The sequence below is a fragment of the Eulemur rufifrons genome, chromosome 7, assembly GCF_041146395.1.
Source record: "Eulemur rufifrons isolate Redbay chromosome 7, OSU_ERuf_1, whole genome shotgun sequence".
NCBI classification, from domain to species: domain Eukaryota; kingdom Metazoa; phylum Chordata; class Mammalia; order Primates; family Lemuridae; genus Eulemur; species Eulemur rufifrons.
The window spans coordinates 139987213-140059301 of NC_090989.1; the positions used below are offsets into that span (position 1 = coordinate 139987213).

Below are 72089 nucleotides of genomic sequence, written 5' to 3' on the forward strand. Positions count from 1 at the left end.
CTAAATCCTCCTACATGTTTTAAACAGCTGTTAGAATATGATCACATGGTTGCATTTCAGATCTATAAATTCTGAGATTTTCAAAATCCAAAATTATTCCCTTAGGCCAAATGGCAATGCAAAATTGTCAATGCAATCCTGCATAATGTAGAATAATTTTTCTTCTGTATAGCTCCTTTTATAAAAATGGGCAACCATACACACACACAAAAGACATAAATTTAGTCCATCTGAAAAAGCACTCCAGCTCCCTAATTCCACTTTTGAAGGAAAAGGCAGAGGCAAATTTACATCATCCCAGAAAACTGAATAAATGGCTTTATTTGGTATCTTCAGGAAGCTTCCCCTTCCGTAGGAGATGTAGGTGTTGTAGGAGAGACTGTAACTGGTTTTCGTGTAATTCTGTCTAGTTCTGCATGAACATCTAGGACAGGCTTCTGACCTACATTGAAGGAAAGAAAAGAAACAAGATTTAGATATAAGTCAAAGTACGCTTTTCACTAACGTCTCTTCATTTAAAAATTGTTAATGTGCCAGGTGTGGGGGCACATTCCTGTAGTCCCAGCTACTCAGGTGGCTAAAGTGGGAAGATCACTTGGAGCTCAAGACCACCTGGGCAACATAGCAAAAGTCCATCTCTAAATTAATTAATTAATTTTTAAAAAAGCTGCAAGGAAAGACACCAAAATAGGAAGAGTGGACAGGGCATGGTGGCTAGCACTTGTAATTCAAGCTACTTGGGAGGCTGAGATAGGAGGATTGCTTGAGGCCAGAAGTTCAAGACCAGCCCAAGCAACATAGTGAGATCTCGTTTCCAAAAAAAAAAAAAAAAAAAGTGGTTACACACTTGTAGTCCCAGCTACTCAGGAAGCTAAGGTAGGAAGATTGCTTGAGCCAAGGGGTTTTTAAGGTTTCAGTGAGCTATCATCCCACCACTGCATTCCAGCCTGAGAGACAGAGCAAGACCCCATCTCTTTAAAAAAAAAAAAAAAAAAGGAACAGCAGTGGTGGTTGCTTTTGGGGAAAAAAAATGCTAACATTTTCACCAACTTTAGCATATTATGTTACATAAACACCCTTAATTTAAAAATAAATTCCCTCATTTTAAATTGTGGGATTAGTTACCAAATGGAGGTAAAACTGGCACCTATCATTTAATGCCATAAGGGCATTTTTAAGAAAAGATATAGGACAAGAATGGTAAAATAGAAAATACCAACAAAATTTCAGAATCTGGAAAGAAAATGAATGGTAACAATAGATGGACAATAACAAATGTAGTGAGGATATAGATAAACTGGAACCCTCATAACCTGCTGAGGGAAATGTAAAATGGTACAGCATTTTGGAAAATATTTTGGCAGTTTTTCAAAAACTTAAGTTACCACGTGACCCAGTAACTGCACTCTTAGGTATTTGCCTAGGAGAATTAAAAACCTGTGTCCAGGCCGGGCGCGGTGGCTCACGCCTGTAATCCTAGCACTCTGGGAGGCCGAGGTGGGCGGATCGTTTGAGCTCAGGAGTTCGAGACCAGCCTGAGCAAGAGCGAGACCCCACCTCTACTAAAAATAGAAAGAAATTATATGGACAGCTAAAAATATATATAGAAAAAATTAGCCGGGCATGGTGGCGCATGCCTGTAGTCCCAGCTACTCGGGAGGCTGAGACAGGAGGATCTCTTGAGCTCAGGAGTTTGAGGTTGCTGTGAGCTAGGCTGACGCCACGGCACTCACTCTAGCCTGGGCAACAGAGTGAGACTCTGTATCAAAAAAAAAAAAAAAAAAAAAAACCTGTGTCCACACAAAAATGATTTTGACAGCAACATTATTCATGATAGTCAAAAAGTGGTAACAACTCAAATGTCCACTAACCAATGAATGGATAAACAATATGTGGCATATCTATACAACAAAATATTATTCAGCAATAAAAAGAAATGAAATATTGATACATCCTACAACATGGATGAACCTCAAAAACATTTTGTTAAAGACATACATTGTATGATTCTATTTATACAAAATGTCCAGAAAGGCAAATCCATAAAGACAGAAAGTAGATTAATCGTTGCCTAAACTGTAGGGGAATAGAAAGGAAAAGGGTTCAAGGTTTCCTTTTGGGGAGATATAAATGTTCTAAAATTAGATTATAGTGATGGTCTGTATAACTCCATAAAGATATTAAAACCACTGACTTAAACACTTTAAATGGTATGTAAATTATATCTCAAAGCTGTTTTTTAAGAAAAGTAACTTGCTCCAGGTAATTGTACCTGACTTTTTGGCAGACGGTGGTAAACCACTGCTTCCACCTCCAGCCCCGCCTCCAGGGCTACCACCACCAACACCAGGGCCTCCTGGAGAGCCAGTCTTTTTACTCAACAAGCTGTTGAAGAAATTTGCCAGGACGCCTTCACTTGTAGCTCCAGCTATAAAAAAAAAAACAAAAAAACTTTTACTCAAAACATTAGGTTTTTCCATAAATTATTATATTAATCACATATAGAAAACAAATAAAATTTAAGAGCTATAAATTTCAAATTTAAGTCGTTTGATCTTTTGAGGCTAACTGTTCTTTTCATATATAAAACAAAACGAGTAAACTTTAAAAGTATAAGATTTATCTAAAAATTAGAATGTTATTTTTAAAAGGCCAAAAGCATTTTAAACAAAAAGATGTTAGATGCTAATGTATCTCTCCCCTCTGAAAGGGGTTCTTCAAAAATAGAACTGTTGATATAGCAACAAGCTGAATGGGAAAAAAAAAATAATAAAAAATTTAAAAAAAATAGAACTGTTGAGAAATACTTGCCTGAAGCATTACAGTAAGTTACCTAATCCTACATGAAAACCAGTAAAAGTTCTGAGAGACAAATGGGCAAAGGATAGCAATAAACAATTCACAAAAGCGGAAAATAGAAGAGAAATATTATGGGAAAAGTCCTTCTTAGTATTTAAAGAATGCTAATTAGGTTGTGGTAAAATTTCAGCACACAATGTGGATAACATGTAAAGTTGAACAATTTATTTGAAAAAGCATTATTAAAAGCCATAAAAATATACAAACTCTTTGACCCACTAATCCCACCATGGCAATTATTCCTGCAGAAATAACTATTACGCATACAGTTTTGTCATGTTAATTGCAAGTTACCTATTACAGTATAAATATGAATTTCTTCAATGATCTACCATAGGACAATGATTAAATATAACAAAACTTTCATCATGGAAATGATACATTAAGCATACATTGTAACATGGTTTACAATATGATCAACTATGAGATTATGTCTCTAGAGACAAAGCTTAGAAGGTATTATACAAAAATGAAAATAGTAATGGTAAAAGGTAGAATTCTAGGTAGATTTCTCTCCATTGTAAAACAAATGTACTGTGCTGTTTTCTTGGGGTGGGCAGAATGAGAAGGAGAGGGAGGGAGGTACCTTTCATGTTTGGATCAATTTTTTTTGACCCAGCAGGAATAGGTGAAACACTAGCAACATTGGATGACACAGATCTGTTTGGTGTTCGAGGGGAGCCTCCTGGGACTCTTGGTGAGGCATCCTATGTAAAAATCGAAAAACCACAATTATAAAAACACTAAACTTTTACCATCACAAAAGTTATTGTTATGAAAAAAAATTACTTTACAATTATCCCCCATCTAATTTTACTGGTACTTTTACACTGCAAGCCACTGACAAAATTGTTAGTAATCCTGTCTTCATTATTAGAAAAAATCAGAAGCCCAGCCCATCATATTTTTTTTTTTCTTTTTTTTTTTTTTGAGACAGGGTCTCACTTCCTCGCTGGGGCTAGAGTGCAGTGGCATCATCAAAGCACACTGCAACCTCAAACTTCTGGGTTCAAGGGCTCACGTGATCCTCCTGCCACAGCCTCCCAAGTAGCTGGGACTACAGGCTGCACACCACCATGCCCAGCTAATTTTTCTGTATTTTGTACAGATGAGGTTAGGCTCTTGTTCAGGCTGGTCTCGAACTCCTGACCTCAAGCAATTCCCCTGCCTCAGCTTCTCAAAGTGCTAGGATCACAGGCACAAGCCACTGTGCCTGGCCCCCATCATACTTTAGAATACTAATTTTTCTTTTTGTTTCCAACTCCAACTATAAGAATATTAATTTTTCTTTCAATAGCTGGGTACAGTGGCATGCACCTATAGTCCCAGGTACTCGGGAAGCTGAGGTGCAATGATCACTTGAGTCTAGGAGTTTGAGGAAGCAATGCACTATGAAATGTGAACAGTCACGGCACTCTCACTGGGCAACATAGTGAGAACTCATCTCTTAAAAACATACAAATAAATTTTTAAAAAATGAATACTAATTTTTCCTTTAATGGAAAAGGAAGAACTTATTGAATAATGAGGTATAGTTATGAGTATAAGCTTGGGAGTCAGATTTGGGTTCCAATCTGGATGTGTGTCCTACTAGCTGTATAACCTCAGGCAAGCCACAACATCCTCGCTAAAGCCTTCATTTCTCCCCATCTGCAAAATGGGGCTAAGAAGAGTACCTGTCTCATACTGTTATTGTGAGGCTATGTAAAATGACACACATAAATGACTCAGTACAGTCACCAATACACAAAAAACACTGCAAAACAGATCTTTATATGATATAAATATTCTAAAAGAAAGTGAAGCTTCTTTTAAAATCGCACAAATTCCAGAAGCATTCTGAATTCAAGTTTATATCAAAGCACACCCATATGAGAGATATATATGATTTTTTAAAAAGAACAGTATATACTGCATTTTAATAATTTTATCAAAATCTGTAATACTGACCACAGGCCTTCCAGCTGCAGTTGGTGGTTGCTTTGCTAAAAGGGACTGAGAAGAAACAAAAGAATCCCAGTTTAGACATTCGCAGCATGTATTATTGTATTTTTAAAGAAAATATATACAAGAACAGGTTACCCATTAACCATACTAAATCTGTTTCTGATGTAATTTCATACCTGAAGCTTCATAAGAAACACTTGGTCATCTTCTGCCATAATTTCCTTCTCATGCACAAACTGAAATGAGCAATATGTAAGTGAGCAAGTTTAATATATTACGCCAATACTCTTGATAACTTACTCTCTAGGTTAGACTAATTAAAAAACAATTCATGAATATAAACATTACCTATATTTATATTTACATGAGTGAACTGCCCTACCCAAGCCCTATAGCAGAGCTGTCCATTACTACCTACAATGATGTAATTGTTCTGTATCTGTACTGTTAAATATGGTAGCCACTAGCCACCAGTGGCTATTGAAATGTGGCTACTGTGACAGAGCAACTGATATTTAAATTTATTTTAATTTACTTTACATTTAAAAGCTGCAGGTGGCCAGTGGCTACTCTATTGAACATCCCAACTCTAGAGCCATGGGCATATTAATCATGTTAACAAAATTTGCTCAACAACAGGCTGGTGTTTTAAAAGGGCCAGTAATATCTCAGTTGAGTGAAATGAAACTTGTTCCTGGTTTCCCTGAAATAAGAATATAATGGCTCTTCTATCACCTGAATAATTAGGAAAAGGAATTGCAAGTTTCCTGCTTCTACTCTTGCTATACCACACACACTGAGTCTATGTTCTTCCCAGGAGCCAGAGTGATCCGTCAGATTACATCATTCCTCTGCTCAAACTCTCCAATTACCTTCCATCTAACTCAGAATGAAATCCAAAGTTCTTACGGCAGCCTTAACGGTCCCACAATAATTGAACTCTGCCTCTCATCTCCTACCACTCTGGCCCTCTGCACAGCTCTTTCCAGCCTCTCTGCCTTCTTCACATGTTCCTGTCTCAGGGTGTGTGCACTTTCAGTTCCCTGGTCTTCAACATTCTCCCCTCTTATCAGAGACCTTCCCTCCACCTAAAACAGAATTCCTCCAGGCTCAGTCCTCTCACTCACTCTCTCCACATCCTGCTTTACTTCCACAGCACTTATCACCACTTGGCAGATGGTCTCTGTATTGCTTTATCATTTACATCACCCTCTTTCCTATTTAGCACCTAGCACCTAAACAGTGCTTGATAAATATTTATGGAATGAATAAAAGAAAAAGAAAACCTAAAGAAAGCATTTTGTTGGTAAAAAGAATGGGAAACATTTTTGCTGTTTTGTTTTTGTATGTGTAGTTCCTTTAACAGACAACCCAACCAAATACCACATCAATTGATTTTTCATTTGATCTTATTACTACTACTGTCCCACAAACAGAAGATGAATGCTTTATATTGTGAATGTTTGCATTCTTAAGACTCAATATATGTTAAATCAAAATTATTTTTTCCTGAAATACATGACCAAACTAAAAGCAAGCCAGTGAGAAGTATTACAGGTTGAGTGTCCCTTATCTGAAATGCTTGGGACCAGAAGTATTTTGGATTTCAGAATATTTGCATTATCCTTACCAGTTCAGCATTCCTAATCTGAATATCCAAAATCCAAAATGCTCCAATAAGCATCTCCTTTGAGCTCCGTGTCAAAAAGTTTCCGACTCTGGAGCATTTCAGATTTCAGATCAGGAATACTCAATCTGTATATGGAAATGTTCATTTTTATAGAACTTTTCAGAAACATCTATATATCTAACATAGAACATCATACACTGCTTAATACAAGTTAATAGTTATAGAATGACATGTTACAATCCAGACCAAAATTGACTATAGAAAACTGGAAGCTCTTGGATAGCTGTGTACTAAAGTGGATAACTAATATCTGTAGAGAAGAGCCAAGATCTGTCTCAATAGGTACAACTAAGAAAATTATTCCAGCAATGTTTTTGTGGCTTTTGGCCAAGATCTAGGTTAGCAATTTCACAGCTTCTACCCATTCAAACTGTTCAAGATCAACATACACACTCATGCCAATCCATGATTTCCAAAGCAGTAAATCAGAATATGGATTCTGTGCTAATACTTGCTAATACAGATATGCCAAAGGCTAAGATTCAGTAACTAAATAGTTGATTTATATTTTGCTAAAACAAATAATTATGTGAATTGTACATTAGAAAAAGCCAAATTACACTTAGAAACCACCTCTCCCCATAGAAAAGAGTATCCTTGCCTTTCTACCTACAATCTTAAAGTTGTGGAATTACCCTTCAGTTTAAAAGCCTACATACTGAAACTACTTAAAACTGTTACCTTTCGGACAGGAGGTTTAGTTATGATGTCTTCAAAATTATCTTCTGCTTTTAATGTTTGAAAATTTTCATGTAATATTCCTATTTTCTTATCATTATCCCACCCTGCTGGACTGGAAAAAAATGCACATGATGAATTCTGAAGCATTTATATAGCTATTTTTCATTTACCACATAATCATGTAAAAGGAACATTTTTATGACGTCAATTTGACCAATTAAGGAAAACTAATTAGCTTATTATAATGTGCAAGTTATGTTTTAGTAATTTCTACTTAAAATGATTATGAACATTCCTGATCTTAAAAAATGTCCATTACATTTTTTTCTTGGTGTGGGAAGTAATTATTACCTCCTAATTTTATTCAGGGAACTTTTCAAAAGCATGTCTAGATTACACATTGAGTCATTTATGTATCAAAATCAATTAAAGGCCGGGCGAGGTGGCTCACGCCTGTAATCCTAGCACTCTGGGAGGCCGAGGTGGGCGGATCGTTTGAGCTCAGGAGTTCGAGACCAGCCTGAGCAAGAGCGAGACCCCATCTCTACTAAAAATAGAAAGAAATTATATAGACAGCTAAACATATATAGAAAAAATTAGCCGGGCATGGTGGCGCATGCCTGTAGTCCCAGCTACTCGGGAGGCTGAGGCAGTAGGATCGCTTGAGCCCAGGAGTTTGAGGTTGCTGTGAGCTAGGCTGACGCCACGGCACTCACTCTAGCCTGGGCAACAGAGTGAGACTCTGTCTCAAAAAAAAAAAAAAAAAAAAAAATCAATTAAAGAATAAGTAGATACAATACACTAATATATGCACCCATTAGACAGTTTAGCTATAATGGCAAAGGCCTTTCAAAAAAGGGCTCAGGCCAGCAGTAAATCTCATAGGCAATGATAAATAGATCAAGGTGGGTAATAAATACAACAGTCTAGGAACAGATTCTCATCTGTTTATCATGGAAAGGTTTACTGGTCCCATCTCAAAACTGAAAATGATGATTAATCAAACAGCAACAATACATAACAAAATAATATATTTAAGAGTATACTTACATAAATACTGCATCCTTTTCCACAACAACAGCAGGAATCTTATAGGGAAATCCATATAGTTTCTGAACAATGTATTTATATACTAAGTCTATATTTTTGTTTTCTTTTACTGAAGTGTAAATAAGTGCTGCACCATCTGAATAATATCATTAAAGAAAATTTTGGGCAAATTCCATGAACAGGTACCATAAAATTCTGTGTTCTCAGTTTATCATTTACATCTATATATATATGTTTCAAAAATAACTTCCAAAGGTGTATTATACAGTAAATAAGAATTTCTAAAGTATATTCATGGGCTAAAGTATAAATAAAAAAATCTCTGCATAATCAGTTGAATTTAGGAGGGTAGAGGTCTCCTTAACCAAGAGTAAATTTAGTAATACTAACACCACTACTACCTCTATATTTCAAGCACATGAAAAGACAATTTTTTTGTTTTTGTTTTTAACCTTCCTGAACTTCATGAAGGTGGAAATTTTATCAACAACTGCTTTGTTTGTACCTTTTCAACAAAAATAATTTGCACTACTTTCTCTTGTTGTTTTTACTAATCTCAGGAATTTTTTTTTACCAATCCTAGGAATTAAGACTTCATAGACAAAGCTTAGGAGACTTACTGAAGAGGGCACAAAAGACCCATTATTGAGAGGTGAGCCAGATAGTATCATCAGGAGGCTTTCAGGCATGACTCAAGGCAAAAGTAGATTTCATTACCAAAACTTGAAATAACACAAGAGGATGTATTAACTGAAGCAGTTTCTAACTTTCACCTTTTATCCAAAAGACATGGTGGATCAAAAGAGCAAGAGGCCTGTAGAAGGGGCAATGTGACTACTGACAGATGATGTGTTCAGAGTGTCCATTAGAAATTCTATGATCACCCCTTAGGACTGTGCTCTAGCACTGACCATTGTGTCCCCAAGAGAGATGGTGACTTAGGCTAAGAAGAAATGCTGGGAGAATGTCTAACTGCTTGACTGGAATACTCATATTTTCTAGGCCATGGCCCGAGGCTTATAAATCTAAAAGTAATATTGCTAAATATAACTTAATTTGGTATGAAACTTTACTTGGTAGAAACAATCTTAAATGTTTAATTGTGTGAACTTTGCATTAATGATCTTCTCCACAATAAGAATCAATTTATGATCACTTAGAAGATTTCTATAACTAAAAGATTTGCATTGCAATTAAATATATATATATTTTTTGGTAGAAATGGGATCTTGCTGTCACCCAGGCTGGACTGCAATGTCATGGTCACAGCTCACTGCAGCCTTCAATTCCTGGGCTCAAGCGATCCTCCCACGTAGCTGGCTATAGGTGCACACCACCATACCTACCTAATCTTTTTTATTTTTTGTAGAGACAGGGTCTCACTATGGTGCCTAAGATGGTCTCGAACTCCTGGGCTCAAGCTACCCTCTTGCTTCAGCCTCCCAAAGTGCTGGGATTAGGCATGAGCCACCATGCCCGGCCTTAACAACTTTTACATAAAGATGATTTTAAACTGTCACCTCACTCATGGATAAACACATACCTCATCTTCAAATAACAGCTCACATTTTGTATGCTTTTAAAATAAACTGGCTATAAAGGTCTCTATTTTAGTGGACAGCTTCCTTCCTGATTACATCTCTATATTTACATTTAAGAACAGCATTAAATAAATGTTTAAAGAAACTGTTCTTAAATTTTCTAATCTTCAAAGATAACAAAAAAAGGGCTATAGACAACTACTTCAATTGAAAACAAACACTTTTTGTTTTCTTTTTCTTTTTAGGGGGCGGTTTTCCAGTTTCTGGAAAACTTGCTAGACAAATGCTAAAAGAGATGTAACACTTTTGTTTTCTTTTTAAAGACACTATGTAGACAAGTGCCCTTTAAGCCAACCCTTAACTTAGGTGACATGAGGAGAGAAAGGCCCACAAAAAGGAGAAAGAACTGAAGGAAAAGAGGGAAAGGGAAATTAGCAATAACCTTATTCAGCTAGGGTTCCTGTAAGTGGGTTTTTAAATTAAATGACCACTAGTGAGAATAATTTGTAAATTGCAGACACTAAAAACATGTGTGTGTTACTTACTACTATCTACTCCTAATATCATTTCATTACCTTTCAGACTCAAAAAACTTTGTATGGAGAATGTAATTGCAAAGTATTTGATCCAAGAGGGCAGGTGTACTTAAAGTGTAAGTTTTCAACTGTAAATTCTTTTAAAAGCATTCACTTACAATCTTCATTTTCTCTCTCTTTTAGTTGTACATATTGTTCACTGTCTCACCTAATCCTTACAATCTAGATTAGACAAGAAGGTTTTCCAACCCTGTGATCATCAAAATAACCCATGTAAGCTTTTGTTTTTTAACTCTTTTTTTTCCCCCCCCCTAAATGTCAGAGTTCTCGGTCGGACTTGAAAACACTTTTAAATAAGTCCTTGGCAACCACCAAATTATTCTTGGTGATCTTGATATCCTGCTGGTGTAAGCTTTTTTTTTTTTTGACAGAGTCTCGCTCTGTTGCCCAGGCTAGAGTGAGTGCCATGGCGTCAGCCTAGCTCACAGCAACCTCAAACTCCTGGGCTTAAGCGATCCCACTGCCTCAGCCTCCCGAGTAGCTGGGACTACAGGCATGCGCCACCATGCCCGGCTAATTTTTTCTATATATATTTTTAGTTGGCCTAGTGTAAGCTTTTTAAAGTACAGATTTTACAGCCTCGCCTTGGAATGTTCCAATCCAATAGATATTAGATAGGCACAGCCAGATTCTGAAACCACCATGTTAGTCTATACACAGAGAAGACGATAACATACTAAAAAAATTAAAAACAAAAATACACAAGACTAAAGATTTATCTTTACCTATAACTTACCACCAATATATGAATACAGTTTATTAATCAGATATGTTCAAGTCAACCCATTAGAATTATCCACGTACAATCAATAATTATTTTTCTTAAGCCTAGTACTTAAACACCGAAAATCAATGTTACGTATTTCAATGCTTGTTTTAATCTCAAAATATCCAGATACAAATGATTTGGGTATTAAAATGGAATTTCCAAATAGAGGCAGAAGGAAAAATGTTTACAGAATAAGCCCATCAGTTTAATTCTTTTACTTTAAAAAAACAAATAAAAACAGGTAAGGCACATTGCATCAATAAATATGTTAAAAGGATACACTGTAAACAAAACTTCCGGATATGTGACTGAATAAAATCAAAATGTTCATCCCTGTAGTCATGTTCTTTCTCCAAAACACTAATGGCATCACACTGTTGAATTAAAATAATACAACATTAACTTTAAAAAATCAGAACTAAATATAATAATTCAAACTTCAATTTTAGATGGAAGAACATCACAAAACCACCACCCTGATATAGTGAGTAAGCAATAGGACTCAGAATATCAACTACTCTAGAGACTTTTAAAGTAATGAATAATTTTAATTTCTTTAGAAAAAGTATTGACTTCTACATTATATTTAATCTGGCCAGAACACCACAGAGAAAGTTTTAGTACAGAAAGGAATAAGGAATAACAAGCCAAGCTTATCCTCAAGTGGTCATACTTGCTCATACAACTTCTTATATTCTAGGAAAAAGATCTAAAATATTCTAGGCTGGGCGCGGTGGCTCATGCCTGTAATCCTAGCACTCTGGGAGGCCAAGGCGGGCAGATCCTTTGAGCTCAGGAATTCGAGACCAGCCTGAGCAAGAGCGAGACCCCGTCTCTACTAAAATAGAAAGAAATTATCTGGCCAGCTAAAAATATATATAGAAAAAATTAGCCGGGCATGGTGGCGCATGCCTGTAGTCCCGGCTACTCGGGAGGCTGAGGCAGGAGGACTGCTTGAGCCCAGGAGTTTGAGGTTGCTGTGAGCTAGGCTGACGCCACAGCACTCTAGCCCAGGCAACAGAGTGAGGCTCTGTCTCAAAAATAAATAAATAAATAAATAAATAAATAAAATAAAATGTATTCTAGTTCTATAAAACACTTCTGTATATGCAAGGAGTCTCTACTTATTCCAATTGATCTTCATTTCTTCTCTGGTGCTTTTATTCACTCCTACTACAACCTCACCAATCACAAAATAAGGGAATCACAGGTGATTTTTGAAATGCCACCTGTACAATCAATGAAACAATTCTGAATTCTGCTTGCTACAGGAAAATGTTATGGAAAATACAAAGAAGGCATGTTCAAACATTGTGACATTCAAATAAACACCAAAACTGTTCCAAATTAAAGGTGTGATACATAAAAATAAACAAACATTTCATAATCTTCATTATACCTAATATTAGTTTGGGGTTAAATCTGGTATGTAATTTTTTTTTGCTGCATGGATATATATATAATAGAACAGAGGCTCCTTATATAATTATGATGAACACTTGATTTGTCCATTTTACATAATACTGAGAGTGATATTTCAAATGATTAAAAATTATTATACTGTTGACTTAATGGTACTTTTGATGAAGTATAGTTTAGTAAAGAGATTTTAACTGAAATCAGAGAATCTGGACTTAAGGCAAGAAACTTAGTTTTTCTGAATCTCCGTTTCCAGAGTCTTTCAACTGATGGAATTGAACCGCCATACTTCCTCTATTAGGAGACACACATTCTCCCATGTGTGTCTTAACTATTCTCTCTTAACTATTCCATGACTTAACAACAGTAAAAACATACTACTTAGGACCAAGTGAGGAGAAAAAGAACTTGTATCTATGAATTATTTTTAAAGGAAATTTGATTTTATTATAAAATGTACACAGTGAAAGAACTAAGTTAACAGAATTTTGATGGTATCGATCCTATCAGAACCCCTTTAATAAATAAATAAGAAATCCTTGATAACTGCACATCAACTTTACACAATGAATGCTGGGAAGTGTTTTAACACATTGACTGCCACCCTAGGAAAAAAAATTTTTCCTTGGGGCCATGGTGCTTTATTATGAAAATAGAATAAAAACTTTGAAAACAAAGTGATTCTTTCTAATTTAATGAAAAATTTATTTTCGATTGTTTTGTATGTATGAGTTATATGCAATGCTATCCACATTTTTAGAATTAAATTGTCAATATTAACTGTAACAATAAGACATCAACAAGATTTTCACAAACTGCAGGGTTTTGCTTCATGAGGCCCCAGGCTTAAGTCTACCCTGTGTTAAATACAACTCACATGTCAGTTAGTGTTAAAAAGTCTATTCAATTTTAAGTACATAATCTGGTATTAAGAAATTAATATATCAAAATTTAATGTTGAAAAATATTTCATTTCATAAAAATTAATAAACTATCATTTTACCTGTAATTATTTCTACTGAACTGATGGTACAATGAAGTTTAATTGGATATGAAAATGAAATTCAACCACAAACAGAATATTTGATATAACATTTTCCTTCGAGGAAGCATGATTAAGATCACAAAAGCAACATGTGAATATCATTTGATATTTTAAACTATTATTTCTATTTGTTAACAAAAATTATCTAGGAAAACTAACATGTTAACTCCAAAAAAACCTGGAAAACAAAACAGTTATTCTTCCTTGGTGAACATAAGTAGCAGAATATCTAAGAAGCAAACTAACCTTTGTGCAAACTACTAGTACTGGAATGCCCAAGTTATGTGTGAGCGTATCTGCACCCAGAGGTAAAACTACACTGTCATCTTTGTCTTCCTGTGATGTGGTATTTCTTCTCTGTGGAGAAGCTGGGAAGTCTTCTCCTGGTTCTACATATTCTTGGAAGTCTCTAATCACTGAAAATCAAAGTAAACACCGTTTAGAAATTGCTTTATTTCAGCAGGTAGCTTTTTCTGCCATAATCTAAATATATATTTTCTTGAGTTTATACTTAGTCCTGTGTAAAAGAAGGAAAAAGTTTGAGAAATTTATTTCAAACAATATTCAAACACTGGACCCACATTAATAATTATCAGGCAGAATCTAGATCTGGTTCAGTCTGTGCAAAATATTTTGGGCAAGTCACAATCTGTAATAGCTTTGTCTCTACCCTCTCTAATTCACAAAGGGCACTGAAGGAATAATAAATAATTTAAAAAAGGGCAAAAAAATCCCACAATTTAAAGATACTCCTAGAAAACTTTCTAACACTAAATTCCTTTCTCTAAACTCTTTACTCAGGTCTTTTTACCTAGGCTCAATCTTGGGCCATATTCATTCTGTAAAACTAGTACAACTTAATGAGAAAATGCTAATGCTGATAAATTTTTAGAAGTGATTTGCAACAATGTCAAAATCATCACTAAAAAAGAAAAAGCACATGCAACATACCAAAAGCATTAATAATGTTTATTGAGACTCAGTAAATACCCTTATAGGAATTCTCAAGGACACAATCAGGGATGCACACACACAGGGATTTACACCTAATAATATTTTTCATGTTTAAAAGCAAAACAACAAATCTGAAAACAAACTGTCCACAGCATAGGATTAAAATGGCATGTGAGGGAATATTATACAGAGCTATAAAATGTCAAGTATGGATATTTTATACATGCCCATGTGAATAGGACAGTTTCATGGGAATTATGAAAATGATGTGGATCATTTATATATTTGAAAAATATTTAATGCTGTAGGAAAATAACATTAAGAGAGAGAAAGAGAAAAAAACCAAAGTATGATTCTAGCTTAGAAATAAAAAAATACTGGGAAAAATACACCAAAGGATATTTTCAATTTTTAAAAACAAAGATGTATATTACTTAATTAGAAAAAGAGTTACTTATTTTTTAACAAAGTAATTATGAGCCAATTCCTCTTTGGATCATGAAGACTGACTCGTATGAAGGAAAATTATTCTAATTTTATACATGGAGTCAAGGAAGAGAGAATCCTGAAGAGTTGAGTGCAGTTCCTCCAGGAACACGGGGGCATGTAGTATCCTCAGCAGCTCTGGTGGCTACCACCCTCAAGACTAGAGACTGAAATCTAACATTGGCTGTCATATTTAATCATGCACCAGAATCACCCAGAGGGCTTGTTAAATCACAGATTACTGGCTCCACCCTCAAGAGTTTCTGATTCAGTAGTCTGGGTGGGGAGTGAAAATATGTATCTTTGACAAGTTCCCAGCTGTGCTGATTGATAATGACGCTGCTGGTCCAGGAACCACACATTAACAATCACTGCTTTAGTATAAATTTAGACCACAGGCAATGGCCAGCAGGGAAAAAAAATATAGAATAAAAGCATTTAGACATCTAATTTTTTTTTTCTTTTCCCTCTCCCTCCCCTAGACATCTTTTTCAATCATTTAGGACATACATTCTCTTAAGTTTTTACTGTTTCCTTACATATAAATTCCAGTAAGCTGTCAATTTCCCCCTGAAAGTTATTACCAGCTAACAACAAAGCATTTCATCTATGTGTTTTCTTAGGCAAAGTGTAATACTGGAAAATGAAGAGCTCTCAGTGAAATTAAGAAATGTCACTGGCTTACAACCTGTTATAAATGATCCACATCATTTTCATAATTCCCATGAAACTGTCCTATTCACATGGGCATGTATAAAATACACTGTGTACTTTGTAAATCATAAAACCAGCTTATCATCTTTATATTTATGTTGTTAACATCTTTTCAGGCATATTTCATTTTGACAAGATTGATAAGATTACTCTATTAATCAAGAAATGAAACTGCTGAAAATGAGCAGCTAAAGAAAGACTTAAGTTTTTTTCACCTTGAAAAACTGCTTTCCAAAATGAACACACACTGCCTCTTGGCAAGGAGAAAAGGTATCTCTACAAAAGCATTTACGCTTATGTATAGGTTTCTAATATGAAAGTATATTAAAACCTAGCGTGTCACTCAAACTGAATTTCAAAAACAATAGTCACATTAATGGTTCCTTCATTAAACATGATTCATAGTCAAAAATTCCTAGTAATTATTAAAGTCAGCCAAGACATTTTGTATGTGAAACCTATATCAATAATTTCTAGACTACTCACGCTTTTGTTCCATTTCTTTCATTTCTTCAGGAGGGATTTTCAATTTGTCAACATGTTCTCTAACAACACTTGCCCATTTCTGTAAAGAATCCAAAGCAGTCCAAGGCTTTGACATATCAACAACAAACATAACTAGAGTGTCCTTCAGGGAGATGGCATCCAGTGAAAATTTAAGGAGGCCTTTGTGATATAGGTCTCCATCTAAGATCCACACATTACATCTTGTTTGATCTACAACAGAAAAAGAAAGTTACCAAGGCAACAAGGTTAAGTCATTTCATCATCCAAGAAACAAAACTACCTGTTATTTTAGTTTGTCTCCACAGGAGATGTCTGGCTTTGACAAAGTTCAACTATTTAGGTCACATCTACCAATTTAGTAAGGGTCTAAAATGACTTGACTGCCAACAAAAGTAGCAGCACCCTCTAATTTATATTTCTTAATCTGAAACCAGAAACTAGACATGTTTATAATTTTACCCTAAGCAGAGAGAGCGCTGCATATGTAACATATTATACGCAAAAATGAGAGGCAAGGGATCTATACAAGAAAAAATGGCTCACCAAATGGAGAAAGCTGAAAAGATCACATTTTCATCAGAAAATGAAAAAGTGAAATGGGAGTCAGCAAAAATCACTAAGAGAGGATGAACTGAAAAACAGATTCTTTAAGGATGGCAAGAAGGCTAATGTCTGCACCCTAGAATACCCTAAGATGCTTAGAATATCACTGTATGAACTCCAATCGCAAATTAAAAGTATGCCTAAACATAACTATTTACCAACCAGCATGATATTGTAATAAAAGATGACACACCACGAAAAGTCAAAGACTAATGTGAGGAGCAGTGCACCTCAGAATAGACTTCAGGAAACTTATGTTACACATAAATGACACTCACCATCTCTGTCTTCATCATGCACATTTAAGTACAAATATTCCAATCCTCTTCCTTTCTTGTACTCCTCGATTCCCTGAATTTTTCTTATTAAGCTTGTTTTTCCAGCTCCATCTTCACCTAGAGACATATAAAAAAGGATATGTCTTTTAATTATAATATGGATTATTTAAGGATGCTTTCTGGTGCTAAGTGAAAAATCCAACTGGAACTAGCTTCAACCAAAAAGGTAATTTGATGGAAGATAACCAGGCAGTTATAGGATGGAAGATGAAGACTCCACCACTACCAGGATTCTCTCTCCCAGTATCACTGCTCCTCTTGTTAAGTCTTGTTCTATCCCATTACAGATTGCTTCCTCTGTGGGTAATTTTCAGGGGGAGGTAAAGTGAGACACCATAGCTTCAGCAAGCTCTACTCTTATGCCAACCCAGTTTAATCTATGAGGAAGAAAAGACTCTCCCTCTTGGCTTTCAGTATGAAGAATTTCAGGTGAAGACTCTTAATTGGCCTGGTATTAAGTCATGCACTCTCAGCCATGGGCCAATCATGGAGGACGGATGATACATCAAGATTGACAGTGAACTGTGACTGTGACCCTCACCAGAATCATGACACCGTAAGAAATATGTAGCAGGAGAGAGGGGGAGAAGATGGGGATAGCAAGTTGAGCAAGAAAAAGGGTAGAGAGAATGTACAAGAGACAAAAAAAAAAAGGACTTCCAAACATTAATGACAATTCATCGTATGATTTAAACTTGGCACAAGTATAAAAAATTTAAAACTAGGCTAGCTATTAGATGTTTTGGTGAAGGCCTTTTTATACCGTGAATATTTAAATGTTACATGTTATTGTTTCATGGACTTAGTATTGCATTAATAATATTTATAGATATAAAACTGAGTTTCTTGGATCTAACAACTTATTCCTGGAGATCCATGAGTTCTCTAAGAATTTAAAAATTGTTTTCATTTTCACGTTAAGCTAAAAATATATACATATGTCTTATGTCTTCTGAATGGCCATCTTTATATCTGAATGCTGCCAACTCTGACTGCACGTCCATCTCTGCACTGTTTATAATCCTACTGGTGCCAAGTTGAGGCCAATGATATGAGCAAAACAGAGGAGAGAATGGGCATACAGGCATGCCAAACTCAAAGTTTCCCAGAGCAGTCAATACCATATTCAATTGTACTGGGCAAATTGGTTCTTTTTTTTTTTTTTTTTTTTAAAGAGACAGGGTCTTGTTATGGTGCCCAGGCTAGATTCAAACTACTGAGTGGGCTCAAGAGATCTTCCTGCCTCTGCCTCCTGAGTAGTTGAGACTATAGACACACACCATGGCACCCGGCTACACTGGTTTTTTTTTTGAACCATTTTCCAACACTTCACAGCAATAAGTGTAACCTTAACAGGCAGTAAAGAATTTGACATTAAGATATCCAAAGGAAATGAAATCAGTATATTAAATAGGTATCTGCACTCCTATGTTCACTGCAGCATTATTCACAATAGTCAAGATACAGAATTGGCTGGGCGCAGTGGCTCACGCCTGTAATCCTAGCACTATGGGAGGCTGAGGCGGGTGGATCATTTGAGCTGAGGAGTTCGAGACCAGCACTGAGCAAGAGGGAGACCCCGTCTCTACTAAAAATAGAAAGAAATTATATGGACAACTAAAAATATATACAGAAAAAATTAGCCGGCCATGGTGGCGCATGCCTGTAGTCCCAGCTACTCAGGAGGCAGGAGGATTGCTTGAGCCCAGGAGTTTGAGGTTGCCGTGAGCTAGGCCGATGCCACGGCACTCTAGTCCGGGCAACAGAGTGAGACTCTGTCTCAAAAAAAAAAAGATACAGAACCAACCTAAGTGTCCACTAACAGATGAATAAAGAAAATGTGATACATATACACAATGGAATACTATTCAGGAAATTCTATCATTTTTGACAACGTGGATGAACCTGGAGGACATTAAGTGAAATAAACCAGATACAGAAAGACAAACACTGCATGATCTTACTCATATGTAGAAATCTAAAGAAGTTAATCTCATAGAAGTAGATAGTGTAATAGAGATTACCAGGAGCTGGGGTGGTGGTTGGGGAGGGGGTTGGGGAAATGATGGTAATAGGCTATAAAATTTCAGTTAGATAGGGGGATAAGTTCAAGAGATCTATTGCATAACATGGTGACTATGGTTAACAATATATTGCATTCTTGAAAAATGCTGAGAGTAAATTTTAAGTGTTCTCAACACAAAAATGAACAATGTGAGGTAATACATGTTAATTAGCTTGATTTAGTGATTCCACAATGTGTATATATGTCAAAACATCATATTGTACATGAAAAATATATACAATTTTATCCAAAAAAAGAACTTGACATTAAATGAGTATTTTTCAGTACTAATTTTACAATACTATTAACTGGCTCATCAAAATGAGATTAGGTTAAAAACAGTAATGTCTACAATAATGACAATGAATCCCATGTTGGTCACTCCTAAAATAGAAATAATAATCAGTAAAAAGTAAAATACATAAATATTTCTGTCTACTATTAAACCCAACACTGGCATTTAATTTCACCAAAACGTCAGTCTTGTATTAATGTTGCTAATTTGAATTTTACCAGTTCCATAGTTTTTATGATATCTAATTTATAATTTTTGATTTTGTAGTTGTTTGGGAACTACAAGCAAAAAAAAATTATATCTACTCACCTCAGTGGCCATGAGCATTAGACTTTATAATAAAAATAATTTAGGCTGGGGTGCAGTGGCTCACACTTGTAATCCTAGCACTCTGGGAGGCCAGCAAGGGAGGATTGCTTGATGTCTGGGGTTCCAGACCAGACCGAGTAAGAGCAAGACCCTGTCTCTACCCAAAACAGAAAATATTAGCCGGGCGTGGTGGTGTGCACCTGTAGTCCCAGCTACCCAGGAGGCTGAGGCGGGAGGATCGCTTGAGCCCAGGAGTTTGAGGTTGCTGTGAGCCATGATAATGCCACTGTACTCTGCCTGGGGCAAGAGAGTGAGACTCTGGGGGGGGGGGAGGGATTTAAATCACCATATGAGGAGATCTATGAAAACTTTCTTTTAAAAGGAGACTGAATCTGTTCTAGTACTAGAATGAAAACAATGAAGATTTCTCGTAGTCTTTACTTTTGACAAGATACTCTCCAGAAAGAAGTCCTACATATAAGTTAAAATGATACCAACTGAACTCTGATCATCCCACAGAAACGACGTTATGTATTATAAGTAAAAACCTAGTGCCCAGCCTTATAATTGAAGCTTTAATCAACAATATAATGTTCAATAAGTATTTTATAAAGTATATATAGATCCACTAAAATAGGCAGTAGTCAGGTAAAACTATATTTATATGGCCAGGGTTTACGTTATTTCTTTAATTTCCACTTTAAATGTTAGAAATTGAAAAAATACTAGCTTGATTGAACCATTCCACAATGTATACATATTTCAAAACATCATGTTGTATACAAAAAATATATACAATTTTTAGTTGTCATTTTAAAAAGGAAAGTAAAAAGATACCTTCATAAGGGTCAAAAAATTCAGATGAATTTATTTCAATATATATCTTAGTGTTTCCAATTACTTAAATTTAAAGCTTTCTGAATAAAAAATATATACTTGTAGAAAATCTCAAGCATAAGCAAAATTTTAAAAAATCATAATATCACTTAGAAATAATCATTGCTAAGTTGGTTATCTCTGATGGTGATGTTATGGTTGATTTTTAAAGTAACAAGATTGTGTCTCTTCCTTTCAGTTTATCTAATCCATAATTTTAAAGGCTTAAGTCAGCAGACTCAGAACAGATTCTGAGCCTGCATTTATGACATCAAAAATATTGTCAATCTTAACTACGTATGCTCACTATTTTAAATTGTTGCAGCCATCATAGAGCATGGTTATTTCCTTTTTCTAAGGACTGAATACAAGTGGAATAGTTCTCCTCTTATCACGAGACAGGAGTTGACTCCTCTCAGTGAATGCTGTCATTCATTCACTTCACTGAACTAACAGTTCTCAAAACATGTATTAGAATCACCTGGGGAGCTTGTTAAAATACAGATTGCTGGGCCCCACTCCAGAGTTTCTAATTCAGTAAGTCTGGGGTGGGGCCTGAGAATCTTCATTTCTAACAAGTTCCCAGTGATGCTGACGCTGCTGGTACAGGGAACACACTTTGAGAAGCACTGCATTAGACACTTACTACACTAGGCTAAACACTAGGAAACAAAGATCTCTATGTCAAAGTTGCTGTCCTTTAGGAGTCCATAAATTAGAGAAGGAAATTGGAGACAATTTCAAGATACCGTCATTAGGACCACACCAGAGATGAGTAACAAATCAGGAAGTCAGCCCAGAGGGAAGGAAGAGCCTGGTTTTGCTTGGAAGTCAGAGGGCTTTGCAGAGAAGGTAACACTTCAGTCGAATCTTACAGGGTTAATGAACCATGGAGAGGCAGTCATTCCAGAGAGTAAGGAAAGCACGTACAGAGACCTGGAAGCACAGAAGTGTCCTTTTAGAAAGGACAAATAATTTGAATTCATGAAATTTAGGATGTGACGTGGAAAGGAAGCAGAAGGTGAAAACAAACACAAGAGGACAGATCATGAAGGACATCTTATGCCATGCTGAGGAGGTCAGACTTCATCCTGAAGATGATGGGGAGCCACTGGCAGAGCTCTGGTATCACAGAAAGACTGCTATGGCAAAAGTGTGGAATAAGTTTAGGAGTAAGGAGCCAGACAATAGACTATTACTGGAATCCAAGCAAGAAATGAGGCAGGCCTGAACTAAAGTATAGTGGTGAGGGGAGATAGCTGTACTCAAAGACTGATTTGGTTAGGAGTTGGCAGAAGGGGAAGACACAGAAGTCAGAAAAGACTGCCTTGCCACAACATGAGTAACACCACTGTCTCCTACCACCTACCTACCTCTGAGGTGGTTGGTCCCAAGTCGTCTTTGAGGCTGCTCTACTATCTCCACCCAACATTTGTGTTACCAGGGTTCCTACTCTTTTCTCACTCTATATGTAAATTCACAATCTGCATTATCCATGACTACAATTCCATCTAAAATCTGATGAGCTGTATAGATTTCCTTCCAGCCTTAGCCTCTCCTGAACTGCCTACTGATCATTACTACTTGGATACCTCACATTTTAATATACCCAAAGCAATATTATCTTGCCACTTCCCCCAAAACATTCACTTACATAATTATTAATATAAGATTCCAACCTTAAGGACTTTACATCCGCCATTCCCTCTACCTGGAACACACTCTCTTCAGAAATCTGCATGTTGCCTAACCTTCTTGCCTTTCCTCAAATACCATCTCCTCAGGCCTCCCTGACTACCTCACTTAAAATTATAACCTCTCAAGATTCCTTATTCCTTCTTGTTTTATTTTTCTCCATTGAACTTACATAGTATGTATTTTACTTAGTCGCCCCCATCCTCAAAAGCAAGCTCCAGAAGGACAGGCATTTTTGTCTGTTTTGTTCACTGCTGCAGGCATCCCTAATTCTTAGAAAGTACCTGTGACAGATATGCCTATTAACTCTGTTCTTTTCACAGCAAAATGTGTATTTATAAGCCTCCTACAGAGCAGCCAGTGACAGATCGTCTCTCAAAAAAAAAAGTGCCATCAATTCAGTTATAGCCAAAAAATAATCTGAGTTTCACAAATTCCTGAATGAAAGATACAAATGTCCTCCTATTGGGAGTATTTTAAAACTTTATTCTATATTAATGGGTTTGAAATGCAAAAGCCTAAAAAACTAGGACAGAAGGATGGAATTTCAAGTATGTCAACGTGTTTCCATACAATAAAAGTTAAATGACTACAATTCACCTCCCTTTGCCCATACCCCAGTCAAATGGCATCAGTAACAGCACGCAGCAGCAAACAGAGTGCAGCAGCAAACAGAGTGCAGCAGCAAACAGAGTGCAGCAGCAAACAGAGTGCAGCAGCAAACAGAGTACGGATCAGGTGCATCCTGCCAATAGTTAACTCTAACACAACCACAATCCTAAGGGGAGATGGTTAACTCCCATTTGGCAGATGAAGATACTGGGGCTCAAACTGTTAAAATTAAGTATCTTATCCAAAATCACACAGGTAGCAAATGACAGAGCCAGGATCCAAAGTCACATGAATTTAACTGAAAAGCACACTATTCCTAAAAGTGCTTTTTTTTTAATATTATGACTTACTGAAGAAAAAAGGTATTTCTGCTTCTAGAGGCCACTGTTATTTTCAGAAGAGAAAGAAAAATGATTTAATACATTCTTCTCTATGGGCTTCCTCTGAATGATAGGTGGATATGTTCCTATTCTGAGTCTACCTCAAAGTACTGAGAGTAAAGTTTGTTTTAGTATACTGATAATTTCTTCTCTGCTGGAATAAATAATGATAGCTGTACCTCTTAACATTTAGATCTTGTAAATGTATTTTAAGATAAACTTTACAACATAAAATTTGAAAAAGAAAAGAACATATGAGCAAGTAAGTATGTTAAGCAAGATAGTTTAAGATTTTTTTCCCACCCTGTGATATCAGAATTTCTCATTTTGGATAACAAATTAGAAGGGATCACTTAGGAATAAAAAACATTTCATAAACACTTCCTTATAGCATTTGGAAGGAACGCTAATGAAATCTATAAGGAACTCTAATGAAATCCTCTCTTCTTACAGATGAGGAAACTGAGGCCAAGGTCACAGTCACAAAGATTAGTGGTAACATGGACTAACCCAAGCCTCCCAAAAGAATACAAGTCAACCTCCTCAAGAGCTCAACTCCTCTTACCTCTTAGAGTAAACAGAATAAGGAAAACATGGAAGAATAACTTACTTACAAGAGTATCCTAACCACCTGACTCAGTGCTTGGCACAGAGAAAGTTCTCAAAATGTTTAAGTACTTCGACTTGGTGAAACAAAATCCTTGTGGGAGCAAAATTTCTATCAACTACTCTTCTCCCTCTATCATTTATGAACTTTAAACACCTGGAACTTATAGTTAGCTGAAAATTGAAAATTCATATTTTATATACATTTTAAGCGTATTTCTTTTCGTAAGTCTTAAGCCTGAATGATAATGACTATTCTCTGCAGCTATCACTTTCTCTATACCTAAACACACTCTGACAAGATCTGTCTTGATGGCAAACGTACACATCTGAAAAATAGACCTATTTCATAAAAGGTTTAAAAGGCCAACAAAGACAAAGATTCTGTAAACAAAATCTCATTTTTTACCTACTAGTGCCAGGAATCTTACTTGAGGTATTTGCAAAGATGCAGTCTTGTTATACGGTTATACACATCTTCCAATCATATTACTTGTTAGACTATTTTTCTCTTTTTATGTCTTTAGGCAAAAAGCTTGTTAGCCCATGGCTTCCTCCCAGTTCTCTTCTCCTCACTCTATAAACATACCACTCGGCTCATGCCTGTAATCCCAGCACTTTGGGAGGCCAAGGCAGGAGGACTGCTTGAGGCCAGGAGTTTGAGACCAGCCTGAGCAAGAGCTAAATCCTGGCTCTACAAAAAACAGAAAAATTAACCGGATGTGGTGGCATGTGCCTATAGTCCCAGCTATTCAGGAGGCCAAGGCAGGATTGCTTGAGCCCAGGAGTTTGAGGTTGCTGTAAGCTATGACAAAGCCACCGCACTCTAGCCTGGGCAACAGAGCAAGATCCTGTCTCAAAGAAAACAAACAAACAAAAAAAAACAAAAAAGACCCACACCACTTAAAAGTGAGCATTCACTAAATGCATACCACCCTTCAATGCATTCCCATCCTGCAGCTAAGCGACCTTCCTTCCTGAGAAACAATCTCGTTATGCCACTTTCCCTCTTAAGACCTTTCAGGGGATTCTAGTTAATGATATGCATGCTGAAGTATTTACAGGGAAGTGTACTGATATCTGCAACTTACTTTGAAATGCATTAAAAAAATGGGTCACTAAGTAGGGCACATGTGATAAAGCAAGTGTATTTAAATGTTAATGGCAGAATCTAGGCTGGGATATATGACTATTAACTGTTTAGTTCCTTCAACTTTTCTGTATGTTTGGAGATTTTATAACGTGAGAAAAAAACATTCAGGGTTTCCTTATTGTTCTTGTGGGCAAAGGGCAAAATGTAAAAGTCAACATTTCTTACAAAGGCCCCCTTACCTTTCCAGCTTAACTTTCACCATGTCCCATGCCCCACATGGTAGGTTCTAGACACCCGTAATTTCTTTCAGCAACTTTTTCAAGTGTAGCAGAGGCCTCATTCTCTCCCAACCCTAAATCTTCATATATGCTGTCACTTCTCTCTCAAATAGCCTTCTCTTCCCCTCACCTGGGAGAACCCTAGCTTATCCTTCTGGTCTTTAGGAAGCTTTCTTTTGACTCCACAAATTTAAGTACCCTCTTCTGTACTCTCAATAGCATACTGCATATCTAGGATGTAGCATTGTAGAGGGTCATCTTATTTTGTGTGTTTCCTCTAATAGATTGTAAATGTATTTAAATCTGTCCCCTTCATTCAACAAATACTCTGTGGGCAGGTTCTCTTAACAGTAAGCAGGATATAAAGTCTTTGCTTTTAAGGTGATCACAGACAAGAAACTGTCCTGTTCTCTGACAGGCACTGTTCCTGCTTGCTCACCAAAAATAGAAACCATGCCCTATGCATAGAAAATCCTTTATCAATGTTCATATCTTTAATCACAACCACAGGTTCCATTTTCATAATGTACCTCATCTGTAACGGCTTGTCCTGGGCCTTTACCACAATCTATTAAAATTATTCATTACTCATATCTATAAAACTCAAGTGGCCACCTCTCATCAATGACAGATTAATAATGTAAGCTCAAAATACATTTCTCCTTCACTAAACTTAGGGAACTTGTTCCAGTCATTGAACTGAGTTGTTGGTCCTTAGCTGTCTTACCATGACCAAACTGGACTATGTTTGAAGATATTAAAAAGTCCACCATTGGCCCTTTCTCTTTATTCTACTATGCAGTTAGAAGGATAAAAAATTGTTAAAATTCAGGAGGGCTGTGTTTTGGCATTGATGGACATTTAAAAATAATCTTTAATTGCAAATCATTCAAGAAACAAAAGCCACTAAATTATAAGTTATTTTGGGGGGAGAAAAAAATCACAGAGCCTAATAGTCTGAGGAGTAAAACAAAATAAAAATAAATAATTACATATGTACTTTATTCCAGATAATATACCTTCAAAATGGCAAGTACAGTAATGGGACTTTTGTGGCTTCAAACTATGCTGAAAAAAGTCATCTATCTTCCGTTCCTTGGCCTTCAGCTTGGCCGTGAAAGAGACACACCAGCTTTAAGTCTGCCAGCCAAACAGTTAATGATCTGTAAACATACAATTACACAAGTAGAGAGTTCCTGTTTAAACAGACTAGATGAAAGCTCTTCTGTAAAGAATGCTTTAGGTGATGATGTTAAATTTATTCTCGAAATATTTTAGCTAAATATGCATTTTTACTTATTAGATTTTCTTAAAGAGGGCACATTATAAAGGTATTTTTAAAATAAACCAAAATATTTCATTAACTTGATACTATAATAAAAAAGCTATTTTCCTGTCTACATGCAGCTGCTAGAAACTTATTCTGTAAAGGACTAGACGGTAAAATTTAAGCTTTACAGGCCACACAGGTCTCTGTCACATATTCATCTTTGTTTTGTTGTCCCTAACTCTTTAAAAATGTAAAAACAAAACAAAACAAAACATTCTTAGCTTGCTGGCCATTCAAAAATAGCCAGTGGGCCAAATCTTGTCCTAGTGGATGGACCAAAGGAGGAAAAGTTTGTCGATCAGGCTATAGTGAAATTCTCCAAGGTAAATAAGCCTGTTTTCCAAATTATTCATCTAAATCCTGTCCAAATAAGTCACTCTCTGTCAGCCAAGTACAAGTACTTCACAGAAATTCAGTTTTACCATAAAGTGACAATGGCCATCAATTTTCACCTTATCAGCTCAAATTTGAAGACCAAATTGATTACAAAAGACAACTGCTCATACCAGCACTTTGGGAGGCCAGGTGGGAGGATCTCTTGAGACCATCCTGGGCAGCATAATGAGACCCTGTCTCTACAAAAAATGAACAAATTGGCTGTGTGTGGTGGCGCACACTTATAGCCCCAGCTACTCAGGAGGCTGAGGTAGGAGGATTGCTTGAGCCCAGGAGTTCAAAGCTGCAGTGAGCTCCACTGTACTTTTAGCCTAGGTGACAGAGTAAAACTGTCTCTTCAAACAAACAAAAAAACTCAAACACTATACAAAATCGCTGAACAGTATATGGATAAAGGTAAAGGTGTACTCATGATACTGTTTTATCTGCCTGACAGATCTCCAATTCAACAACAGGATGAAATGTCTACCAACTTTATAATAACAATTAACAAATTAAAAATGTGAAGATTTAGAGGATGTGATTTCTAACTGCAACACTGTCATCATTAGCTGTGGGCAAGTCAAGTAATTCCGTTTGTGCCCCAACTTCTAAATGAAGGGGAGTGAGATCAGACCATCTCTAGGGTGATAGATTTAAAATTCTACAACTATTATCACCCATTACTACTATTACTTCTTTAAGTAACGGGGTGATCTACTAGGTTGCCTCAAACTCCTGGGCTCAAGGGATCCTCCTGCTTCAGCCTCCTAAGTAGCTGGTACTACAGGTGCACGCTACCAAGCCTGGCTGATTTTTTAGAGATGGAGGTCTTGCCATGTTGCTCAGGCTGGTCTTGAATGCCTGGCCTCAAGCAATCCTCCCACCTCTGCCTCCCAGAGTGCTAGGGTTACAGGCATGAGTCACCTCTCCCAGCCTGCATTACTTTTATAATTGAAAACAGTGAGTTCCAATTTTGGGAAGGTGTCTTAACATAATTTCTTTTGGTGCTTTTACTCCCATGCAGTATGAAATAATCTCAGTTTACAGCTCAGGCAGTTATAATTTGCCCACAATTCCACAGTAGCAAATGGCGGGAAGGGCTAACTCCAGATTTTGTGCTTCTAGGTCAAGATTCCTTCTACCATACCTGCGCTATCTTGGTCCTTTTCACCAGGTTCTAGGCCCTGTTCTCCTCTCAAACCTATTTAGCAAAATTTTACTCAGATACCACCTTTTCCACAAAATCTTTCGTGACCTACTTAGCAATTACTTCATACTGACATATTTGATTTTTAATATTTTTAAGTCTTTTTTTTTTTTTTTTTTTTTTTAAAGAGGCAGAGATCTCACTATGTTGCCCAGGCTGGATTCCAATTCTTGGGCTCAAAGGATCTTCCCACCTCAGCCTCCTGAGTAGCTTGGACTACATGCATGTGTCACGACACCTGGCTTACTTTAAGTCTTTTCCCCAAAGGAGTTTTATAAGCTCCTGGAGGGCAGGAATCGAGTCTTAGTCCTGTTTACCCCAGGTGATTTAGCAAAGTGTTTTATGCATAGCACGCCTCTAATAAATGTTTGACGAACAAAGAAGTAATCTGTGAGGTCCTTCTAACAGCCACTACATTGATTTTACTATACAAATAGAGAAAATAAGGCCCAAAAAGGTTAACCCGGGGTCACCCACTTATTAGTGACAGAGTCCCATGCCAAATGTTGGTCTTTTCTTTTTCCTAATTCAAGGCTCCTTTCTGTCTTGCATTTTCTAAGTGCTTTTGCTGACATTCTCTCCTACATGGACTTCATACTAGTTGCATTACTGCTCTACTGCCTTACATTGGTGATTTTCCAGCTCTATTTTCTGTTTTTGACAACAGCACTGGGGGAAATGGTATATGAACTCCCCTAAACAATTCTTAAACCTATGTTCAAACTATACCGCTACCTGGAATAACAATGATATTTTAAGAAAAAGCTGTTTGTCATTCATTCAACACATATTCATTAGCACCTATTGTGTGCCAAACACCACATCCCACTAACCAGAAACCTCTATTAACTGGCATCTGTGATTTTATTGATAAAATTGATTCCCATAATAACCTAACACAGAGGCTCACAAACTTCAGGCTATAGGTCAAAACTGGTCTGCTGCCTGTTTTTTGTAAATAAAGTTTTATTGAAACTCTGCCATGCTCACTCATTCTGTATTGTCTATGGCTGTTTTGGGACTGTAAGAGCAGAGTTGAGTAGTTGCAACAGAGACCATATGACTCAAACAATGCCTAAACTATTTACGATCTGGCCCTGCATAGAAAAGTTTGTAGATCTCAACCATTTTAAGATTCCAATCGCCATCCTACTCTCAAAACATTTTATATTTGGTATATTTTTAGTAGTTGTAACACATAATAAACAATTTTATGTTAATCCTTCAAAAGTCACCAATTCAGTATCATATATATGGTTACATTCTATTCTTTGCATCTTATTCTCATAATCATTCATGCCAGAAGATAGCATTAACATACTTCAACTAATTAAAATCTGTTTCCCGTAAGTCATGGATCTTTAATCCCAGCTCCTCACAAGATTAACAGTTCCAAAATGACCACTAATTATTTTTAAAATCAGTCCTCTCATAGAAAGCCCTTAGAAACACTCCGTTCACTGTTGTAAGTTACTTATCTAATCATATCTCTAGTTCCATTGTGTATATCTTGAGGTTTCCTACTTGCAATAACTAAAGCATAACACAGGCCAGAGTTTTGATCTTGAGTTTAAAAAAAAAAAAAAAAAAAGATCTTCACATATACTACTTCATGATGTTTCATAGAACTTTTTTGGCTACATAGTACCCTGCATTAATGACTTCAGGAAATAAACAATATAGTGACTCTAGATTTCTTCCCTGGGTAGAATTAAATAGCCTATGTCTATATTAATTAATTAAAACCCAGCTGCAATATGCCTTAAAACATTTCTTTAAAAATATTTAATAACTCAAGGCCGGGTGCGGTGGCTCACGCCTGTAATCCCAGCACTCTGGGAGGCCGAGGTGGGCGGATCGTTTGAGCTCAGGAGTTCGAGACCAGCCTGAGCAAGAGCGAGACCCCATCTCTACTAAAAATAGAAAGAAATTATATGGACAGCTAAAAATATATATAGAAAAAATTAGCCGGGCATGGTGGCACATGCCTGTAGTCCCAGCTACTTGGGAGGCTGAGACAGGAGGATCGCTTGAGCTCAGGAGTTTGAGGTTGCTGTGAGCTAGGCTAACGCCACGGCACTCACTCTAGCCTGGGCAACAGAGTGAGACTCTGTCTCAAAAAAAAAAAAAAAAAAATATTTAATAACTCATATTTAATAGAACAAAAAATTATACAATGTTAGATCAGATAAGACTTAGGAGATCACTAAATTCTAATAGCTTAATTTGCAGATGAGAAAGATGAGGCTTAAATGACTTGGTAATGTGTCAGCTAGTTTTTATTAATTTACACTGATAGCAAATTCTAAAGTCAGGCATTGTGCTGGGGACCAGGATTACATATACACCTTTGTGGAATTCAGTAATCTAAATCAATGAGATTTTTTGCACTGAAAAAGATACACTCAAGAGAATCAGATAAAACTCCGTAATAGCTGCCAGGTATCCTCTTACTTTTCCTATAGAGAAAGCTCTTTTCCCATAGGGAGATAGTCCAGTATACACATTAAGAGTACTGTCTCTGGGAGCCAGACTGCACATTTTGAATCTTTGTCTCTTTCTGGCTCTGTAACCCTAGAGCAATTTACTTAACAGTTCTGAGTCTGTTTCCTGATCTTTAACGGAATAATCAGAGTATGTAAATAATCCTTACGTGATTAGCACATGCAAGTGCTCAATGTGAGGTATTATTATTGTTATTTTCCTTAGGGAGTTTTCTTATCAAAACATGGAAAAGTAATCAAGATATGGAGAAGGCAACTATTAAAATATAATTATAATGAATTATAATAAAAAGTGATTAAATATAAAGAGTACAGAAAAAATAGTTCTTAAAAGGATAGTTGTAAGTTAGATGCTACTTAAAATACATACACAAGAAGTCCCACTTTTAATATTAAAAACAAACTTTACTGAAACCTATGTTCAAAATCTTTCAAGCACTAATGTCATAGTCTTTCTGGATTTTACTGGGAGTCTGGCCTATACAGATTAAATGATTGCCTAAACAAAAATTAAAGATTTTCCTTTACAATAATTACCAGTACTTTTGTTCAAAGATAGCCTTTGAGCAGGAAAAGTTTTGTACCTGGCACTTTCTCCCTTGCAGGGACTTCTATCAAGTTGCAAAGCCACACAAGAGTCACAGAACACAGGAATCTTACAGCTGGGTGACCTTGGAAAATTCAGTTAACAGGTCTCTAAAAATTCATTACCTCATCTATAAATTGGTACTAACATCCACATTCCAGATCGAGGAGGGGAGGTAAAATAAGTTTTCTATGAAAATGCTTTCAGAATGGCGCTTACACATACACACATTCCTAGTCCTGACCCCTTTCTCCCATTAGGAGAAATCCTGTAGCAAGCTACGGTTAAATTGTAATTTGTGTATGTGTGTGTGTTTGGGAGGGTGGCAGTAGTGGTACATAATCCTTTATCATCACTCCTATTCTAGGTTTCTGGAAATATAAAGCCTTATTACAGCCTCAGATTTGGTTTTTTAAGTGTGGGACTCCAGAGACCACTTTAAGTCAGGAAAGACACGTTAGGGCCAAGCATCCTCCTGCCTGGCACTCTCAAACTCATGACAAAGAAAACCACAATCCCTATTTGTATATTTCTTTCCTCCACCAACAAAGACTGAATGCTGCCATAATATATGATGGTGAAATATCTTTAGAGGTATTTTAGAATATACTTATTTATGTAATCAGTATAAAATTTAGTTGTTAGTTTCTACCAGAGCTGAAAAGGACTTTAACGAAAATCCCAATAGTATTGAAAGAAAAATTTTAAATTTTAAGCTCATAAAACCTGATACCAGATGGCACTTTATGAACTATTAAGCTCATAAAAAGGAAATTTATATCATTGAAGACCATTCAAATAAAAAGGAAATTTAATCTATTTTAGTATGAAGGAGTGGAGGAATCTGGGAGCTCTAAGAACACTCAGTCTCATGCACTGTTCCAGTGTCAAAGGGAAGGTTAAAAAAAAAATGCACAACGTCAGTGCAAATTAGGTACAACAAGAAATGAACAAAACTGTCACTTTTGTTTCACCACAAACAGAACCATCTATGTAATATCTAATATACAGGAATAACTGGAGGAAATTTGTAAAATGAAAATTCAGGAATCTTATCTTTATAATGGCAGTATTTGAAAAGTCTTATTTAACTTAGAGTAATTAAAATATCCATTTCAATGACCTGAAATCCATTTTAGTTTAATAATTAGTAGTAAATTGTTTGAATGACTAAATTAAAAACACTTTTTGAATTCTTTTGCTTTTGGACCCTAACTCATCTCTGTCCTATCAATATCACTTATGTCAACACTAATTCGATTTCTACAAAGACAGTTCTGATCACAATATTTTCTAGATAAGATAAATCCATCACAAAAAGTCACTATGCTGTTATCACTTTACAAACATTATCTTATTCAATCTTCCCCAAAACCCTAGCAGGGAGGAATTATTATTTCTATAACATCCACTTTACAGATGAAGAAACTGAGGTTTATAGACATGAAGCAACTTATTTAAGACCACAGGGCTTGTATGTGATAGGGCTATGATTTTAGGCCAATAGGCAGTAGGTACTTTCAGTCATATTAAAAAACAAAGGTAAAAACTAATTTTTCGATTAGTTCCATCTAACTTTAAACAATGTCAAGAATCACATATTTTAGCTTGGTTGCAGTTCATTTAAAAAATTAATTTTTTTCTATCTAAACATTCATATTTAGCCGTGGACCCTATCAAGTAACATTTGACTTCTTTGTTTCCTTTTGTTTTTAGATGTACATAATAAAGTCTTGAGACATCAATACCAAAGTTTTAAAATTTAATCACCACCTTGGAGGCCAAACTTTAATATCTCCCATATGAAGAATATGGAAGAAATCTCTCCTGTAATTGATTCAGGAGCTAAGCCTGCAAAACTCAGAACCTACTAATTGTTCTCCCTCAATTCTCTACTCCCACCCAGTCACTAAAGAAACAAAATACCCAACTTACAGAGAAACGAGGAAATATAGAACAATCAGGAGAACTGAAACATCAGACCATTTCTCCTTATTATATCCATTTGGCCAAAGGGACTGAACTACAAAGGTGTTATTCTATTGCCCTTTACAAATCGCAGAATTATAAGTGACAGTTAAAAAGGCAGCTGCAACATGAGCACACTAGATTCAAGAACGCTGAATCCAAAACATTTATCACCAGGTCTCAGTTCTAGCTTCTCTGTCAATTATACAAAGAGGCAGCTATTAAATATTAATGGCATGCCATTTGCACTAGAGCTCTTAAAAAGAGCCTTCTGCTACCAATTTTTGTTATGAAAGAAAAGATGTTCTTATTTTCTGGGTAAACTCCAGCCCACTAGAATCCCTCAGATGAGCTATCCTATTCTTTCCTTCCCAGGGGAGGCTGACAGGGCCACCTCCACATCCCGGGGAGGAGGAGGAGGGACCTAAGGGAAGGCGGGTGCCCGCAGGTCCCGCGGTAGGGGTCTGGGGTCCCTTCTCCCTCACCCGTCAGCGACAGGTCGCTGGACGGGGCGGGGCTGGGCCCGGCTGTCCGCACAAAGAGAGCGAGCGAGCTGGCAGGCGGACCTGGACCCCAGCCGGGGTGGGGACTGGACGGGGTGGGGCGAGGCGGGGGACACTTACCCAGCAGCAGCACGTTCTTCCCCGCGGGGAGCTTGGAGCGCGAGCGGGTGGAGACCTCGCTGAGGATGCAGGACCTAACCGGGAGCAAGGCGCACGCTGAGGCCGGGGGCCGGGGGCCGGAGCTGCAGCGCGGGAGGGACAGACCCGGCCTCGGCGTGCCCAGGCAGGGGCTGCCGAGAACGCGGTGGCCAGGCCCCGCGCCGAGCTCTGGCGGGCACGGGATCCCGAGGCGTCCGCAAGGCCGGGAGAGCCAGCGGGGGCTCAGGGAAGGGTGGGGTTGTTACCAAAGGTTCTGCCCGTCCTCGTCGTCGCCTGCTGCGGCGCCGCCGTTGCCCGACGCTAGTTCGTTGGCCAAGGAACCGCCCGTGTAAGTCGAGGCTAATCCCGGCGGAGAGGAACCGAAGGAGCCGACTCGCCCCACGGCCGCCATCTTGCTCGGGAATCACTCCACTCCCGGCAAGGCTGAATGAGCGAGGCGGCGAAGACCGCGGCGGCGAAGGCGGCGGGAACCCGGATATGGGGCGTTCAGCGCACGGGAGCAGGGCGGAGCCTGCGGGGGCGGGGCCCGGGCCCTGCCGAGACTGACGGAGCGAGCGAGGCCGGACTGCACATGCGCTGCGGACAGCCGGCGCAGAGGTGCTGCGCTTGCGCGGGCGGCGCATCAGACTGCTGTGCTGCAATCGCAGGTTCTCTGATCGCATTATGTTGAACCGCTTTCTTCCCGCGCACCGTTAGCCCGGGGCTGCCGCGGGAGAGTGCGGGTTGGGTGTGTCAGGTGAACAGTGCTGCTCCTTCTACCCTTGGGTCAGGTCCGGGAACCCCGCAGCCGGCGCAGAATTTCTGCACTGTCATTGCCGGCCCACCCACTATTCAGGCTGAGCACTGGTCCCCCGCCTACACTGGCGTTTCACCGGCGCCAAAACAGAATGGGCCGCCCCGCTGGTAAAGAAGCTGTTCTGCAGCCCCAGGCTGGAGTATTACTGTAGTCCTGGATTTCTGGGCTTTCTTGTTTGCATTCTCAAGTGGCAATGTGTTCCTCAAACTGGACCTACACAGGAGCATGTTCTCCCACCCTCGAAGCAGCTGCGTGACAAAAAAAGTATTGACAGGGCTTGCGTTAATGCTCTGTGTGAGATTTGAAAAGACCCACTACGGGAATCATCTAACCAGTCACCAGGCGTTTATTCCACACTTACGTTTATTCGCAGTTGGCACTGGGAATACACGGATAGAAAAGAAATAATCTTTAAAAGCCTCAAAATAACTCCCTTTCTATTAGAAATTTACTGGTAAAATGTATTTGAATGTCTGAGCCCCACGTCCACAGTCAATGGTTTTAAGACTCTACACTAGTACACCTCATAAAAGCAGTTGCTTAAAATCTTCTGGCCTTTGTTTATTATCGCTGTCATTTCACATTTGAAGGTCACTTGCTGATCAATGCTGTTTACACTAGTGAGAAAGTCCACAACCAAAGACTGTATTTGGTATATATTAACACCTCAGTTAGAAGGCTTTGGAGGCTGGCAAATCTGAGTTCAGGTCTAACTCTACCAGGTTACTAAGTATGTAACCTTAGGCAATTTACTTAACCTCTCTAAGTCTCAGTTTCTTTATCTGTAAGATGGGGATAAAAGGACCTAGAGTTGTTACGAAGATCAAATGGGATAATTCATGTAAAAAGACTTAGAACAGCAACTAGCAAGTCTGTAGCACGCCCGTGTTAATTTTTATTAATGACAGATTCCCTCCCCCCCTTTTTTTCCTATGAGACAGGCCAGGCTAATTTTTAAAATTTTTTATATAGACAGAGTCTTGCCATGTTACTCAGGTTGGTCTTGAACTCCCGGCCTCAAGCCATCCTCCCCATGTGCTAGGATTATAGGTGTGAGCCAAAGAATCTTGCCCACTTTGTTGTTTATGTGGTTAGGGAAGGAACCAGAGCCCTCCCTGGCTGTCCCAGGCTTTCTGTGGCACCAAGCAGGATGGGGACCCTCCAGGAGAAACTAAGTATTTAGTTCACTCTTCCAAAAGAGAGCTGTATACTCTTCTTGGCACCTCTCAGAATCCATTCACTCTCTCTGTACTTTATTCTTTCAGATGCCTTTTTTCCTCAGAACACTTTTCCCTCAATTTTGTTTATATACAGAGTTGTCAGTTCCAGATCATATTTGTCTAGTCTGAGAAGTATTCACTTTTATAATAATGTCAGTTTTTTAACACCTGTGACTTCCAGTTGCTCAGCTACCCACTTAAATTGAGGTCAAAGTTGTATTCCTTGTGGTTTTATAATATCCCTATCCAGCATTCTTCCATTAAGGTGGCTGACAAAAGTGGCCATTTATGGATGCATACTATGTACCAGACACCGCGTGTTGTGATTTGTAGTCCTCATACTTTGTAAAGGATCAGCTACCCCGGGTCACACAGATTAGAGGTTTATAGATAATCTGAGATTTTGACTTTTCAATCTGTCAAATTGCCTAGATCAAATCATGTTAAAATAAATGTCCTGGCAGCTTTAGGTGAGATTATGGTAAATGCCTTCTGTGAAAATCTCTACATTACAAAAATAGGGAACCTATGTATTGTAAGGAAATCTATAAAAGGAAATAATTGAGCAGTCCCTTGGACTTTTTGTTGCATAAGTGCTATTTACAATTGAGCTATTTTCTATACTATGATCACTTTTTCTTTATTGCCCAATTTTTTGTTACATCTAAAATTAATAACCATCTGTTTTTCATTTGCTTAGACCTCTATGTCCTTAACTCTAATTCAGTCTTAAGTTCTTGTCCCAGTTATGTAAAACTCCTTATTAGGTATCCTAACAATTTCAGTTTCTTGAGGACACCTTTAAGAACCTTCTGGCCTGCTCCAGCCTGAATTGGTTGTTCTGTAAACATAATACACAGCTGTCATCCTGTGATCTTTCACCATTGTTCGGGGGATTCCCTCTACCTCAATCCTGTGTCTTCTTTCTTACTTCCTATTTTAATAGAGAACTTCCTCCAATAGTTTTATAAGAAAATGTGCATGGGTAAATTTTTTGAGTATCCGGTCAGGATCCAGCCAGGAAAAAAATTTCATCTTTAAGAGGGCACTAGATGAAAACTTAATGAAGGGACTATTTACAAAGGTACAAAGTGTTAAGTGAGGGAACTAGTAATAACAGGAACCCTTAGGCCTGAAGGGGAAAAAGGAAGGAGTGTTTACCAGACTCCAAAGAGACCTACAGCTATAGGAAAGAGTTGCTCAACAAAATCTGTAGCCTTCAGTGCAGGAACACAGCACTGACCTCTCTCTTTCTACCCCCTGGTCTCTTGCCATTGTCTCACTGTGACCAAACCCTACCAGAAGCCAGCAGGCAAGAGGACCCAAGGGAAGCAATCCATGCAAGTCTACCTCCCTGAGCACAAAGTGAGAAGTGGAGAAGGATCTGGAGGGGCAAACAGGATATCCAACACATCTTGTACATTTGAAAATGCATTTAGGCCGGGTGCGGTCGCTCACGCCTGTAATCCTAGCACTCTGGGAGGCCAAGGCGGGAGGATCGCTCGAGGTCAGGAGTTCAAGACCAACCTGAGCAAGAGCCAGACCCCATCTCTACTAAAAATAGAAAGAAATGATCTGGACAGCTAAAAATATATATAGAAAAAAAAATTAGCCGGGCATGGTGGCACATGCCTGTAGTCCCAGCTACTCGGGAGGCTGAGGCAGGAGGATCACTTGAGCCCAGGAGTTTGAGGTTGCTGTGAGCTAGGCTGGCACTCTAGCCAGGGCAAAAGAGCGAGACTCTGTCTCCAAAACAAAAAAAAGAAAATGCATTTAATCTACCCTCATATAATAATAGTTTGGCTGAGTACAGAATTCTTAGGTTACAGATTATCTTCCCTTAGGTTTTTAAAGGCCTTGATCCCGTGTCTGCTAGATTCTAGTGTTGCCATTGAGAAATCTGAAACCATTTTGATTCCTAATCCCTTGCTATGTGTTCTTTGTTTTTCCTCCTTGGAAGCCTTTACAGCTTCCACAGATTCCCACTAACACATCTACCCATCTTCCAATATCTGCATCTTTCATACTTTTCCTTCCTACCAAGTATCAAAAGAATAATCCATACTCTTATACTAAAGCAATCTCTGTGCACTAGATTCTATCTCCTGTCCTCCAGGACATTGTTCCAACAATTCTCCCCACCCCACCACCTTTCTCTAAATAATCATTTTTTATCTCCACTATATCATTGCCATTAGTATAATGACATTTATACTATAGATATTTTTAATTCTATCTTTAAAAAAAAGAAATTTCTCTGAACCCTACTCCTTCACCAGCTACTGCTATATTTCTTTCCTCTCCTTAACAGCAAAGCTCTTTAAAAAGAGTTGTCTCTGTTTACTGTCTTAAATTCCTCTTCCCCCTTGCCCTTATGAGCCACTTCAGTCAGCTTTTTAGCCCTGTGACTCCATAGAAACTGCTCTTACCCTTGTTATTGACCTGCTTCTTGCTCAATCCAATGGTACCTTCTCTATCCTTGTCTTTCTTGACCTAGCAACAGCACATGATACTGTTGCTCGTTCCTTATGGGTATCCTTCTTCACCTGCCTTCCAGGTCACCATGTTCTCTTGTTTTTGTTTTTGTTTTTTCCTTCCTCACTGGCTCCTCCTTCTCAATCTCCTTTGCTGTTTTCTCATTTTCCTGACTGCTAATGTTGGAAGACTCCAGGGTTCCGTCTTTGTTCCTCTTCCCTATCTGCACTTACTCTCTTGGTGATGTCATCCAGTCTCAGTACCTTTTTTTTCCTTTTTGCTCCCCAAGTTCCAGAATACACAGTCTCAGTACTTTAAATTCCCTCTATATGATAAAGACTTCTAAATTTATCTCTCTAGCCCAAAGCTCCATCTGGAACTCCAAATTAATACATCCAACTGCCTATTCCACATCTCCACTTGGATATCTAATAGATGTCTCAATCTCAACATGTCCCAAACTGAACTTCTGAACTTCCCTCACAAAAACTCCTCTACCTACTGCCTTCTCCAATAGATAACAATTGCTTGTTGCTTAAGCGGAAAACCTGAGTCATTCTTGACTTCTCTATTTTCTCTCATACCCTACATCAAATCCATGAGGAATCCTGTTATCTCTACCTTCAAAATATACCTACAATCCAACTTCTTATTTGTCCACTGATACCCTCTTGGTCTGAGCTATCATCTCTTGCCTGAATTACTATAAAAGGCTCTTCAATATGACATCTAGAATGATCCTTTAAAAATATGTCAAACGACATCATTCCTTTGTTCAAAACCCTACAGAGGCTCCTCATTTTAAGCAGAGTAAAAGTCAAAGTCCTTACAATGACCCACAAGGCCATACAGGCTCTGGCCCCCATTGCCTCTCTGATCGTCGCTGTTCTACTCTCCCCTGGATTTCTCCCTTCCAGATACATCAGCCCTGCTGCTGTTCCAACCTGTTGATGCCTTCACTCTAGCTGTTCCCTCTGCCTTGAAGGAGGTGAGGAGGTGTCCAAGCCAGTATCTTTCCCCAGAAAACCGCATGACTAACTCCCTCTCCTCTTGCAATGTGTTTGCTCAGTTCTCAGGTTTTCAATGAGGTCTATCCTGACCACTCCATTTAACACTGCAACTTGGCCCTTCGCCTCTGGAATTCCAGATTCTCCTTACCTTGCTTGCCTTTTTGCTTTTTGTAGGCCTTTCTAACATGGTATAGAATTTACTTATTTGTTAGAACTTAAACTCTGAGAGGACAAATATCTTTGTGTTCTTCAGTAATGTACCCCATGCTGTTAGCACCAGAAACATAGCAGGCATTCAGTAAAGATTCATTGAAGTAATGAATAACTGAATGAATCTACTCCTTGTCACTAGTGTTCTAAAATTTCAGGATGATGTGTTTGTGTGTGTGTGTTTGTGTGTGTTTTAAGAGGAGAAGGGGGTAGAAGTTCTTCATTCCAACACCCAAAAGCAGGAGCTCATTTTACAATATTTTAATTATTTAAAAAATATAACTCTTCTAAAATGTATTATACTCTTCACTCCCTTGCTATTTTAACAAGTTATGTAAATATAGATTTACTTTTTCTTGAAGGCTCTGGGCTTCCTTAGGCTTATCAATAATAATAACCTGATGTTATATTGGAGAAGTGCTCAGGTCCTACTGGGATAGCCTGGGTGCATCCAAGCTGACTTTGCTTTTTAGTTTGGTTCCAGCTGAGCCTCAAGGCCTGGAAGTGGGAAATGGAACACTAGCCAGAAGAAAGACAGCTCCATCCTCTCTCCAGCTTTCTGTATCCCAGGAGCTACAGTGTCTCTCCTTTCTGTTTGTCTCTCTTCCATCTTTTCTCTCTGCCGACCAGCATCCTCTGCTTACTCACCAGCTTCCTTGAGGCCTCATTAGGTATTTCTGTATCTCAAGAACAGTGACCATTTGACAGGCACAAGGGCTCTGCAGAAAACTAGTTCGATGGGGAGGGGAACATTTTGTGGGTCTGGAGGTGAGGGATACAGAACCACTTCCTCTTTCTGTTGGGGATGCCTCCCTCTGTGTTTGGGAACCTGGACAAGGCAACCACCGGTGGAGCTGCTTCCTGTTGTAGCAGCTTCCACAGGCTGTCTTGGGCACGTTTTCAAATAAGACTTGCTTCACCCACTGTGCCAAATGCTGGCAGTCACAGTTGACATAAATGCTGGCTGGAAAGCCAAAACCAAAAGAAAAAAGGAAGTAAGCAAGATGAGTCGACCCTTCAAGTTTGACTATATGAGCAACTCAAATAACAAAAGAGTGTTAAAAAGGACTTCAGAGTTTAAATATGCCATCACCTACAGAATGTATGAATCTCTTTCTTTTTTTTGGTAACATTCCTGACATTTGAAACAAAATGGTAATGCTAGAATTGGCAGACCCAACCAAGGATCCAATTAGAGGAAAAGCAGACACCCAAAGTTGCTTATTTTTGTTTTCCTTTCAGTCATGTTTATCTCATTCTAAGTACCTTCTTAGAATGAATGAAATGATGGGTATCTAACTCATTTTTCAGTCACCAGTCCCTCTAATTTTAGACTGAACCTCTCTCCTGCTACTCACCTAGGGATTTGTATCAGGCAAGTCCTCACAGATACTAGCACAAAGAGATGGGGAAATACCAGACAGAAGAAAGAAATAGACTTTCTTGGTAGGTTTTTTTTTTCTTCATAGAAAACACTAGAAAGAGTATCTCTTCTATTTTTTTTTTTTTTTTTGTCTAAAGTGAAATTCCCCGTTCTTTTTTTTAAAAAAATAAGTATTTGTGTGAGCATCTGTGTGTCTGTGTGCAAGTATACTCTAGGATTCAATTTTACAAAGAAAAAAAATTTTATTGTTTTAGAAATGTATTGAGAAATAATCCCCTCTGAATATTTTCCTAAATTGCAGGATAACATTATAATTGGAATTGTCTTTCATTTCAGACTGAGCTCCTTACCACAAAACAATATCCATATCCGTCTTCCTGGAAAGTGGGTAATGAATGGAGGGGTAACAACCGGTAAAATCAACACATTCACAGCAGCTTGAATGGACAATCAATGAAGTGCACAGGGAAAACAAAGAGACTTATCTTTTAGACCAGAAGAATGTTTATTCTTCATGTATGTGGTTTTTGTTTTGGGGGGTTTTGTTGTTGTTGTTGTTTTTGAGACAGAGTCTCACTGTGTTGCCCAGGCTAGAGTGCAGTGGCATGATCATAGCTCACTTACCTTGAACTCCTGGGTTCAGGCGATCCTTCCACCGTGGCCTCCCAAAGCCCTGGGATTACAGGCATGAGTCACCTCGCCCAGCCTCATCTATGTGTTTTAACTATCTACTTACATATTTTTCAATACAGAACACATAGGATTTTTAGGATACTTAGTTGTTATTGTTTTAATCTGTTCTTTACCACCGAAAAGAAAAAAGGTTCACTGATTGATATATTAACTGGACATTTATTATATATCTGTTTGGAGGATCTCATATTCTGGTAATCAAATACTCTGACATTCAAGTCCATTACGTTTTTTTTCAGATAGTGATTTTAATGCCACTTCTTAGATTTCCAGTGTTACATTCTGCTACCCTCTTTGCTTCCTGAAGGAGAAGATATCTGATAACTAATTATATAGCGATCTGCCAACACTAGGTCACAAGGTAATTAAGCTTATCGGCTTTAGGGGCTCTGTGTTAGGCCAAATGGAAAAAATATGAAAATTTCTGGTATTTTTAGAAATGCGCTATCTTTTGTAGCTGTAGGTGATTTCATATTCATACCAATTTAGCCTACTTTAGTCTAGAGCTAATTATGGTTTCCTGTTGCTCTTACTAAAAGTAAGCCTAGAATTATAATCTATTATATTCTCCACCAACAAAAATATTATGTATGTTTCTTTTTTCCTCACATGGGAAAAGGATGTATGTTTTTTTTTTCCTCATGGGAAAGAGGATGCAAGTGTTGCCCAGTGGGAAATTTTTTAGAAGCAAAATGAATTATTTTACATCATATGAGATAAAAGAGTTGTTTTACTGGAAGATATTTTAAAGAGATTCTAATGATCCTAAACTTTATTCTATTTTATTTTCCTCCCCAGCCTTTTTTTTTTTTTTTTTTTTAAGAGACAGGGTCTGGCCATGTTATCTAGGCTAGAGTGAAGTGGCTATTCACAGGAACAATCATAGTGCACTACAGCCCCAAACTACTGGGTTTAAGCAATCCTCCTGCCTCAGCTTCCCAAGTATTAGGTTACTAAGTATGAAATGTCCACTTTCCGTAAGTTCTAAGTTTGACAGTTGGTATCTCTGACATTTCACTTTGACACTTCTTTTTTAATTTTTATAATGAAGGTACATCTTCATTCTTTCAAATGCGTGGTTTAGTTTGTGATTATTTTTGAAAGTTTTTTTTAGAACAATTTTTGTGAAACCGTGGACAAGTCAAAAATTTGTGTTATTTTTGAATATGAGTTCCAGTGCTACACAGGCAGCTCGAAATATCAGTGAAGTGTTTGGGAAGGATGTGGCTAATGAATGCACAGTACATCAATAGTTTGAGAAGTTCCATTCTGGTGATTTTAATCTTGAAAATGAGCCACGTGGGAAACCTGAGACCAAGTGGATAATGATGAGCTGAAAGTTGTAGTGGAAGCAAATCTATCTCAACCTATGCATGAATTAGCAGCAAGGTTTGATGTTGCTATTCCAACAATATTGGACCGTTTGAAACAAATGGGCAAGGTAAAGAAGCTGAATAGATGTGTACCACATGAATTAAATGAGCATCAAAAGAGAAATCATCTCAAAGCTTTCCTTTCTTCGCTGTCACAACATAAAGGCGAACCATTTCTATACTGCATTGTTACGTGTGATGAAACATGGATTCTTTTTGACAATAGCAAGCATTTGGCACAATGGTTGGATAAAGATGAAGTTCCAAAACACAGTCCAAAACCAAATATTCATGAAAAAAAGCTAATGGTTTCTGTCTGGTGGTCCAGCGCTGGTATTATTCGCTACAGCTTCATGAAACCTGGTCAATCGATTACAGAGGATATCTACTACAACCAATTGTACAAAATGATGAGCATGCTTGCGATTAAGCAGCCTAGATTGGTCAATAGGAACAGGCAAATCTTCTTGCAAGACAATGCTCAACCACAGGTTGCACAAACAATGCTGCTTAAACTACAGAGGCTGGACTTGGAAACTTTCTGTCACCCACCATGTTCACCAGACTTTGCACCAGCTGACTGCTACTTCTTCCAGGCTTTGGACCACTTCTTGAAAGGAAAAATATTCAATTCTCAACAAGCTGTGGAAAACACCTTTTGAGATTTCATTGCCACTTGGCTCCCAGGCTTCTTCACTGCTGGCATAGACAAGCTACCGTTAAGATGGCAAAACTGTGTCAATAGTTTAGGCACATACTCTGATTAATTGTACTGCTTCTTGTTTGAGATATAATAAACTAAACTTTTGATTCAAAATTGGACATTTCATATTTAATGACCTGGGACTACAGATGCATGCCACCATGCCCAGCTTGATCCTAAACTTTTTACTACCAGAAACATAAAGTTGGAGTTGCTTAGTAATGTGAAAATGGAATCAAGAAGCAGAATGTCCTTTCTGATCCTTCCCTAGTCAATATCAGGATTGTTTTGAAGAGTCTTATATCTTTATCCTAGATTTCATAATTTCATCGTATGTTTCAGTTCACCTATTGGTAAATGAGGAATAGCTAGATAAACTACTAGAATTTTCACCCTGATATACTGTCTCTAGTTGTGGTGGTGGTGGTGGTGTTACATAAATTAACCCATTTAGTATAGGCTAGTGATATCTGAAAAGGTGGAGCTTCTCCTGGTCTTTCAATTCCCTCGGTCATCTGATGGTGGACTTACCCTGACAGCGGAAGTGGTATTGTAGGTCCAGGCACCACCAGCTACTGTTTTCATGCAGGAACCTCAGTGCCAGATTCCCACAGCTTGTCTCTTCATCTTGGCTTTTCCACATGAGGAGCAAGGACTTGGTGAGCTGGCTGATTTCAATTTTCTTCACCATTTTCTGGAGAGAGGCACCATAGAGAGTCCCATATTTACCAACGATTCCAACCTTCTTGGTGCATTTAGCCCTGTGGGTGTAAACCAGGTCCAACTCCAGAGAGTTCTAGTTTAAGAAATATATTTATTGGCCATATTATCTCATGGTTTAAAGTTTTGTTTTAAATAACAGCAACATTATATTGAGTCTGACATTTTAGACTCTGTCCACATTATCAAACCTAAGTATTAAATCAAACAGTGTTAATGATGGACAGCTAATTTGCATCATTTAGATGAAACAAAATATTTGGATTCAATCTTTGGAGTGAGTTGCATGAGGTAATTGGTTACAGTCCAGGTTCCAGAATCAGACCAATGTGAGTTCAAGTCCCAATTCTGCCACTTACTAGCTTCATGATCTTGAAGTTGTTTAAACTCTGAAGCCTGTTTCCCACTGAGAAAAGAAATTGCAGAGGATGTAAACAGATGGAAAACTATACCATGCTCATGGATCGACAGAATCAATATTGTTAAAATGTTTATACTACCCAAAGTGATCTACAGATTCAATGCAATCCCCATTAAAATGCCAACATCATTTTTCGCAGATCTGGAAAAAATAGTTCTATGCCAGAGAAGACCCCATAAAGCCAAAGCAACCTTAAGCAAAAAGAACAAATTGGAAGGCATCAATCTACCAGACTTCAAGCTATACTACAAGGCTATAGTAACCAAAACAGCATGGTACTGGCACAAGTACGGAGACATAAACCAATGGATCAGGATTGGGAATCCTGGTATAAAACCATCCTCATATTGTCATCTGATCTTTGACAAGGCAGACAAAAACATACACTGGGGAGAAGAATCCCTATTCAATAAATGGTGCTGGGAAAATTAGATAGCCACATGTAGAAGACTGAAACAGGATTTGCACCTCTCACCTCTCATAAAAATCAACTCATGATGGATGACAGACTTAAACCTAAGGCATGAAACTATAAGAATTTTAGAAGAAAATGTTGGAAAAACTCTCATAGACATCGGCCTAGGCAAAGATTTATGAGGAAGACCCCAAAAGCAATCACAGCAACAACAAAAATAAATACATGGGACCTGATCAAATTTAAAAGCTTCTGCACAGCCAAAGAAATTATCACTAGAGTGAACAGACAACCTACAGAATGGGAGAAAATATTTGCATGCTACACATCCAATAAAGGGCTAATAACTAGAATCTATATAGAACTCAGGAAAATTAACAAGAAAAAATCAAACAACCCCATTAAAAAATGGGCAAAGGACATGAACAGAAACTTTTCAAAATAAAACAGGCTTATGGCCAAGAAACATATGAAAAATTGCTCAACATCTCTAATCATCAAGGAAATGCAAATCAAAACCACAATGAGATATCACTTAACTCCAGTGAGAATGGCTTTTATCAAAAAGTCCCAAAACAACAATTATTTGCATGGATGCAAAGAGATAGTAACACTCATCCACTGCTGGTGGGACTGCAAACTAGAAAAACCTCTATGGAAAGTAATACAGAGATAACTCAAAGAACTAAAAAAGTAGGACTACCATTTGATCCAGCAATCCTACTACTGGATATCTACCCAAAGGAAAAGAAGACATTCTAGAATAAAGACATCTGCACTAGAATGTTTATAGCAGCACAATTCACAATTATAAAGATGTGGAAACAAGTGTCCATCAATACATGAGTGGATTAATAAAATGTGGTATATGTATCACATGGTGTACTACTCAGCCATAAAAACAATAGTGAACTAATACCTCTTGTATTATCCTGGATGGAGCTGGAGCCCATTCTTCAAAGTGAAGTATCACAAGAATGAAAAAAAAGCATCAATGTACTCACCATTAAAGTGGCACTAACTGATCAACACTTATGTACACATACGGAAGTAACATTCATCGAGTGCCGGGCAGATGGGAGGAGGAAGTAAGGGATGGTTAAATTCACACCTAATGGGTGCAGTGCACACTTTCTGGGGCATAGGCACACTTGTAGCTCTGACGCGGGTGGTGCAAAGTCAATATAGGTAACCTAGACATTTGTACCCCCATAATATTCTGAAATAAAAATAAAATGAAGCCTGTTTCCTTAATTCTAATAGGGTCATTGTGAGAAAAAAAAAATGTGACACATAGAGAGGAATGAATAAATGTTAGCAGAAATGTTTATTGTTATTCTTATTTGAGATAAACTGTAGAGCACAGTTTCTCGATGTTTAAATGGTTTTAATGTGCACACAAATCCTGCAGGTGCTTCATTAAAATGCCTATTCTGATTCAGCAGGACTGGGCTGAGGCCTGAGATTCTTAATCTCTAACAAGCTTCCAGATGGATATCCATGCCTCTGGACTGCAAACCAATGTTATACTGGACAAAGAACACAGGCTTTGTCTGGAATCCTGACTCCTAATATGTTAGCTATATGACCTTGGCAAGGTCAGACTACCTCATCTCCAAGATGGAGATAATAATATGTATTTCTAATTAAATCAATTTTCATTAAGCAAAAGAATAGTGTACTCAAAGAGTACCTAGCATACTGTAGGTGCTTAACAAATCTAAGTTCAGTTTTTCTATGAGAAATGTTTTACTGGTCTGTCCAGTATGGGGGACTGTGATAGTTTCCATTCCTAAAAGAGCTGAAAATTCCAATTTCCTTTGAAAACTTCTTAGAATTCTATTATGATGAAATCAACGTCAACATTGGTTTAAAAGTTTGTCATTACATGGCAAGCAAATCAGTTCATACCAGGTGCTGTGCGAACAGATTGAGAAGATGCCCCAGGCAAACAATAGGACTTTGAGTCAGAGTAGGATTTCTGTAAGCACAGATAAATGAGACAATAAGCTAGCTCTGAAGCATTTTATTTTAGTATTATTTTATTTTACTTCTTTATTATGGAAAATTTTAAACATATGTCAAAGTAGAGAGAATGGTGTAATGAACCCCACATTCAGCATCAGTAGTTGCCAGCACACAGCCAATCTTATTTAAGTTTGACTCTCTCCCTCTTCCTCCATCTCTGCATCATCTTAAAGCAAATCTAAGACATTTGTATTTCATCAATAATTATTTCAATACTTATCTTTTAAAGATAAAGACTCTTTTCCTTTCAAAAAAATAACCATAATACCATTATAATTATTCATTTTAAACAAAAATGTAACTATTGAATTTATAGGATATATTTTACTTATTATCCAGTTTTACTATAGGCAATAAGATATGCATGTTAAAGCAGAACTCAAAATAGCCCAACACTTAAGAACCGAGCAAACACACTTGTTCCCTGTACATTGCTCTTATCGGAGAGGGCAGACCAGTTGCATTAGCAGCAGCACTGACATTCTCAGCATCTCTCCTCTCACCACTCCAGCTGGTTTCTGATTGGTCCGCCAACTGCAGGTGTCGATTGCATCCTCAACATTGTCCTCTGCATTCTGAGCCTTTCTTGGCTCACTATCTCTAACTGACAGAAAGAAACTGCTTTTGACTTTTGCCAGGAACAGGCCACTCCTGGCAAGCTGATCTGAGTTCTAAGCGCTCACAAAGATCTTAGAGTTCTTGGATCTCAGAAAACATTAGACCTGGGAGAGACTTCATAGTTCAGCCACTGGGAAAAAAACAAGGAGCAGGAGTGTTAAGTAGCTTGCCCTGCCTCATAATTACCTAAAAACTTCTCAGAATAAAGGCATCTTATCATGTGTCTAACTGGACCTTTCTGTGTGGGAAAATTTCAATCAAGGAGTTTCATCTCTTATTTTACAACATTTGGTCATCCTGCTAAAGGCCAAACCTTTTCTTTTTCTTCTCAGATATTTTGAAATATACATGTTTAGAGCAAAAAGTTATTAAAGAAGATGAAAGGCTTTTCAGTGTTATCTCATTGAAATCCTTCTTTTTTTTTTTTTTTTTTTGAGACAGAGTCTCACTCTGTTGCCCAGGCTAGAGTGAGTGCCGTGGCGTCAGCCTAGCTCACAGCAACCTCAAACTCCTGAGCTCAAGCAATCCTCCTGTCTCAGCCTCCCGAGTAGCTGGGACTACAGGCATGCACCTCCATGCCCGGCTATGAAATCCTTCTTGAACTCATATAGAATTTCCATTTCAACTTTTAATTGTAAAATGTTTCAAATAGACAAATACCAAAATAAGGTAATATACACCTATCAATATATTAATATATACATTGTACAAAATAAATGTAATGTAATCATAGAAAGTCTTTCTTTCTTTCTTAAATTTTTTAAAAGAAAGCCCACTCTGCTGCCATCCTTTTTCAATCTCTTCATCCTTAGAGGTAATCTTTATCTTAAACATAGGTGAATTTCATTCTCATGTAGAGGTATATTCATACACTCAACTATTTTCGTATGTTTTAAAGTTTTACATACATGGTGTGTACATTTTATAATTTGCTTGTTTTACTTAATATTATGTTTTCAAGATGAGCCATATGGGCTGGGCAAGGTGGCTTACAGCCCATCTCTAAAAAAAAAAAAAAAAAAAAGAAAAGAAAAGATGGAGCCATATGGATATATAGATGAATCTGAGATCATTCATTTTAATTGCTAAATAGAAGTATAAATCATAGTTCATTTAATCCACTCTCCTTCATAGGAACAGTTAGGTTGTTCTATTAGACAATTCTGTTAGACTTATCACTAGATATCCTGTGGTGTTTTTTTGGTTTTATATTTTGTTTTTGTTTTTTTTTTTTTTGAGACAGGGTCTTATTCTGTTGTCCCGGCTAGAGTACAGTGGCATTATCATAGCTCACTGCAACCTCCAACTCCTGGACTCAAGCAATCCTCTTGCCTCAGCCTCCCGAGTAGCTGGGACTACAGGAACATGCCACCACAACCGGCTGATTTTTCTTTTTTTTGTAGAGATGGGTCTCGCTCTTGGTCAGGCTGGTCTCAAACTCCTGAGCTCAAGAGATCCTCCCACCTGGGCCTCCCAGAATGCTAGGATTACAGGCATGAGCCACTATACCCGGCCAGTATCCTGTAATTTTCACAACTAGGCTAAATGGTATGTTTGCAAATATACTGGTGTATCAACATGTGATTGATGTTTGTATATTGATCCTACATTTGTCAATTTTGCTGAACTATTTTATTCATTCTGATAGCTTACCTATAAATAGATTTTCTTGGGGGGGAATGGTAATTGGATTATCAAGCTCACCATCTTCTTAATATTTTTTACTATAACCAGATAGAGTAATTTGGATTTCTCAGAATTTTAGGAGAAGAGGTGGCTATAAGGTAGTGTAACAGACGGCCTGGTGAGACTGCTTGTCTTGAAAGAGGCAGCCAGAGCTGGAGGGCTGCCCACTCAGAGCTTCATGTATAGAGGGTATAAGAGCTTTTGAAAAGGTATAGCATGAGGATCTAGTTAGGGGCTCCATGAGATGGCAGATGGCTGCATAATCTGTAATGTGACCTCCTCCTCTATGTCGTAACATGTTTTCAGTAAAAATGGAAAATAATCATGTGCTTGGTCTCACTGATATTTTTTCAGGAGCCACGAGGAGGTGTAGCTTTGTATATGATGTATATGATGCAAAGACTTAGAACTAAAGCAGCCTTGTGGTTACTGGGGCTAGGATCCTAACAAGCGTAAAGAAGTAGAATCTGGAATCCTGCAGAGGCACTGGAGCTACCCAAGCTTGGGAAATGTGATTCAAGCCAAGTTTCCTAAATTCTAAGTGCAGGAAAGCCCTCAAGTGATATTTGGGTTTTCATCAACAGCCATCTGATTTGAATATTCCCCATATGGAGTACACGCTTTCAAGAGACAGGGTTCCCTTACTTTTTTCCTAAAATTTGTTCTTTCAAGTTTTGACTTTGCTAATTCTTTGTCCTTCCTTGAAATTAGAGTGTTTGTAATCTGAGGGACATGAAAAGAATACCACCTTCCAATTATCTCCTCGGTGGTTTGTCATAAGGCCAAATTTCATCATTAGATTCATTTCCTATGAGCCCTCCGTGCATAGAATGAATTATGGCCTTATGTTAGCTGAGGGAATAATAAACTAATGCATGTATTGGATAATAAATTAATGTTAATGTAGATTAGTTTATCCATTTAACCCATTGCTATCAAAGAGAAGATAGTAGGGGAAGATCTTGGAGTATAGGGTAAAACCACCTGGGTTAAATCCCCACTCTGTCACTTCCCAATTCTGTGTTATTTGAAACTGTTACTTTACCTATGTGTGCCTCAATTTTTTATCTGTAAAATGGAGACATTACTTAGAACATAGGGTAGCTGTGCATACTAAATGCCAACCACTTAGAACAGTGCCTGCCCTGTAGAAATGTCATTTAGTATCAGCCTTAATTATTATTATCCTTAAAGAAAAAGCAAAACCCTAAAGAAACGGTCCAAAGGATGGCTCACTTTGCAAGAATAATGAGATCGGGAAAATCTACACACAGTGTATGGCTGAAACCAAACAATGGAGGCAATGAGGGAAGGGACATCCTGATAAAGATGGGGGTTTGAAAGAAGAGGTTTCGAAAGAGAAGAATTTGCTCTTTTGAAGTTTTGCATAGAACAGTGTTTACATGCCTAGTTCCAGCATTTGGAAAATTCAAGTTCTTTATCATATATTAGAGTTCTCCATGCAGCTTCCACAGCTCTTGCTGCAATAATGCTGTATAACAAAGCACTCCGAAACTCAGAAACATGAAGCACAAACATGTATTTATTGCTGTGTCTGCTGCTCAGCTGGAATTGGCTCCCAACCATGGATCTGCTCCACGTGGTTGGTTCTGTGATCCAGGCTGAGGGTCAGTGACTGCCTAGGCCATGTTCTTCTGGTGGAGGTCAGTAGCTTCCAGAAGCCTGGCTGCAAAACTGACACACTGTCAATTCTACCCACCTTCCTTGGCCAAAGCAAGCCTCATGGCCAAGCCCTATGTCCATGGGACCAGGGAAGCACTATTTGCCCATGGAGGTCAGGCGGGCAAGGGGTGGTTATATGCTGAACAAAAATCTTTCTATACCTCTATCTAAGATTGTATAGTTTTGATCATGTCTCCTTTCAGCCTTTGTTTTTTCAGAATAAAGAATCCCAGTCATGGCCAGGCACAGAGGCTCACGCCTGTAATCCTAGCACTCTGGGAGGCCAAGGCGGGAGGATCGTTTGAGCTCAGGAGTTCGACGAGACCAGCCTGAGCAAGAGCGAGACCCTGTCTCTATTTAAAAAAATAAAAAATAAAAAACAAAGAATCCCAGTCTTTTTCTCAATCTCTCCCTTCCTACATGGCTTTTCTCTCTGGTCTTCTCACCTTTGTTAGATGTGACCCTTTTGTTGGCTTTCTTGCTTATATGTCCCTATCGAGCTGTTCGGCTTCAAGATAAAGTTGGAAATAGATTCCAATATCCTTTTCTGGGATCAAGATGAATAGACAAAGTGAAAGGAAACTAACACTTTGGAGTCAACTGCATGCATGTCAAGCACCTAGATATTCTTGATACGATGTTAGGTATTCTTCATGAATTTTCTCTTTGAGTCCTCAGAAACTCAAATGCCTCTGGAACTAGGCAGGCAAATGAGTGAAGTGAGTGGGATATAATTTTCTCACTTCATACATAACTGCATTTCACAGCAGTACCACTTATTTTATTCTCAATCCAAAGAAACCCCTGTTGAAATTTAAGCCCCATTTTTCAGTTAATAATTTTTCAGTAGGCATCTTTTCTCCAAACCCACTATAGCTCCTCCTATGGAACACTTTAGAATAGTATGTTACATTATCTTCTTTAGACATACACACACTTTGCACATTAAACGTTTAGAAATATTCTTTTCCACAAAGAACACTGCTCTCTCACAATATCCTTTAAATATGTATCCCTCCTGATCTATATTTAATTTTCCCACTCTTGTTAGGGACACGCATACAGAGATACTTCATTTTCCTCTTGATTATAAGAAAACAACTACATAAGAGTGATGACAAATGACAACTGAAACTCAGCTATGCTGCCTGGGGTTTATACCAGGAATGATAAGGACTGTGGTGACGTAGAGAATACATGACCACCCTAGAGGGGGAAGCACCACTCAGCTCCAGACAATCATCGTCAGTTAGGAATTCAAGCCCAGCATTGCTAGATCTCTTTCTCAAGACAAGTCAGGAACCCAGATTTCTTTCATGTAAAATTTCCCATTTTTAAATGTCACTAATTGTGTTAGTCAGCATAGACTAACTAGACTATGCCGTATAAACTCAAAAATATCATTGGTTGAGCACATCATACAAAGCATGATGGCGGTCAGCAGGGCTCTCCTCCAACTGGCAACTTGGGGAACCAGGATCACTTTATCTTGTGATGCTACCTTGACATATGTTTCCAAGGTCACACCACAGGGGAAGAAAGAGGTGGACAGTGCACACCAGCTCTTAAGTGCCTTGGCCAGGAAATGACACACAATTATTTCAACTCATAGTCCATTGATGAGATGAAATTGCTTGATTCCAGAGAAGGCAGAGAAATGAAGGGGAGCAGTTGGATATTTGATGACCACTACCTGCTACTGCCATAGCAATTAATTCAAAATAAACAGACAAACCAGAGAAACCTCTGGGCAGATTAATCCAAATACAAGTGCAGTCTAGTTCTTACCCAGGTGCTGTCATGCTAGAGTAATTATTTTATCACTGGAAAAAAACTGAGGCTTGAAGCGATTAAGTGTCTTGCACAAGGTACACAGCCAATGAATGGGGGAACTAAGTCCATATTCTTTTTCCACACCATGCTACTAGTGGGTTTTTTTTTTTATTAACTGAATGATATAGATGGACACTCATGCTTCCTAAGCACTCCTTAAAACTATTTATGTCCTATATTAAATAAAATCTCACAATTAAACAAGAATTCTGTTAACTCCAATATTTGTATAGACTTTGTTGTCCAGTGGTTCTCAAACTTGAGCAAGTGCTAGAATCAGCTGGAGGGTTTGTTGGAACACAGATTGCTGAGTCCCACCCAAGAAATTCTAATTCATTAGGTCTGGGGTGGGTAGGGGTGAATTTGCATTTTTTTTTTTTAAGAGATGGGCTCTTTCTCTGTTGTCCAGGCTGGAAGCTGGAGTGCAGTGGCGCAATCAGTTCACTGCAGCTTTGAACTCCTTGGGCTCAAGCAATCCTCCTGAGTAGCTGGGATAACAGGCACTTGCCACCATGCCTAGCAGAGTTTTGCATTTCTAATGAGCTCCCATGTGATACTGAGACTGCTGGTTTGGGGACCACATTTTAAGAATCACTGGACTATTAATAGAATTAGGTCCTGAGTCCTGGACAGCTCAGACAACAAACTGGGTGTGGATGGGTCACTTAACCTCTGGGTTTCCATTACTTCACCAGTACAATAAGTGTTTTAGACTAGTTCTACCATTTTATGAATTTATGATTAAGAACTATTTTTAGGTTGGGTGCAGTGGCTCATGCCTGTAATCCTAGCACTCTGGGAGGCCAAGGCAGGAAGATCGCTTGAGCTCAGGAGTTTGAGACCAGCATGAGCAAGAGTGAAACCCCATCTCTGCTAAAAATGGAAAAAATTAGCCGGGGTGGTGGTGCATGCCTGTAGTCTCAGCTACTTGGGAGGCTGAGGCAGGAGGATCGCTTGAGCCCAGAAGTTTAAGGTTGCTGTGAGCTAGGCTGATGCCAGGGCACTCTAGCCTGGGCAAACAAAAACCACTCAGACAAACAAAGAACTATTTTTAAAATAAACAAATATTAAAATACTTCAGGAGGAGGCCACATATTAACTGGGAAGGGGCATGAGGATGCCTTCTGGGATTCTGAAAATGTTCTAGTTCTTGAAATGGATGGTTGTTAAATGTGTATACTAGGTAAAAATTCATCAAGCTGTACATTTAAGATTAATGTATATTACACACTTTGATATATGCATATTAACCTTAATAGAAAGGTCAAGAAAATATGCTTCTTGCCAAAAATGGAATTAAAATGCTTTTATACTAATTCTAATCTTTATTTTTAGTGTGATAACAGCTAATATAATTTTTATTGCCTTGTATATATAATATCCATCAACATAATACAAAAGGGATGGAAAATAACATTTTAGCATCCACACATTTGTGCAGCTATGGGATATTAAAATTGCTGCCAATATGAGCTTAGCTCCTCATTCTGTTCACCTGGAGAGACCAAGGCAGTAAGGAATCTTGCAGCATTGCAGAGGCGGAAATAGCAGAGCATATTCTTCTGTGTTTTATAAATTCAACCTGGACATCACAAAAACACTTTGGCTCCCAAGTGACTTGGCTGAATATCATCTAAATAATCAATGTTATTTGAGAATGATGATGTAAAGGATTTTGCCTGTTCCAAAATAATGGAGAGAAGGATTAGATGTACAATTCATTTATATTGACTCAATTTTATGGATTAGACCGAAAAACAAAACACAAAAAGAGAACAAAAAAATATTAAACAGTGCAGCCATTCTGTCTTATATTCTGGACAAGAAGCATATGCCCTGGAAAGAGAGAGACTGGGGGATATGAATCTGCAGATCCCCACGTCAATCTCAGTAGAGTGCTGGAGTTAAGAGCACAGCTGCTCCCAGTGCTGTGCTCAGTGACATCACATTGGGAGTTTGAAATTGGCCATGGTGGGAATATTTACATCACGGATATTGGCAAATGCTGTAAATTAGGATGATTTATGTCAGGGAGCTGGCTTACCGGCACATCACTCCTCACCTGCCTCTTGTGGAGGAGACATTTTGACACACTGCATATGCTTTTAGTGTCTAAAGGTACGGATTTTTTCATACAACATGAAGCTTCCTTGTAAGTCAACTATTTCATCTGGTGCTCAGTCTAAGAAAGAGCTAGCTGTTCCTGCCTCCGAAGAAAAGTTGACTGTTCTGAGCTCGTGGAGAAAGCCAGTTTTGTGTCTATAGTTCCCTATAGTCATATGTATGTCTAAAGCTATCTTGTGATTGATTTCAGGTTTTTTTCAATATACATTCAAAATATTTCCAAGGTAATTATGTGCCAATTTAAGACCATACCGGCCGGGCGCGGTGGCTCACGCCTGTAATCCTAGCACTCTGGGAGGCCGAGGTGGGCAGATCGTTTGAGCTCAGGAGTTCGAGACCAGCCTGAGCAAGAGCGAGACCCCACCTCTACTAAAAATAGAAAGAAATTATATGGACAGCTAAAAATATATATAGAAAAAATTAGCCGGGCATGGTGGCGCATGCCTGTAGTCCCAGCTACTCAGGAGGCTGAGACAGGAGGATCGCTTGAGCTCAGGAGTTTGAGGTTGCTGTGAGCTAGGCTGACGCCACGGCACTCACTCTAGCCTGGGCAACAGAGCAAGACTCTGTCTCAAAAAAAAAAAAAGACCATACCTACTGTGCAAGCCGTGGCTTCCAAGTGGGCTTATTCCTATACTAATACGTGTGTCCCAGAACAGCCCCTGATTCATTTTGGTGTTAACCGCTGGAAGACTGGGCCAGATTTTAGTAGGGACCAGAATTGCATCTTGATACACTAAGCCAGGGATACTTCATTGCTGTGGTAATCATGATTTGCTCAGAATTTACTGAGAATCCTGGTGATGTTTTAGAAGGCACATTCACTTTCATGGAGTGACGGGGTTTGGGGGTGCAATCTAGGATTTGTAACTAACTGTATTGGATAAATCATTTCACTTCTCTGGGCTTTGGCATCTTCATCCGAGGAATGAAGGGGTTATAGTGGATAATATCATGTCCCTTCTAGCTCTTCAGAAGAGAAAAATTAAACCAGCTTGTAGCCAGTGAGTAACCTGCAGTTGTAAAGATAGTTTGCATATAAATATGCAACATCATACATTGTGATTGAAAAAGATGCTATGTGCTACCTCCCTCCATGTGTCCTCTGGCCCCATTATGTGAGTTTCTGCATAGGGTTAGAGTAGTACGGCATGGTGGCAAGGAGACTGGAAGAATAACTCTACCATTTCTGAGCTGTGTGTCTTTGGGCACATAACTTCTGTGAGTCTTAGTTTCTTCATCAATAGTTGGATAGGTTGAACACCTACTCACAGGTCTGTAGAAGATTAAGTAAACTAAGTACATGAAAGGGCTTCATAAGGTAGAAAAAATAACTCAAATTTTGTTTTGTTTTGTTTTGTTTTGTTTGAAACAGAGTCTCACTCTTTTGCCCAGACTAGAGTGCAGTGGCATCATCATAGCTCACTGCAACCTCAAACTCCTGGGCTCAAACAATTCTCCTGCCTCAGCCTCCTGAGTAGTTGGGGCTACAGGTGCATGCCACCACATCCAGCTAATTTTTAAATTTTTTGTAGTGACTAGGTCTCACTATGTTGCCCAGGGTGTTCTCGAACTCCTGCCCTTGAGCAATCCTCCCAGCTCAGCCTCCGAAAGTGCTACAGTTACAGGCATGAGCCACTGCACCCAGGTTCAAATATTAATTATTAACATTCATCACTGTAGCTTGGAAAGTGATTAAAGATATCAGAATTACAACGAAATTCTCCATGCTTAACAATAATAGAACAATAGCCTTCAAAACAGATGAATATTCTGTCTAGAGCATTCCAAGACATACTATGAATGTATAAAGACCAATGAACTCTTTATAACTCAGAAAATAGTTTCTAAATAAGTTGATTCTTAGAGATTCAACAATGGATTATTCTATCTGAAATTACTTAAGCCTTTTATTTCTCTTTCTTTCTGTTGCTAATTGCACATATTAAGGTTAGAAGAAAATAAAAAGCAAGAGAGAGGTATGCTGCCTGAGAAGGGACCAGCTGGCCACCCAAGTGGTCCTCCTTGGCTGGCACCCTTATTGCCCTCCCCCCAGCACTTAGCCACCACGTCATCTCTCAAGGACAGATTCACATTAGCAGAGTTCAAAGAGACTGATATATAAAGCAGAATCCTCTTTTAGTTTCTATTTGTCTATCTATTTTTATTTCAGAATATTATGGGGGCACAAAGGTTTTGGTTACATGAATTACTTTTGTATAGTTTGAGTCAAAGTTATAAATGTGTCCATCACCCAGATAGTGTATATTGTACCCATTAGGTGTGAATTAACCCATCCCCTTCTCTCCTCTCCCCAGAATCCTATTTTATTAATTTGCAAAGAGAGCCTTAACTGCTGAGGGGCTGAATATTTTGTACTTTTTTGCCAGTAAGTTCTAGACACTTATGCAAATAACAGCTATATAAACAGAAAACCTAAATTATAGTGGCCCAAACAAGATAGAAGTTTATTTTTTTCTATAAAAGAAGTCTAGACTGACATAGATATTTTGATGTATCATCTGGGATGTAAGCTTTACCTTCTACCCTGCCATCCTCAGCCTGTGGCTTCCTTTTTCAAGGTTACCTCATGATCCCAGATGACTGCTAGAGGTCAGTCCTGATGTCCACAGCCCAGGCAACGGTAATAAGGAAAGAAGAAAGAAGGATACACCATCTGTTTTTCAAGAGACTTCCCATAAGCCCCACAAACATTTCCACTTACATTTCACTGATGAGAATCTAGTCTCATGGCCACGTTTAGCTGCAAGGGCAGTTGGGAAGTGTAGTCTTTCAGCCAGTCACTTTGCTACCCCAGTTAAAATTGACACTCTGTTATTCAGAAGGGAAGGGAAAGGATATTGAGGTAGGCATTTCTGCTGCAGCAGCTAAATCATAATCATAAGGTGGCTAATTGAATGGCAAAGAGAGTCAGATTTGTGGTTTAAAGAGCTAACAGTCAAGGCTGGGCTTCTCAATCTTCAAGGTGCACATGAATCACTGGAGATCTTGTTAAAATGCAGATAGTGATTCAGAATATCAGATATCAGAACTTAGATTCTGCATTTCTAAGAAGCTCCCAGATAATGCTGGTCTGTGGATCACATTTTGAGTAAAAGGGCCTAAAGCATCATTCCCGACACTATTGGTGCTTTCTCTAACAATCAGGGAAATAGCTGATGCAGCCAGAGTATTGCATGGGCATCCATGGGCTGGGGGTGCCGGGTTTGGAGTGAGTACAGACTAGATAAAGCTTAATGCACAGTTTGCTCCAACTGAACGTACTACAGCAACTTTTCCTCTCACAGCACCTGCCCTGTGTGCAGACTGATTGAAATTCCCTAAAGTGGAGTGGAGAAAGAAGGAGGAGTGAGAAGTAGTTAGAGGAAAATAGCCACCTTAGGTGTCATGATCTTGACTCAGAATTCAGTCTGTTGTCTTGCCTAAGAGAACAGTCTTTGGCTAAACTGAGGCAGAAATTTAATTTTGTACTGTCTTGGGAAGTGCCTATGCAAGTCCCTTGGGTATAACCCAAGGCCATTAAAATAGGACCTAGCCCCAAGATATCCACCTTCTACCACCCATGGAAAAAGCCAAAACGACAACATCAAACATCTCTTTCTTTACCCTGCTCCTACTTAGCCCAATTCCAGATCACAAAGGGGAATTCTTTTTTTTTTTTTTTTTTTGAGACAGAGTCTCACTCTGTTGCCCAGGCTAGAGTGAGTGCCGTGGCGTCAGCCTAGCTCACAGCAACCTCAAACTCCTGAGCTCAAGCGATCCTCCTGTCTCAGCCTCCCGAGTAGCTGGGACTACAGGCATGCACCACCATGCCCGGCTAATTTTTTTTCTATATATATTTTTAGCTGTCCATATAATTTCTTTCTATTTTTAGTAGAGATGGGGTCTCGCTCTTGCTCAGGCTGGTCTCGAACTCCTGAGCTCAAACGATCCGCCCACCTCGGCCTCCCAGAGTGCTAGGATTACAGGCGTGAGCCACCGCGCCCGGCCAAAGGGGAATTCTTTTTGACGTTGATGGAAGCCCACATTTCCACCAACTATCCATTTTTACTAGTTAAGCCATTGCAACAGGACCACATAATAAAAGAGATCTGGGCTACTAATACATATATCTTATACATGTATACACTTTTGTTTTAGCTGCTTAGTCAATAAGTTTATTGTATTTATCTGAAAAATCCTCATAGAAAATTGCTGTTTGGTTTAGCTTTCAGCAGCCCGCTCCTGAGCTCTGAGGAAGCTTTCCTTCTTTTGAGCTACCCAATCTTTCTTCTGGGTAAGGGACATTTTGGGATGGTTCCATCTCATCTTTTTAACTTCTTTCTTGGGCTTCCTCTCATAGACTGGACTATCTCGTATAGCAGCATGAGCTTTGTTATACATCTCCTCCATCGTGTCTGGAGTAACATTCTTTCTGTATGGAGAGAACTGTTTCTTGTAAGCATCTTCATCTTGCTCCATTAGATAACACATATAATCTGCAACATTGTGACCCACGATGTGCTTCTGATGTACTTTAGCCTTAAATTCCTTGCTTTCGGAATCATAACCTGGGAATCGTTTGGTACTGTGAAGGATAGGCGAGCCTCCATCCCAACTCCCGTTGGGGCCCCAAAAACTTTATTGCCAGTGGTCGTTCTGGCAAGGCCCGCATCCAAATAGCACGCGAAAGCACCAGGCTGGCCGTCAGTGCTTTCCACATTGTGTTCATCTCCAGCCACCTCCACTTGGCCTTCATAGAGCTTGTCCGTGCCAAACCTACTGAGAAGGCTGCAGGCCAGCAGCAGCCCAGTACAACACGCTGCGGCATGATTTGCAGGCCAACCTTCACACCATATTTTGGTAGTTCATGTGCATAAGCTGTGCAGACTCTTATGTCCTGTTCTACATGGGCACAAGCAATCTAACAAATAATATGTTAGTTACACGAGCTATCATTCTGTATTTGGGTGTGTTGTACTTATTTTTATCCTGTATCACCAAGTGTTTCCAAGCATAATAATCAGTTTTACCCTCTTGTCGTCTTCTAAATTTCACTTGGTATCTCTTAAAGTAGGCCTTATTCTTGACAACTTTAACAAACCCCATCCTGCTGAATAGAGAACCGAATCCGCAGCTCCACATAGACTTCTAATATATTTAAACTCCTGGAAAATTTATTATTTTTAGTGAAAAAAGGCCAAAAGAGAATTATTTTTAAAATGTGCTATGTATTTTAAATATTTACTTTTAATAAATGTATAATTGTAATATGTATACAAAATGCAATGACTTAAATATATATGAGGTCAAAAGACTAAATTCGAGGCCCTTTGTGACTGTGAGGCCAAGGGCAATGGCCCTCTTTGCTCTCTGTGATAAGCTTTGGGAAGCTTTGGGACCAGACGCCCACCCTCTCTTCTCACTCCCAGTGTGCTTGGGCAGACTCTATAACATGAGCTATAATACTAATTGTCTACCCAATATCCACCCCTCTCTTCTTCCTCACTAACAAAACTGCAATTTTGTTTCAGGGGCAATGTACCAATTAAAATAAATAGCCTGCCTTATAGCTTGGTATCGACCATATGACCCATTCCTGGACAAAAGTCCACTGGATGAGGCTTCAGCAAAATTATTATTTTAATGATAGAAAGGGACAGACTTCTGACTTATGGATTTTGCTCTTGTGCCTTCCTGCTTTGAATACAGATGTGATATCTGGAGGTGCAGTAGTGGATTTGCAGTTGTGAAGAGAAGAGCCAAATGCTAAGGATGGAAGAGCAGAAGGATGGAAGAAATCTGGGTTCCTAATGGAATTGTAGATATGCCATAATAGTCTCAAACCACTACCTCTAGATGTCTTGTTATATGAGGAAAATAGTCCCTTATTTGGGACTCATTGTATGAGCTTCTCTTCTTCTTCTCCACTCTTCACTCTTCTCCCCTCCACCTTCCCCAGCACTGTTACACTATTAAATCAGGTCTAATGAAAATGAATAGGGGTGTGAGAAGACGAGAGGCAAATTCTAGCAATGGTGATAAATCGTAGGTTGATTGTGTGAATATGAATGACTTAATTTGTAAAAGATGGATACTCTGTTTTTTTTATATGGGGGAAGTGAGAAGGGGGGAGTTCAGTTTCCTTTATTTATTTATTTTTTTCTCAGAGTCTCACTCTGTCGCCCTGGGTAGAGTGAAGTGACGTCATCATAGCTCACTGCAACCTCAAACTCCCGGGCTCCAGCGATCCTCCTGCCTCAGCCTCCCAAGTTGCTGGGACTACAGGCATGTGCCACCATGCCTGCCTAATTTTTCTATTTTTAGTAGAGACTGGATTTTGCTCTTGCTCAGGCTGGTCTCGAATTCCTGAGCTCAAGCGATCCTCCTGCCTTGGCCTTCCAGAGTGCTAGGATTATAGGTGTGAGCCACCATGCCTGGCCAGGACAAATACTCTGGATAAGCAGTCTAGAGAATCACTTCTCAAACTTTAACATACAAACAAATCACCAAGGGATCTTGTTAAAATGCAGACTTTGACTCAGTAGGTTGTTCAGAGAAGCAACGTGCCCTGGGCCCTGAATGTCCCTATTTGTTCTTGCTCTGTATGACAAGAACGCAAGGCCCTGACCACTTACTACCACAGCCAATTCTTAGGGTTGTTCTTGCAGAAGGAAAGGAAAGTAACCTTTTCCTCATCCACCCTCACCTCCACAAAATTTTATTGTATGTATTTGAGATTTATAGCATGATGTTACAGGATACATATAGATAGTAAAACAGAGGCTGAGAACCATAGTGAGATATTGTCTCTACAAAAAATTTTAAAAATTAGCCAGGCCTGGTGGCATGCACCTGTAGTCCAAGCTACTTGGGAGGCTGAGGATCACTTGAGCTTGGGAGTTCGAGGTTTGCTGTGAGTTATAATCATGCCACTGCACTCCAGCCTGGGCAACAGAGTGAGATCCTGTCTAAAATAAAATAAAATAGTTACTATAGTGAAGCAGATTAACATACCTATCACTTCACACAGTTAACTTTTTTTGTAACAAGAGCAGCTAAAATCCACCTATTTAACAAAAATCCGTAATACAATACAATTTCATTAACTATAGTCCTCATATTATACCTTAGGTCTTTAGACTTGTTCATCTACATCCTACCAGACTTTCTAATCCTCTCTTTATTCTTCCCACTCTTCTCCCCTTTCCTTCCCTCCTGGCATAGATCCCTAAACATCCTATTGCATGACCTTGAAAGCCCATCGCAGGAGAACAATGCTTCGCTTTGCCAAGGCAAAGACAGCACCAAGTCATTGCATAATCCCCTCTCACACTCAGAGTGCCTGAGCAGCTGCTCTGGAGGTGGATGGAAATAACCCACCATTTCAGTTTTTATAACCCATTCAGGAATGAAAATGTTATTTTTAGGGCATAATAATTTAAAAGCCCTTGCTGGCCTGTGGGGAAATGTCTTCAACCCTTTAGAGAAATGAAGTGGATTCTCTCTTTTCTTTTCCACCCAGTGTCCAGAATGAGTTCTTTCTTTGTAGTAACATGAAAAGATTCACTGCTTACTTGCACTGAGGGTTTTAAAAAACTGGTGCTGAACATACCCAATTTAGTTTCAAACCATTGGAATTTAGGACACCTTCCTGCTTCATGGCCTTTGTTTATTAAGAGAAACTTAATAACCCTAATTTTACCTTAGTTTTTTGGAGATAACGGTGAGCAAATGGATCAGAATATTGTCAGATACATAAGGAATGAGTTTCTCTTAGTTTATATTCCCCCAAAAGCGGACCATGAGGGAAAGATTTTGGTGCAAGTAGTTTATTCAGAAACACTGTGAGAGTGGGTAAGGGAGACAAGGAAGGGAGGAAAGCCAAGAAAGCATATGTTAATGAGCTGATTTCTGTTGTGGGCAACTGGGGCTTAATCCTGATGAGGGGTCTCTGAGAGTCTGCTGGAACATGACTCAAAACTGTCCCACTGTAGAGTGAGAGAGTTGGGGTATTTATATACCAACTAGTATCTCTCAGTGATTGAGGATTGCTCTTGGGCATTAACAATCTGACGCTTCTGGCCTACTCTGAAGTAGACTGAACCACCTCCACCCCAGGTCAGAGAATGTCCTGACACAGAGGGATACAGGAAATCCTCCAAGTAGGCAAAGGACATATGGGTGGGGCACTGTCAGCATCTGCTACAAGAATCAAAGTCAGATTCATAAATGAACTATGTATTCCTCACTTAAAATATGTGGCATAATATCTTCAATGAGATCACTTAGAAAAAAAAAACAAGAACAAAAACAAAACAAAAACAAATAAATAAAATATATCCTATGGTCTTTTGAAAAACCATTTTTGCCTTGCAATTTCTGTTTGCCTTTAAGTAAAGTAGCAGAAAGTCCAGCTGTAGCCCTTGACTATGGAGCAAAAGCTATTTGGAATCGAAGCCCTCACCATTTGTAATTCCCATTCCCCAATTCCAAAGGTACTCAGGGTAAATGAGGTCACCTTCTCTCTACAGAGTCAGCACAAGTCTGGGCAAAAGATGACACCGTTGACACACGAAAACTGAGACAGCAGCATTTGCAAGATACAGGAAAGAACAGGGCTCAGACTCCATCATTATATCCAGACAATGCAGGTAGCAATGTTAATTACCTATGACAGCCATGACAATTAAAGCCAGTAAGTAAATCCAATGAGTAAAAGATGTCCTGGTGCCCACATTACAGCTCTTGCAGACAAATAAGAAGGCCCACATATATACTATTTTAATTCTTCTGCAAAGAAAAACATTTTTTTTTTGTTTGTTTATTTTTTGAGAGAGTCATGCTCTGTTGCCCAGGCTACAGTGCAGTGGCGTTGTCACAGTTCACAGCAACCTCAAACTCCTGGGCTCAGGCGATCCTCCTGCCTCATTCTCCCGAGTAGCTGGGACTACAGGCACGAGTCACAACGCCTGGCTAATTTTTCTATTTTTAGTAGAGATAGGGTCTCGTTTTTGCTTAGGCTGGTCAAGAACTCCTGAGCTCAAGCAATCCTTCTGCCTCGGCCTCCCAGAATGCTAGGATTACAGGTGTGAGCTACTGCTCCCGGCCTGATGGCACTTTTTGTTTTTGAGACAAGATCTACTGCTGGCTGCTCTATAGGAAGCTTATGAATATACATTTTGTTGTGAAAGGAGCAGAGTTAATAGGCATATTTGTCACAGGTACTTTCTAAGCCACTGCACCCTGCCCGTTTTCTTTTTGTTTATAAAAATAATACGTATTTCTGATAATTGTAGAAAACAAAAAATGCAGAAAAAAATAAAAACAGGAAGAAACTATAATTCTATTTTATGATCTTTTATAAATATATAAACAAAACATATAAATTTTAAAATATATAAGTTAATTCAGATCTTTTATAATATAATTATATATTGGAACCAGTTGGGATCCTTCTACATACAATATATCATTTTATATCCTGTTTTTCATATAACATACAATAGTCTGTACGATTCTGTATGTCACTGAAAACTATTTGAAATATTTCTATTGTCAGAATCATATTTCATCACCTAGATGTGCCATAAACCATTTAGTCATTCTTCTGTGAATTTCCATTTACAATAGCCATAATGAATACTTTTGTGTTGACCACTTGACGTCTGGGTATTTTGTCAGGATGTACTCTCAGGTGTGGGATTACAGAGTGAAAAGGTAATAAGGACAAAAATCTGGGGACTGAGTTATAAGGGCCCATTTCCTCCTACTCGTGGTCTCCAGTGGAAACCTGGACATAAGAGATGATTCTCCTTGGCTGTGGAGTTGTAGGCCAGGCCTGCCAACATACACAATCAGCGGCCTGAAGCTTGCAGAAACTCTAGAGATTATCTCCTCTGCCTCCCAATGTTTTTCAGATAAGAAAACTGAATTTCAAAGAGGTTTAGTCACTTGCAATTCTTGGCAATTATCTGCCACTTCTGGGCACACATGTAAGCCCTTGACAAGCCTCTCTGAGAGCAGCACAGATGGACCAGACTTGGCCAGGCCCTCACACTCTGGACTTAGGTTGTTTTTAGAAATTAAATGACATCATGACATAGAAGATAGAATGGCCAGACGGCTGGCTGCCCAGCCAGAAGGTAGGCTATGTTCTGATTCTTGGGAACCTGAAAGCGTACCTCCTTCCTCATCAGTTGACTACGCATAATAAGATAAACTATCTCTTCCTACATTTGGAAGAACCACGAGGTTTGGTGGAGTGGCTAGAAGCAAAAATAAACCTTCAGGAGGAACAGGCCACTGGGTCAGATTGAGCCAATAAAACCCACACTGGGAAAGGCTAAGCACTTTTGTGAGAGTGGCTAGTTCTTTCCTTATGTGTTGTATGGAGGCTTGGGCGCCCAGGTACGGGATGTATTTTGCAGACATTGTCAGAGCCCTTGCTAATATTCCCCCAGCATGTACCATTTCCAAAAATACCAACTACTTCCTACTGCAAGCACCACGGAAGTTTTGCCTGAGGGCTTTCTCTGGCTGCAGGATCCTTGCTTAAGCACATCTGGGCAGGCAGGCTGGATGCACAGGAAGACATGATGCACATCTGGACTGGTGCCTAGATGTGCAGGAAGACATCATCCTCTGGAGCAAACATCAACCAATGACCAACAGGAGTTGGTGTTTCAATGTTCCTGTTTCCTGGCCCCCTTTGATTTGCTGTTTTCTCTATACCATCTCAAAGAGAGCCCTAGTGGGAGTGGGCCCTAGAAGTCCACAGCAGTAACCTGCTCATTAACATACCTTGCATTGGTCCACTTTCCTTCCCCATCTCTCTTTCTTACTCCTCTACCTTCCTGGCAATACTCCCAACTCACATCCTTGTGCCAGGGTCTGCTTCTTGGGGAACCAAGACAATGTAGCCCTTTGAAAGTAATCGTAGGAAACCGTGATGTGAGAAACCAGTTAGTGTAGTAGACACGAACTGATCCAGATGTTAGAATTAATAAGCAAGCACATTAAAACCACTACTATAACTGTATTCCATATGTTCAAAGAACTAGAGGAAAGATTGACCATGTAAGGAAGAGACATGGAAGACATTTTCAAAGCCTGCTGGAATTCCCACAGATGAAATAGAGAAAAGGAAGCAACTCAGGATAAACATAAATGAGGACTACAGTGGAGAAGGATCCCAGGCTGACAGGCAGAAGCCAAATTGTGACAGTTACAGTTAGGTTCAGGCACATAAAGCAGGTGGAAAAATTAGCAGTCCTTTAAATGAGAGAAAATCTTATTCCTCTCTCATGTAGAAGAGGACTGTTTGAGTCCATTCTATCCCATATCCCATTTTGTTTTTTCCATAGAACTTTTTACTACTGGATATTATCTTATTTATTTCTTTGCTTTTGATGAGCCACCTCCCCTTATTAGCATATGTGCCCTAAAATGGCAGAAACCGTCTCTGTTATTCTCTGCCCTCTCCCCAGTACCTGAACAGTGTCTGTACACAGTCAGTGAATAAACATATTGAATAAAGTAGTAAGAATTTTGGGCCGGGCGCGGTGGCTCACGCCTGTAATCCTAGCACTCTGGGAGGCCGAGGTGGGAGGATCGTTTGAGCTCAGGAGTTCGAGACCAGCCTGAGCAAGAGCGAGACCCCATCTCTACTAAAAATAGAAAGAAATTATATAGACAGCTAAATATATATATAGAAAAAACTAGCCGGGCATGGTGGCTCATGCCTGTAGTCCCAGCTACTCGGGAGGCTGAGGCAGGAGGATTGCTTGAGCCCAGGAGTTTGAAGTTGCTGTGAGCTAGGATGACGCCACGGCACTCATGCTAGCCTGGGCAACAGAGTGAGACTCTGTCTCAAAAAAAAAAAAAAAAAAGAAAAGAAAAGAATTTTGTAGCAGGGACCCAACAGATTCCTCCAGTTAATAAACCAAGTAACAGAAGAATAAGTACATTTTTAAAGGTGTGGACTTAACCACTCAAGAACTAAAACCAGAAATAATTTTAAGGGATTACCTGTGGGGATGCAAGATGGGGAAAGGAAAAATGGAACAAAGGGTTAGTGCTTTTCTGTGGCACTTGTAAGTATAACAATTTTTAAAATCCATGTACTTTTATTTCTTTGATATTAAACTTTTGAAAAATTAAGTTTAAAAAGATCATTGCAGAATATATGGAAACACTGGAAGAGAATGCAAAACTAACAAAGCATTATTTGTAATCCCACCACCTAGAGATAGCCACTGTAAACATTTGGTACATTATCTTCCAATTGAAATCATCACAATAGATAATTCTATATCTTTCCTTTCCTTTTCCTTCCATTAATTCTATCATGAGGATTTGCGCCCAGCCACAAATGCTGCCTAGCAAAGGTGTTTGATCTAAGGTTAAAAATTCTGTTACTTCTCGTTTCCCCTGCTTAGAGGGCTGCATAATCGTACATCTTTTTCCTTCTCTCTCCACCCTGCAGTCCACTCACACAATCCTGCTTAACCCACTCTTAGCCCCACTCTCCTTCCCCCTTGTTCAGGGACGTCACGAGCTCCTCATTCTTTCTCCTCAGCCACAGGACAGCCATGTGTGTTTTTCTTGGCTGTTGCTACATAATAAACTATCCAAAACGTAGTGGCTTGTGTGATTGCAGGAGTGCAGAATTTCTTCTTTCTTTGTCCTCCATCTTTACTTTTTTTCATCTCTTTGCCAACTTCTTGGCACTATTTTAAGTTTCTTCTTCCTTTTCTTATCTCTTATTGAATAATTTCCTCTGCCTAGAAACCCCTTGTTCTACCCTGAAATCTGGATCCTCAGGAAGCCCTTCCCAGGTTCGCCCATCTTCCTCTCTGGAAGAGTCCCCATAAGTGGTCATCACCTAAGTCGAGGAAAACAGAATTCACACTCCCACGAGATCACTAGAACCCTTTCCTTCCTTCTGGCCTCCTGCCTTGCCACTCCCACTATGAGGCGCCTCCCCCAGAACCGTTTGAGGCTCCCTTGAACTGAAGAGATTTGTGAGCAAGTGACCCTTAACCCAGTTAGAATCCTCCTGCAATCTGTGCTAATCTTCTTAGGTGTTAATATTAGCTCTACCTTGTACTACTCAGGTGCCAGGGAGGCCAGCTGCCATCAGCAAAACCTTCAGAAACGGTTCCTTGCTTTTTCCCCCTTGCTTTTTTTTTTTTTTTTTTTTTTGAGACAGAGTCTCACTCTGTTGCCCAGGCTAGAGTGAGTGCCGTGGCGTCAGCCTAGCTCACAGCAACCTCAAACTCCTGAGCTCAAGGGATCCTCCTGTCTCAGCCTCCTGAGTAGCTGGGACTACAGGCATGCGCCACCATGCCTGGCTAATTTTTTCTATATATATTTTTAGCTGTCCATATAATTTCTTTCTATTTTTAGTAGAGATGGGGTCTCGCTCTTGCTCAGGCTGGTCTCGAACTCCTGAGCTCAAACGATCCACCCACCTCGGCCTCCCAGAGTGCTAGGATTACAGGCGTGAGCCACCGCGCCCGGCCCCCCCTTGCTTTTTTGATGTGGATTTCTGGTGTGGCAGGGGGAGAGTAGAAATGACTGCCCCTCTCAAAGGCAAAGATTTAACAAAGGGCACAGGAACCATTTCTGAGAGTTGCTGTCTGTCATGGGATAATTAGCATTTTATTAAAGGCCTGTAATAAACATACCCGTGAGCAAGGTGATCAGTGCTACTCCAGCTTGAAAGAGTAGACTGTGGTAGGTCTGGGGTGGGGACTGAGTTTCTGCATGTCTAAGAAGCTTTCAGGAGATGCTGTTGCTAGTGGTCTGGGAATCCCATTTGGTGTATTTAGTCAGGGTTCCCTAGGGAAATAGAACCAATAGGATACATACATTTATACACACACATACACACACACACACGTAGATATGTACACACACACACACACACACACACACGTAATACGTACACACACACACACACACACACTCACAGTAAGTCTTCATTTAATGTTATTGATAGGTTTTTGGAAACTGCAACTTTAAGCAAAATGACATATAACAAAACCAGTTTTACCATACGCTGACTAATTGATATAAACAAAAGTTAAGTTCCTACTGCATATGTCTCTAAGGCTGGTGGCGGGCACCCCTCCCCTCCCTAATGGAAAAAGAAGAAGCACCGCCTACTCCTCCATACCTGCCCTAAAGCTGAAACAAAGAAATTCCTCACTCTTCCCGCGGAAACCTTCCCTCCAGAGAAACTCCCATCCCCTAGCCCTAAAAAAGTATATAAGCCCACCCAGATTTCTGGGCGGTGCGGCTTCTCTGGTTCCACTCGTGTGGCCATGAGGCTCACCCGGGCCCCTCTCTTGGGACCCATTACCCCCACCCAAGAGTGCCCCCATAAAGCCTCTTTACTTATCCCTTTTAACTCTGCTCGTCTTTCTTTCTCTGGCGCCAGCCACTCCAAAAAACCTTACAATGTCCAGTCTCAAATGTATCACCAAATAATGACCCAAAACACTTCTAATACTAAACATTGAAATAAATGTGATTAATAAAAACAAGTAATATGATTATTTACCCAATTATTCTAGTTCAGGGTCAGGGTGGCCAGAGCCTATCCCAGCAGCTCAAGGCACAAGGTGAGAACCACCTTGGTCAAGCCATTCCGTCGCAGGGCACACTCACCCACACACCCACACTCACTTATACTAGGACAATTTTGACACTCCAATTCATTTAATTTGCACATCTTTGGGATGTGGGAGGAAATCAGGGTACCTACAGAAAACCCATGCGAGCATGGGGAGAACATACAAACTCCACACAGTGGCTCACTCAGAATTGACTTTTTTTTTTTCTCCTCAATGTTACAAAACAACTTTGAACTAAACAATGTTATTCAAAGTTCCGCTGTATATGTATGTGTATGTGTGTATATGTATCTATTACATACACACATTTATACAAATATATATATGAGAGGATATTTGTTATGAGAATTGGCTCATGGAATTATGGCAGCCAAGAAGTCCCACAATCTGCCATCTGCAAGCTGGAGACCCAGGAAGGCAAAAGGCCCCAAGAACCAGGCACTCAGAGGTCTGAGAGCAGGAGAAGATGGATGTCCTAGCTCAAGAAGAGAGAGAATTTGTTCTTCCTCTGCCTTTGGTTCTATTCAAGCCTCAACAGATTGAATGATGCCTGCCCACATTGGTGGGGGTGGATCTTCTTTATTCAATCTCCTGATTCAAATGCTAATCTCTTCCAGATGCAGTCTCACAGACACACCCAGAAATAATGCCCAGCTATCTGGGCATCTCTTAGCCCAGTCAAGTTGCCACATAAAACTAACCATCACACTTAGCAAGGAAATGCTACTAAGTAGTAAGGAAATGAAGGGACAGGCTATGGACAGCCTCCTGCAACTCTAAGAGGCAGCAAATAACTCTCAATTTCCCCAGGCGTCTCCTCGAAGCGAAGAGCCTGGGCTTTAGGGTCAGACAGAGCTGTGTTCCAATCTGCTTTTTACTCACTGTGTGCTCTTAGGCAAGTCATTTGGCCTCTCTGAGACTCAGTTTCCTCATGTGAAAAAGGAGGATGAGAATAATACCTGCTTCACTGAATTGTCCAGGAGATTTTGTGCCACAGCGAGTATAATGGCCTAGCAGAATGCCTGGCACATAGTGGGCCTCCACAAATGGTGCCACATCTTGCTATTGCAAAGATGGAATCCAGGTGGGGTGCGGTGGCTCATGCCTGTAATCCTAGCACTATGGGGGGACCGAGGCAGGAGGATAGCTTGAGCTCAGGAGTTCAAGATCAGCCTGAGCAAGAGTGAGACCCCATCTGTACTAAAAATAGAAAATTTTCCAGGCGTGGTGGCACATGCCTGTAGTCCCAGCTACTTGGGAGGCTGAGGCAGTTGGATTGCTTGAGCCCAGGAGTTTGAGGTTGCTGTGAGCTAGGCTGACGACACAGCACTCTAGCCTGGGCAACAGAGCGAGACTCTTGTCTCAAAAAAAAAAAAAAGATGGAATCCAGAGACCTAAGCAAGTGCTCTCTATCTTCAGCTTTTCCATGTTCAGAGTGAGGATGTGGCTTTGTTTTCACAGGTCCCTCAAAGTTAATAAACAGGAATGTTAGCGGGTGTGCTCCCGTATTCTAGCCACCCTAGGGCAAAATGAGGTAATGCTTTGGAGGCCTGAAGAGAAGGCCTCTTTCTCATTACCTGTCACACCCTCAGATATTTAAGTGTTTTTTTGTAGATTGTTTTCTGTTATTAAGTTCATGCGACACCCTTGTCACAGATCCTTCTCAAACGGCAGAAAAATGAAACATTTCCCCTTGCTTATGGATCCAAGTCCATTTTCTTCTCTCACACACACACAGAACCATGTTCTTTGGGTACATGTGCTTCCTTCCTCAGCTGCTGGCTTTCCCAGACTTCCTAACTAAGCTGCAATACCTACGAATCCTTTAAAGGATTTATTCTGTTTGACTGAACTTTCAAATTGCTTTAAAATAACTATAGCCTGCTCTGCTGACAAACAGGAGGTAGGACTACTCCACTTTTTTCTCTGGGTTTCTGCCTGTTTTGACTCTTGCAATTTACTCCCACATGTTGTTTAAACTTTACTGATGATTCAACAGAAGCTGCCACCAG

At 39.1% G+C, this 72089-nt stretch overlaps 1 protein-coding gene, 1 non-coding gene and 1 pseudogene across 5 annotated transcripts; all 3 read right to left on the reverse strand.

Annotated features, from left to right (window-relative positions):
• Positions 1-303: 303 nt before the first annotated feature.
• Positions 304-34522, reverse strand: DYNC1LI1 (dynein cytoplasmic 1 light intermediate chain 1). Of its 4 annotated transcripts, none has more exons than XM_069473357.1 (13): positions 34289-34522; positions 34005-34078; positions 17140-17256; positions 16238-16468; positions 13844-14013; positions 11414-11507; positions 8228-8363; positions 7178-7289; positions 4983-5042; positions 4810-4854; positions 3446-3566; positions 2273-2428; positions 304-442 (listed from the first exon to the last, which is right to left on the reverse strand). In XM_069473357.1, exons 1-13 carry the CDS (start codon positions 34432-34434, stop codon positions 333-335), a joined length of 1572 nt encoding a protein of 523 aa, XP_069329458.1. In that variant the 5' UTR covers positions 34435-34522; the 3' UTR covers positions 304-332. The 4 variants fall into 4 exon arrangements, with proteins under 4 accessions (XP_069329458.1, XP_069329459.1, XP_069329460.1 ...); XM_069473358.1 differs by having other exon boundaries at positions 4813-4854; positions 34289-34501; XM_069473359.1 differs by lacking the exon at positions 16238-16468 and having other exon boundaries at positions 4813-4854; positions 34289-34501.
• LOC138388935 (U7 small nuclear RNA) lies at positions 10016-10074 on the reverse strand. Its single transcript, XR_011234390.1, has one exon. It is a non-coding gene; the product is annotated as a U7 small nuclear RNA (small nuclear RNA).
• Positions 34523-59627: 25105 nt separating the features above from the next.
• Positions 59628-60553, reverse strand: LOC138386752 (large ribosomal subunit protein uL18 pseudogene; annotated as a pseudogene).
• Between the last annotated feature and the right edge of the window lie 11536 nt (positions 60554-72089).

What these genes read in the sequence shown, in the direction of transcription:
- DYNC1LI1 (XM_069473357.1), bottom strand. Translation starts at nt 34,434, where the DNA reads ATGGCGGCCGTGGGGCGAGTCGGCTCCTTCGGTTCCTCTCCGCCGGGA. An exon ending in GAAAAGGATGCAGTATTTAT is followed by an intron (nt 7,290 to 8,227) that starts GTAAGTATACTC and finishes ATTTTTTTCCAG; the next exon opens with TCCAGCAGGGTGGGATAATG. An exon ending in CTAAACCTCCTGTCCGAAAG is followed by an intron (nt 5,043 to 7,177) that starts GTAACAGTTTTA and finishes TGCTCATTTCAG; the next exon opens with TTTGTGCATGAGAAGGAAAT.